Source organism: Primulina tabacum, chromosome 14 (assembly GCF_025594145.1).
Source record: "Primulina tabacum isolate GXHZ01 chromosome 14, ASM2559414v2, whole genome shotgun sequence".
In the NCBI taxonomy this organism is placed as follows: domain Eukaryota; kingdom Viridiplantae; phylum Streptophyta; class Magnoliopsida; order Lamiales; family Gesneriaceae; genus Primulina; species Primulina tabacum.
Window position 1 is genome coordinate 20,278,945 of NC_134563.1, and position 72,089 is coordinate 20,351,033.

The window sequence follows — 72,089 nt, forward strand, 5'->3', positions numbered from 1 at the left end:
AATGAGGGCAAGAATCGGCAGCTAAGGGGAGAAGAAACAACTCAAAACCCATTCAAATCCTTCACTTGTAACTCTCAACTAAATGCACTTCAATATCCATTTAACACCTCCTATAACACTCATATTCAGTGACTAGCAAACACACACTATTACCTTCGAAAAACATCAGAAAACAGCAGCTTAATTCGAGCAAGAACAGCAGAAACAAAGAAGGGAAAACCAACTCCGACTCCGCCGCTCGTATTCGTCGTATTGATTTGTTTTCTTCAAAACAAATTCCAGGCATGTATATATTATTCCTTTTGCTCTGCAATCAAGTTATATTAGCTATTTTAAATCAGTATATGTTCATAAATCAAGTGACAAAACGCATTTTGACAGCAAAACTCTTGAAAAATCTGTACAGCTTCTCGGCTTTTTGATGGTGCTTCACGGCTGCTGTATTATTGTTGGTTTCAGGAGTTGCTTCGGTTCCAGGCTCCCAAGACTGATTATAGGCATGATTTAGAGTATGTTAGGGTGTTTTTGGTTAATTTGTTTCAGTCCATACACTCAATAACGAAGCAATGACAGCAACGTTCCTTACTTGCAGAAATGAGTCACGATATTTTTTGGTCATTTATTGTTTAATGGGTGTGTTCGAATCTTGGCTGTCCTATGGGCTGTAGCCATGGTTTGAACTTTACCTGAACATGTCAAGGACGTGACCAAATCATCCCTTCAATGATTGGTTCACGGATCCATCAAAATTTCACCAAAAAAACACAAGTGCATTTCGGGTTCTTCATTTGCTGTGAGTGTACACTTTCAATTTTTGGGTGTTGGATGGATTTTGGTTGGCTTCTAGCCCATAGCCATGGTTCATACAACTCTACATCATGTCTAGATCGAGCCATGGCCGATCAAATGGCCCTTGAAAACGAGACAAGACAGTAAAATATTTCATTACAAGACACTCCATCCCAAGGGGTGCTCTTGGATGGTATGATGTTCTTGTTCTAGGTGGTTGCTTGGGTTGTGGTTGGCTTTTAGCCCTTAGCCATGGTCCAAGCCATGCCTTAGGATGTTGGTAAGAATCCTTGGTCGATGGTTCAAGCCAATGGTCATTAAATTTCAGAGTTTATACCACAAATACACAAGCTGCTACTGCTGGATTTTTTGACAGCAACTTTTATTTCGGTTTTGGTGCTTGATTGAGTTCTTGTTTGGCTTTTAGCCCATGGCCTTGGACTGGACAGTACCTTAATAAGTTAGGAAAGTCATGTTTTTGGCCGTTTGTGATTCGGTTGAGTTTAGAGGTCGTACGAGAATTTACGGTGCAAGGTGCCAAAATGACTCTCGGAAGAGTGTTTTATGTTTTTGGATTCCATTCACCAATTTTCGTGTACAGCTATCATCATGAACATTTTTCAGTAGGCTAGGGGTATTTTTAATCATGGTTAAACGTCGGTTTAATGTTGGTTCAGGTTGGTACGATGCCATGATTAAAAATCAAGTTATTGGTTCTAATCGTCTCGTTTTTAGTTCGATTGTTAAGTTTTTTTCAAGTTAGGATTTATTGCATGGGTCGCATATTAGAATTAACTCGCAGCAAGCCTGGAAACGATCCAACTCATCCTGGTGAAAATAAGTTTATAATTATATTACGTGCATAAAAATATAAAATGTTTATTTTTGAGATATATGCGATATGTCTTGTGGCCACCTTATGTTTATGGGTTTAGAAGTCGGTAGGCGCAACCGAGGACCTCCCCACCCGATGACTTACGACCGGTTTACGATTATGTATGGGTACGGATATCTAGTCCAAGGGCTGTGGTGATCTCTACCGCCCAGTATACTGTGGTTTAGTCTGATCAGGCGCTCACGTTTTGTTATGGGCCAATTGCTTAGAAACATTATCTCTACCAGAAAATTATGATATGATATGACGGAGCTCTATTGAGCAAAGTTTTTACGTATGATTTTCAGATATGCACTTGGTTATAATTTTTCATGATACGATTTTCACTGCACGCTTTACGATACCATATTTTTACGTTGCATGCGATTTTATGATATATATATTTACTTGTTATTCACGATATATACATGTTGAGTCTTTAGACTCACTAGACTTGATTGTTGTAGGTACTGATGAGGTCGAGACGGAGGGCGTAGACCAGTGAGCTATCTTGTGGCAGCAGTAGTAAACCCGAGGACCTCATGTTTTAGTTTATGCACCTTTTATTATTCAAACTCAGTTTTAATACGTTGGATTATTTTTAAATTGTTGTTTACGTTGGATTATTTTTAAATTACTGTTTGAAAACAATATTTGCTTCCGCTGTTATTTTAATGTTAAAATTATTTACATGTTTATTTTATAAATGAGGCAAGATAATTATTTATTTAGAAAATTTTTAATAATTCCGCTAAAATATAAATACGAAATACGGGCTTTTACATGATATGTCTCAACCTGAGGGATACACATCAATGGGAAGTGAGCATAAGGTATGCAAACTTCATAGATCAATATATGGTCTCAAACAGACGTCAAGGAGTTGGAACCTCAGATTTGATAGCACTATCAAAGAGTTTGGTTTTGCTAAGAATCCTGAGGAACCATGCGTGTACAAGAAAGTTAGTGGGAGTGCAGTGACATTCCTGGTACTTTATGTTGATGATATCCTGCTCATTGGGAATGATGTAGGATTATTGCAATAAATAAAGTATGGTTAGCCAGTAAATTCTCCATGAAAGACATGGGTGAAGTATCCTACGTATTGGGAATACAAATCTATAGAGATAGATCAAAGAGGATGCTCGGCCTCACCCAAGCCACCTATATCGATACCATTATAAAACGATTCTTTATGGAAGAGTCCAAGAGAGGATACTTACCAATGTGTCATGGTATTACTCTATCTAAGGCAATGTGTCCCAAAGCTGATGAAGAGATAGAGATGATGACACGAATTCCATATGCGTCAGCCATTGGTAGTATCATGTATGGTATGATATCGACGCGTCCTGATGTTGCTTATGCTTTGAGTGTAATAAGCAGATATCAGGCGAACCCTGGTCCAATGTACTGGAAGGCCGTGAAAGACATTCTTAAGTACTTGAGAAGGACTAAGAACTTGTTCATGGTCTATGGGGGTGGAGAATTAAAATTGGAAGGCTACACTGATTCTAGCTTCCAATGTTACGTAGATGATTCGAAATCGACCTCTGGTTTTGTATTCATGCTTAATGGTGCGCGGCTATCTCTTGGAAAGGTTCTAAGAAAGACACCGTTGCGGATTCCACCACTGAAGTTGAATACATTGTTGCATATGCCGCAGCAAAAGAGGTAGTTTGGATGAGGAATCTTGTCCAAGAGTTGGGCGTTATTCCTAATGTAGTTGATCCAGTCCCGTTGTACTGGGACAACACTGGTGCCGTTGCACAAGCAAAGGAACCAAGGTCTCATCAGCGATCCAAACCTGTACTGAGGAAGTTCCACATCATACGGGAAATTGTGGGAAGATGAGACATATCGGTCGAAAGAGTCCCCTCTGCAGATAATGTTGCTGATCCACTAACATAGCTGTAGGGCCCGAGATTTTATTACCATAATCCGAGATTATTCTGAAATGATTTATTTATTAATTGAGATGATTATGGAGGAAACGGATCAGACCGGGAGAGCCGAAAGAAGATTTAACATTTTGTGCAAGAAGAGTCCCCGCGCACATGCGCGACATGTATGGGCGCACATGCGCGAGGAAGACAGAACCATGCGCGCATATGCGCGGAACGTCCAGAGAGTTCGGCGCACATGCGCGGCGGAATACGCGCACATGCGCGGAACGTCCAGAGAGTTTGGCGCACATGCGCGGCAGAAGGCGCGCATATGCGCGAATGGTGAAGGCACGAGACAGTAGGTCTCGCGCATATGCGCGACTTATGTGCGCGCATATGCGCGAGCAGTCCGGTAGTTCGGAGAAGGCTTCCGGCGCATATGCGTGGCCTTGTGCGCGCATATGCGCGCGACTTGCAGAACATGCAACAAGCCACTTGCCATCACCGTGCAACGTGTATATATATATATATATATAAACATACAAACGTTAATCCTCAGAAGAAAAGAAAGAAAGGAACGGAAGAAGAAACTTCTGATTTTGATCGAGATTACGAAAAATCCGTCCGTCTGTTTTTGAATCCGACTTCGGTACTGTGTTCCTATCAACGCAGGCTACAACTGGACGTAAGTTTCGTTACATTTAGACATGATTTGGATTTATGATATTGTCAGAATTGAATATGAATCAGATAGGATACAGTAGACATTGTATAATTGAAGTCATATTAAAGAATAGACTGTTTATACAATTGTTATGATTTTCAGAGTTTAATTGATTGAGATTTGATATCAGAGTTGAGTTATTACTGATTTTAAGTGTACCGATATTGAGATTAGGAATTGTATTAATACTGATTATGAATTCTGGTAGTATCTCTGTGATGTTGAGATTGACGGGGTTATCGAGACTGTATCGTTATGCCGTCGAAACATCAGTTGATTTAGATTGATCAGATTCAGTAATGATTTAGATTGTATCGTGATATCGTTGATATGAATTAGATTGTACCTTGTTCAGATATGGATCAAATTATATACTTATTTGAGTATTGATCAGAACAGGTTTTGAATCAATTTATATACTGATATTGTATTTATGCGATTGTCATTGCCAGACTGGGTATGGACAGATTGGAATACGAGACTTCGTCTTCATCAGATCGAGAAGATAAATTGATGTTAATTGGGAGATCGACTTGAGTTAGATTTAATTTGAGTTTCCCTAAACCACATACTTGTATGGTATTGTTTTTATACCTTTGTATTTTAATGATTATGTTTATTCTATTGAATTAGAAGTAGAAAGCAGAGAGCTATTGAGTGAGAGTCACTGACAGAGGGGTTAGATTTTGACAGTATAGTCAATGACCTATTGCACATTGTCAGACTAGGCTTAGTCTTGGTAGATATGCCAAGGCACTGGATGTTTGGTGTATCGATATGCTTAAGATACAGACATTGTTCTTATTGTAGATTATTCGATACAGCTAGACCAAAGTCCAGAAATAAGAACGTACCGCCACCGTGACTGGTAGTAGTAGCTGGAAGACTTGTTACGTTCTTATTCACCGGGATCCCTAGATTAGAATGAGAGATGAGTCGAGTCTTAGATATCGAGACTAGAACTTGATTACAGAGTTGTATTGATTTATGTTTCGTAGATTACGATTCAGATATTATTTACAGATTGGTATTGATACATGTTGTTTGATTATGCTACATGTGATAAGATATAATTCATGCTTTTATGTTAATTCAGTTAACTGCATGTATACATTATTTATACTGGGATTTATTCTCACCGGAGTTATCCGGCTGTTGTCTTGTTTGTATGTGTGCATGACAACAGGTGGGACAGGATCGGGGTCAAGAAGATGATGAGAGAAGACGAGTTTAGAGTGGTGATTCCGGACTTATTGTAGACTTGATTTAATACTTGAAATTTAGTAGTTGGACCTTAGACTAGTTTGAATAATTGTTGTACATTATTGTACTTATATACTGAGATGTATATTAGTTACATTCCATTACGCTCCGCACTTGCATATTAAAAAGAAAAATTTTTAGACCCTGATTATCTGAATTGATAATTAATTCCCAAAGATGATTAAGAAAATATGATTAGCGTCCGGGTCCCCACAACAGGTGGTATCAGAGCGATAAATCCTTTAGACTGAGATAGAAGAGAATGAGCGGGGTAGATTGAGTTTTCTTTCCTTGCATGTGATTGTTAGCATGAGATTTATTTTAATGTTGATTTACATTATGTATGCTAGCATGATACTATGGTTTACTGCTTTGAAATACATGTTTACCTGATTATCTGATTTGAACTGGTATTATGTATTATTGAGTATGAATCAGATTTTATTCTTGATCAGCAGTAAGATGATCCGAGAAAGAATGGAACAGGTTTGTAGTATTTGGGTTACTAATGGTTTTGGTAATCAGATATACCTCCTAGAAGAATTCCAGAACGGGGCAGTATTTCGGTTGAACAGATAGATATATCAGAAACTCCGATGGAAATACAGTTGAAGAAATTTCAGTCGTTTCAACTGCCGATTTTGAAGGGTACTGAGATGTCTGAAGAGTGTCAGAATTGGTTAGATGACATAGAACTGTTGTTTGATTTACTTGGTTATTCAGAGGAACAGAAAATTAAACTGGTATTCCACCAGTTACAAGAGGATGCCCGAAGTTGGTGGATTACGATCAAAGGAATATTAGAACAACGTGGTACTGTGATCACGTGGGAAGTTTTCAAAGCTGAATTCTATCGAAGATTTTTCTCAGTTTCGTATCGGGAGGACAAAAGAGCAGAATTTGAGAATTTGAGACAAGGCCAACTGAATATTGAAGAATATGTTGCTAAATTCTCTACTTTACTGCGTTTTGTTCCTCAAATAGCTGGGAATGATGAAGCTGTAGCTGAGCAGTTCATCAAAGGATTGAATTCAGAGATATTTGCATTGATAAATATGCAGCGACCTTACCATTTTGCTGATACTTTGAGTAGGGCAAAGAGAGCTGAGGTGAGTCTGATTCGACAACGTGAAAGGTTAGAGGTGATTCAATTCCCTCTTAGACTTGGTGAAGGCAGTACGAGTGGAAAGCAAGATTTGCTGAAAGCTCAAAAGAAACAGTTTAAGAAGTTAGGGAGCGGACTGAGCGGTTCATCTAGCTCCAGTGGTTCCAGCCCAAGTTATACTGGAGTGTATTGCAGGATTTGCGGAGGGAGACATTCCACAGAGCAATGCCAGGGAGTGACTGGTAGTTGTCGTATCTGCCGACAGCCGGGACACTTTGCTAGAATTTGTCCACAGAGAGGTTCCCGAAGATTTCAGGGAGCAGAATCATCTGGTGGCAATGATCGAAGAATAGCCCCAGGAGGCACTTGATAATATAGTGGCAGGTACTGCTACTCTATGATTATATTGCATATGTATTGATATATACTAATGCATTCATTACGAATATGTTGGAATGAGTTGCATGGAGATATGCTTTATCGGTTGGGTCTGTTTGTACTGTAGTATCGTATACTACGGTAAGATAAGAATGAGATTGAGTTGGACGGTGTTGTACTTGTATTGTCTGATTTGACTGCATTATTGATATTAATATGCTGACCAAGTACAGAATTATGATAGACTCCTTTTAGGAGAGTATAAGATTCAGACCAGATATGGCTAAGTGGAGATTCCACAGTAAGGATTCTAGATCCCGAATTCCTTTGATATTTATATCATCTATGACTCTATAGTTACAGAAAGGAACAAATGTTATCCTTATGTATTCAGTAGATGTATTGAAATCGAGCCTAGCATTGGCAGATTTGCCAATGATGTACGAGTTGGCTGATGATTGTCTAGATGAGATTCCGGATTTGCCTAGAATTGAAAGATAGACTTCAGAATTTAATTGAGATCAGGTACTGTTTGTTTTATCAGAATTCGGTACAGAATGATATTGAATGTACAGAATGACAGTGATGAAAGAATTGAAAGATCAGTAGAAGAGTACTGGCCAAGAGTTACATCGGATTTAGTGTTTCTCTTGGACATGTTTCAGTTCTGTCTATAGATTGATAAATCCTGTGTTCAGAGATATTCTGATGATTTATGCTCGTTGTATCTATGATATTTTGATATAATTGCAGCATCTAATTGATTAAATCGAATATCTGAAGATTGTATTGAATACTCTGAGAACTATGATTATTGTATACAGAAATTATTCAGATATGAATCCTGCTTGAAACAAATTGTATTCAAAGTATGCGATATCTGAAGTTAGTATACTAATTGATTCTGACACAGTTGAGATTGTGATCAGTGACTGAGAACGATACCGATAACAGAAAGATCAGAAATTCATTTCGTCTGAGTTTAGTAGATTATCTTGTCCGATGGTTGTTTTGAATTGCTTGAAATTTTTTTTAGTTACTAGATCAGTATAGATTAGTGATATTTCGAATGTGATTCGATAGTATCGTGTTCTGAATTCGTATTTGATATAGATTATTATGAACCCTTGAGATTATATACAGTTCAAACCGAATCAGAGCTGAATTCGAGAATTACAGCAGTTCAGAACGTGATTAGAGTGACAGATATGTGATTTTTACTGTATGAGAATGATTATCTTGTGATGTCTAATGTTTATGAATTGTACAACAGAATTGATATCGTTAGTCAGAACCGAATACCAGGTAGGTATTTTTCTTTAATTTATATTATTAACTGATTTGTTTGTACCAAATAGTTCGAATCTGAAATTGACAGATAGTGTCAGAAACACACAGTAGTGGATTCAGTTTTCATTTTGGTGACAGAGAATGCATAATATTCGGACAGACAGCTTTGATATACACAGAATAAATCAGTTGTGACAGAATTGTACTGATATGTCTGAATTATCAACCGATGAAGCTAAAAAGATAGAAATCAGAAGATATATTACAGAATTGTTTATGTCTGAATAGAAATGGGAGTACATTTCTATGGATTTCGTAATGAAATTATGTTCATTCTTTCAAGATTTTGATATGATATGATTGTTATTGATAGATTATTCAATATACAGATGTTAGTTTGTACCAGATAACGTACAAACATGACCAGAGGACAAAGATCGATGTCAAAGAAATGGTTAGATTGACCAGAATGTAACAGTAGATTATATCAGATTGTGATTTTTGCTTGATTTTGCACTTATGGCAGAATATACCACAAACTCCTTCGCATACTATCCAGATCTGAGAGATTATGTATAGAGCTATAGTGCTGAATGTTAGCACTAGTTAACACGAAACATTGTACAGTAAGTACTGCAGATTTCTTTGGTATAAGAATAATGTCTCAAAGATATCTGAGATAAGATCTGATACAGTTAGAGATAGAGCAAGAAAAATGAAATTGATTCAGAAGAAAATGAAAATTATTCTGTTACTGAAAACACAGTAAGATTTTCAGAATAGCAAAGAGATTATTTGAAAGACATAATCTGATATGAGATTGAGATTTCAGAATGGATTCATTGAGATGAGTTTCTGATTTAAACTCTGTATACATTCTTCTGATATATCTGAATTGAATACTTGCGAGTTCGAGGACGAACTCAGATCTAAGAGGGGGAGAAATGTAAGGCCCGAGATTTTATTACCGTAATCCGAGATTAATTTGAAATGATTTATTTATTAATTGAGATGATTATGGAGGAAACGGATCAGACCGGAAGAGCCGAAAGAAGATTTGACATTTTGTGCAAGAAGAGTCCCCGCGCACATGCGCGACATGTATGGGCGCACATGCGCAGAGAAAAACAGAACCATGCGCGCATATGCGCGGAACGTCCAGAGAGTTCGGCGCACATGCGCGGCGGAATACGCGCACATGCGCGGAACGTCCAGAGAGTTTGGCGCACATGCGCGGCAGAAGGCGCGCATATGCGCGATTGGTGAAGGCACGAGACAGTAGGTCTCGCGCATATGCGCGACTTATGTGTGCGCATATGCGCGAGCAGTCCGGTAGTTCGGATAAGGCTTCCGACGCATATGCGCGGCCTTGTGCGCGCATATGCACGCGACGTGCAGAACATGAAACAAGCCACTTGCCATCACCGTGAAACGTGTATATATATATATATATATAAACATACAAACATTAATCCTCAGAAGAAAAGAAAGAAAGGAACGGAAGAAGCAACTTCTGATTTTGATCGAGATTTACGAAAAATCCGTCCTTCTGTTTTTGAATCCGACTTCGCTACTGTGTTCCTATCAACGCAGGCTACAACTGGACGTAAGTTTTGTTACGTTTAGACATGATTTGAATTTATGATATTGTCAGAATTGAATATGAATCAGATAGATGTTTCTGCTACAGTAGACATTGTATAATTGAAGTCAGATTAAAGAATAGACTGTTTATACAATTGTTATGATTTTCAGAGTTGAATTGATTGAGATTTGATATCAGAGTTGAGTTATTACTGATTTTAAGTGTACCGATATTGAGATTAGGAATTGTATTAATACTAATTATGAATTCTGGTAGTATCTCTGTGATGTTGAGATTGACGGGGTTATCGAGACTGTATCGTTATGCCGTCGAAACATCTGTTGATTTAGATTGATCAGATTCAGTAATGATTTCGATTGTATCGTGATATCGTTGATATGAATTAGATTGTACCTTGTTAAGAAATGGATCAAATTATATACTTATTTGAGTATTGATCAGAACAGGTTTTGAATCAATTTATATACTGATATTGTATTTATGCGATTGTCGTTGCCAGACTGGGTATGGACAGATTGGAATACGAGACTTCGTCTTCATCAGACTGAGAAGATAAATTGATGTTAATTGGGAGATCGACTTGAGTTAGATTTAACTCGAGTTTCCCTAAACCACATACTTGTATGGTATTGTTTTTATACCTTTGTATTTTAATGATTATGTTTATTCTATTGAATTAGAAGTAGAAAGAAGAGAGCTATTGAGTGAGAGTCACTGACAGAGGGGTCAGATTTTGACAGTATAGTCAATGACCCATTGCACATTGTCAGACTAGGCTTAGTCTTGGTAGATACGCCAAGGCACTGGACGTTTGGTGTATCGATATGCTTAAGGTACAGACATTGTTCTTATTGTAGATTATTCGATACAGCTAGACCGAAGTCCAGAAATAAGAACGTACCGCCACCGCGACTGATAGTAGTAGGTGGGAGACTTGTTACGTTCTTATTCACCGGGATCCCTAGATTAGAATGAGAGATGAGTCGAGTCTTAGATATCGAGACTAGAACTTGATTACAGAGTTGTATTGATTTATGTTTCGTAGATTACGATTCAGATATTATTTACAGATTGGTATTGATACATGTTGTTTGATTATGCTACATGTGATAAGATATAATTCATGCTTTTATGTTAATTCAGTTAACTGCATGTATACATTATTTATACTGGGATTTTTTCTTACCGGAGTTATCCGGCTGTTGTCTTGTTTGTATGTGTGCATGACAACAGGTGGAACAGGATCGGGGTCAAGAAGATGATGAGAGAAGACGAGTTTAGAGTGGTGATTCCGGACTTATTGTAAACTTGATTTAATACTTGAAATTTAGTAGTTGGATCTTAGACTAGTTTGAATAATTGTTGTACATTATTGTACTTATATACTGAGATGTATATTAGTTACATTCCTATTACGCTCCGCACTTGCATATTAAAAAGAAAAATTTTTAGACCCTGATTATCTGAATTGATAATTAATTCCCAAAGATGATTAAGAAAAGATGATTAGCGTCCGGGTCCCCACAATAGCCCTTGCCAGGACAATTGTTTGACAAGCATCGCGAAGCAATGGTATTAAAGTTATAGTAGTTGGCTCTACGACAAGTGGGAGATTGTTAGAGTAGATGCCCTGCAAGCCAATGGTTGGCTAGGGAATTTACTGACTCAAGTGTTATAAACAATCTTTATTTTAATATAATTTAACTTTTTATGGTCTTGTTATACTTTATCTGTATACCCATGCAAACAGCATAGATAAAGTCCTTGATTATGCTTTAATACAAATGAATCGTAATTCGATGTTGAAACTCATTTGTAAACACTGCATATTCTATATTCGTTCATAGTCGATTCAGCCGCCTAAAACAGGGATAAAGGTCGTTTGAGCTCGAGACTAGCATCTGTGATGTTGTGTACTGCGTTTCTTGGTAAGGGTATGGAGATGTCCAAACATGCAGATGGGTAGTCATATAATGATTATACCGAACAACCCTCCCTCGGACTTTTCAAGTGGTTATCATTCATCGAGAGGATAAGTCTGTGGTTATGATTGTACACCATTAGTCCTTACGACCCGGGACAACACCGAGGCTCTATATGCTAGGGCTGTACTTTGACTCGTTTACCGGCTCCAGGAGAGTCATCAGGTGGCAAGGTTGGGTACAAGTTGCGACACATATAGGAGCCAGTGCATTGTAGTCGGGGATTCACCGCTCACCTGCGGATGTGGATATCCTATGTGATCTGATGTAATAATAGTGCATGGAATCTCTAGCCAGAGTATGAGATATACGTTAGAGAATGAGTTCTCAAATAGTACACGCGATGCCACTATTATAGTTATCACATAGTTATCGAATTAATATCCAACCCTCGATGAACCAATGGTTGCAGATTCGATCGGATATATGAGATGAAGGGACCGTACTGTACGTTAATCATAATCGACTGGTTCTTGCAGGCACTATCAGTGATACCTAGGGTATCATGGGGCGGTGCTACTAGACACTCTTACCATGATCCGATGGGTGCAAGCAGAAATGAGTTATGACATTCTTGATCAAGGTGTTGATGAAAAGAATGGGGCTAACTAGGGTAAGCACGAATAAAGGATTATGTCCTGAATCACAAAGAGTTGTGAACCCACGGCTAGCTGTATCCCTGAACCATTGAAGGTCACATAAGCACTGAATCATTTGTTCCCGTTGAGAGAATAAATTCAAGAAGTTGAATTTATATTATAGTAAATTCAAGGAGTTGAATTTATGATAATTAAATTTTGAGAGAATAAATTCAAGTTAAATTTATAAAATTTGAGAATTTAATTTATTAAATTCAAATGTTGGGTTTATTAAATATTAAATTTTGGAGGTGATGAAAATTCAAGTAGTTGAATTTATAATTTAAATATTAAATTCAAATGTTGAGTTGAATTTATAATTTAAATAATAAATTCAAATATTGAATTTATAATGTATTTAATTTATTAAGCTCAAAAGTTGAATTGATTAATTAATAAATTAAATATGGTGGATAATTTGTTTAATGGGCTTGTAGGAGTACAAGTCCAACATAATAAATAATTAAAGTTTTAATGGACCTTGATTAAATTAATTGAATTAGTTGGACTAGCTCAATTAATTAAATCAAGACCATTAATATTAATTATGTAATTAGGCTATGGATTTACTATAAATAAAGCTATGCAAGTGAAACCCTAGCCCCACCACCATCAAACTCACGTGAACCTCCCTTTCAAAAAGGAATAATTTTCGGCCACCTTGAAGTTTTTTAGGATTTGATTCGTCTCTCAATTAATTTCTCTCCTACGCAAAATATCTTCCATATTTTCTGGTGCAAATTGGAAGAGGAATAGATCATCCAGTCGTGGATCTAATTAGAAGAAAAGAAAAGAGTCTCTTGAAAAAAGTTCGTAGGGATTCATCAAGAGCTAGATCCGTAATACCGGATCAGTTGGTGCCACGTGATTTATTCATAAAAGGTATAACTTTTAAACTCCCTATTTATGTTTATGTTAAAATCATACGAGCGCCCAAAGCAAAACACATCTTGAATGTCAAGATCTAAAAATTTTTAAAACTTCCGCTGTGCTTGGGCGTGTAGAAAACTCAGATCCAACAAATAGCACATCAATATTCCAGATTAAAAAAATTTTAAATTGTCATAAATTGAAAAATATATAACTAGGACTTAACTTTGACAATAGATGACTAAATTACAAAATAAAAAAATAGAAAACGAAAAATTGCAAATTTTCCCTAAAAAGATCAAACTTATTATTATCAAAATAATCTGAACTATTTGAAAGACCCAACGTGTATTATTATATATATTTTTTTGTATTCGGCTCATTCATCAACTGATAGAAATATTAGTTAATCTGCCATATTTTTTTTGCATTGGGCCCATTTATCTTCACGTAGGTTTGACTCTGACCTAGATCATTTTAAGTTAAATGAATTCTCTGTAGTTTTAAAAAGAAAAAAATATGAAACTTCATACACCTTTAAAATTCTTAGGAAGAAAAAATATTTTTTGAGGGCTTTATACTCATTATACCTACCATTGAATGTACTGTTATAGTTTAAATTAATACAATTGCGCCAAAATTTCCTTTGAGATTTACAAATTGTCAAATTGATTATCATTTTGTAAATTATAAGATCGAATTGATCTTGGTTCATTGTCAGCAAACATTTCAAGACAAGAAAACATCCCCCATCCAAACCAATCAATTCTCGAGTTTTTTATAACAATAATTTTAAGTCCATATGTCCCTACTCTAGTCGCTATAGCTAGCTTTCACCATCACCACTACATGATATTCGAGTGAATATACTCGCTTTATATATTACATATATATTATGTATATATTTTTTTGCACGACTGGTATAGTTTAATACCATTAATTAATTCTACATTTTATACGCCTTAATAATTCATTTTTGTATAAAAAAATTGAATTTTTTGTTATATACATAATTTTTTTAAATTCTTGTAGTGAGCGGTGCATACATCAGGAGACAGGAGTAGTTCATTAAAAATAAAACAAACACATATATATACATTTCATTAGTTTTCAGTCCTCATTTTTCACCAAGTTTCATTTTGTTCGCCACTATTGGTTATACCTGTGTGTGTATATATAGTTTGAAACTGCTATTAGATATTAGCGTACAATGCACATGCGTTGTGTGTGTAATATAATATATCATGAATATTTATAGATTTTTTTGTAAAATTCCGTCGATTGTTTATCAAAATGAAGAAGCGGCAAAAAGACGCAACAAAGAACTAACACAACAGAAATGTAATAGTTAGAAAATGCTAAGAGGTAAAAAGTACATTCCTGAAACTTGTTATAACTAAACTACATAATAAATCCAATATAAGCATTCCCACATCAAAGTCGTACTTAATGTATTTAAATCTAATTACAATCAATTATAAATAATTAAGATCTAATTAAATTCAACTATAAATAATTGTACTGTTAGATTTAAAATGTTTATTAACTCGAGGAATTGTTTAATAATTAATTTTGGAGATTTCACCGTGATTGTTAAGAATTAAATAATTAATTGAATTTTAACAGTTGTCAACATAGTAGAGTCTGGTACAATTGTGTATCTTAGTTCTTTATTTGAATTTAAATACTTCATTGATCTTTGAATCCATCGTTTTTAATTGCAATTGATACCCCGGGATGTCCCGGGTCATGGATAATGACCAGGATGTCCCAGGCCTTGGATCCGGTCATGTAATCCGGGCCATGGATAGTGCACGGGTCAGGAGGATGGGCTATTCCCGGGTCAATAAGACAACAATCTGAATCGATATCCGGATCTCAAGCTGCCCGGGACGTTGAGAGTACGACGTGACAAGGAGAATCTGTGCAAAGGCCAGTCAAAAAACCGGGCCATTGAAACACCCGGGACTTAACCTACCCGGGCTATTGGATGCCCGGGCTCTCATGAGAGATATTCTACTTGGGCCACTTTGATAAACGTCCACATATAATTACGTCGACAAAGTAGGGTGTGTGCGGCCGACCTATCTCTGACCCTAATACAAGTGGTTGACAAAATCAGGTAGGCTGTATGTGACTAGTATGAGATTTTACATGTCAGAATAATAGGGTATAATCAGCCGTCCTACCATCATTAATGACCAACACAAAAAACGAGATAATCATTACATCCTCTACTATAAATACCAGGTTCTCTCTTTGCATTTACTATCTATTCAGATATTGAATACACTCATTTATTGTGTATTTATTATTCATCCTCCACACCAATCTCAAAGCCATCACTTGGTTACATTGGTTTATAGCTTGAGTCCTTCACTGACTTAAGCATCGGAGTGGTTACGCCGGATACCCCTCCGGCGCCCATTCACTGTGGTTACTTTCTTGTTTACAGATCTTCTCGGCTGCTTAAAGGAGGAAAGCTTCTGTTCCAAACATTCTGCTCTTATTTCCCTCATCATAGTGATAGCAAATCCGGTTGAGCACCCGACCCGGCTCACCCATTCCACCCGGATTGCATCATTGGCGCCGTCTGTGGGAAATATCTGAGTTATAAGGCGTTGATATGGCTCCTACTATGAAGGCGAACCAGGACACTTCTCGGATCCAAGATGAGAATAACACTCGTCTTTTGGTATGGGTGGTCAGCCACCCAATGGTCCCCAGCCTACCATCCATTTAACAACTGAAGAATTAACCAAGATTGTAGCTGATGCTGTTAAGGCAGCCATGGCAAAGAAGACTTCTACTCATCATTCCACCCATCCTGAGCAGGAGCGTGAGCAGCCGCAGGGGGAAGAGAGAAGGGAGGAGGAGAGGGAGTCAAGTGCAGGTTCTAAGTCTCCTACAGTGGCAGAAGAATTTGAAGAATTAAGGAAGAAGGTGAGAATGTTGGAAGGGCAAGTTGGTTCTAAAAGAGATGCTCAAATTGTCAAGGGTTGCCCATTCTCCGATATCGTTGTCCGGGAACCACTTCCCGGACATTTCAAGTCAGTCAGAATCAAAGACTATGATGGGGGTTTTGACCCCGAAGAGCATCTTGATCGATTTGAAAATATGGCTATGTTACATTGCTACGGTAATCAAATCAAATACAAAGTATTTCTGACCACCATGGTCGACTCGGCCCAAAGATGGTTTGAAGGGCTTGCACCTCAGAGCATTCATTCTTTTGAAGATTTTCAAAAAATATTCTTGCACCAGTTCAGTAGCAGCAAAATATATAAGAAGACTGCTTTCAGCCTGTTTGAGGTGAAGCAGTGCCAAGATGAAATTTTGAGAGCATACATCAAGAGGTTTAATCGAGTAGCTTTGGATGTCCCTGCCTGCGCCCCCGAGACGAAAACTACTGCTTTTATGCCGGGGTTGTGGGAGGGAGATTTATTTCGATCTCTGACCAAAAAACTGCCCGGGGATTTTGAAGATCTCTTGTCCCGGGCAGAGAAATACATCAACATGGAAGAGGCACAGAACCAAAAGAGAGAGGCCTTGAAAAGAGCCTGGGGAGACTGGGTGGCCAGGCCCGAGGAGAGAGTTCACAAGAAGGGTGGTTCAGGGCAATTTTCTCATGTCCCTTTGAGAATTGCCCGGGATCGAGAAATTCAAGAATGTAGCTCGGATATGGCCCCTTGTCCAAATTCAATGACGCGACTGCCGAGACCAGAGAAGAAAGGGTTTTGTACCCTTCATAAAGAGTGTTACCATGAAACTAATGAGTGTCGAACCTTGAAGAAAGAGTCCCATCGGTGTGCTGCACCAACACCTCGTATGTATAGTGAGCCGAGGCAACCACCTTGGTTATCTCGGCGTCCGGACTTAATGCTCCTAGGAGGATGGCTGACATCCCGAGTGGAAGTGGGAGAGAGGAGGGGAGATCCCAGAAGAAGAGAAGTAAACAATTAGAGAAGAAAGACCCTTCTCCGATTCGAGGGGTAATAAAAATGATTTCTGGAGGATCCACTGATGGTAACTCTAACCGGGCAAGGAAATCCAGGAGTAGAAGGGATTGCATGGAAGTGGAGTGATGAGACGGTAATCAGCATTGGGCCGGAGGATTTGAAGGGAGTAAATCTTCCCCACAATGATGCCCTAGTCATTCTAGCCCGGGTGGCAAACTATGATGTCATGAGGGTCTTTATTGACTCAGGAAGTTCTGTGAATGTAATTTTTAAAGAGGCCCTCATACAGATGGACCTGCAGGGTTATCATTTAGAAACTGTGGAGACTGCATTTTATGGCTTTGCTGGCCATGTGGTTTATCCGGAAGGGGAGATTGTCTTGCCACTAACTTTGGGCTCCCAAGATCTTAGAAAGACAGTGATGACCTCTTTCACTGTGGTGGACTCTCCATCATCATATAACATCATTGTGGGGAGGCCGGCTATAAATGAGTTGAGGGCCGTGGCATCCACCTACCACCAAAAGATCAAGTTTCCAGTGGGAGCCCGGGTAGGACAAGTCAGGGGAGATCAGCCTTCCTCTCGAAAATGCTATGGGGAAGCAGTTCGGGATGATCAAAGTAAAACCAAGAGGGAGGGAAAAAAGGCAAGAGTTGAAGTAGGAGGGGGAGGAGTAGTAGAGAAGGGGGAAGTGCATTTTGTGGCGGATGAAGAACAGGAAATGGTGGAAATTGAGCCAGGGAAACAAATTCGGGTGGCCCGAGACCTTGAAGTTTTCACCTAGGTAAAATTCTTAAACTGTTTAAAAGCTAACATTAATGTTTTTGCCTGGTCTCAACAGGAACTAACCGGGTTCTCGCCACATGTGGCTGAGCATAAATTAAATATCCTCCCGGGACCCCAGCCCGTGAAGCAGAAGAAAAGGCATTTTGACCCGGAAAAATATAAAGTCGTTGATGAGCAGGTGGGAGAGCTGTTATGGGCCGGCCACATTCGGGAGGTTCAATTCCCTATTTGGCTCTCGAATGTGGTCCTTGTTCCAAAAGCTACCGGGAAGTGGAGACTTTGCGTAGACTTCAGGGACCTAAATAAAGCCTGTCCCAAAGATTGTTATCCATTTCCTCAGATTGATCAACTGGTGGACTCGACATCCGGGTTCGAATTATTAAGCTTTATGGATGCTTATCAGGGGTACCATCAAATCCCCTTAGCCCGGGAAGATCAAGATAAAGTCAGTTTATCACTTCTGGAGTCACTTTCTGCTACGTGGTTATGTCCTTTAGATTGAAGAATGCTGGGACACGTACCAACGTCTGATGAATCATGTTTTCCAGAAGCAGATAGGCAGAAACATTGAAGTCTATGTGGATGATATCCTCATCAAAACCCGGGAAGTCTCTTGCTTCGTTGATGATCTAGCTGAAACCTTTGCCACCCTGGAGCAATACGGAATAAAGCTCAACCTAACCAAATGTGTATTCAGGGTCAAAAGTGGAAAATTATTGGGTTTCTTGGTGACTAATTGGGGAATTGAAGTAAATCAAGAATAGATCAAAGCAATAATTGACATGCCTTCCCCTCAATCTGTCAATCTGTCCGGAAAGTGCAGAAATTGATCGGCAAAAACGTTGCCTTATCTCGGTTCATTTCCGGGTCTACCCATAGAAGCTACCCATTCTTTCAAGTCCTGAGGAAGGCGCAAAAATTTGGATGGGACGAAAAATGTGAGCAGGCTTTTCAAGATCTGAAGAAGAATTTATCCGAACTACCTGTCCTTGTCAAGCCCAAGCCCGGGAAAAAACTTGTGGGTCTATCTATCCACCACGGAATATGCTGTCAGCTCTGTACTTATCCGAGAGGAAGAGACCGACCAAAAACCAGTGTATTATGTCAGTCATGCCCTCCGAGGAGCTGAGTTGAATTATAGCGAAGTGGAAAAAATATCCCTGGCCCTGGTAGTCACTGCCCGGAAATTGAGACCATATTTTCTCTCACATCCTATTGTGGTTCTCACTAACTCCCCGCTTGGGAGGATTATGACACATGCTGAAGTATCAGGCAGAATGGTTAAGTGGACAATAGAGCTCGGGGATTATGACATTGAATACAAACCTCGAGTTGCTATAAAAGCCCAGGCATTAAAAGACTTCTTGATAGAAATGATTCAACCGAGGGAAGAGGAAATAAGGAGAGTTTTTGTTGATGGTGCGTCGAATTTGTCAAGATGCAGAGTCGGAGTGGTTTTGGTTGCTCCATCTGGGGAGAATATTAAATTGGCCCTGAGAATCGACTCCCGGGTCACCAATAATGAAGCTAAGTATGAAGCCGTTCTGGCAGGATTGCAAGCTGCCCCGGAATTCGGCGCTTCCCGGGTCATTATTTACTCTGATTCTCAACTGGTCACCCATCAAATAAAAGGGACGTATGAGGCCAAGAATAAAAAAATGCTCAAATATCTAAGGCTCATCACGGCCCGGGCAGCATCTCTACCCGACTGGAGCATTGAACAGATTCCTAGATAAGAGAATGGAGAAGCGGATACCTTAGCCAAATTGGCTGCCTCTACGTCAGACATAAGCACCCAGGAAGTCCTGTGTTTTACCCGGTTAATGCTCTCTGTTGGTGAAAAAGTGCCGGTTACTCAGGGAAACTCATGGATGACCCCTCTAATCGAATATATAGTCCATGCTAAGCTTCCGGAAGATCGAGCTCATGCTCTGAAAATCAAAAAGCAAGCACCCAGTTTTGCCCTTTTAAATGATGTTTTGTACAGACGATCATATCAGGGCCCTTTGCTCAAATTCTTATCAGAAAATAAAGTAGAATATGTCCTCCAAGAAATACATGAAGGGTGCCGTGGTAAACATCTTGGTGGAACTGCCCTATCTCGGAAAGCTATATTAGCCGGATTTTGGTGGCCCAGATGAATCAAGATGCTGCTCAACTTGTTCAGAAATGCAAGGGTTGCCAGCACCATTCTAATTTTCATCATCGTCCAGCTGCTGACATGCAACCCATTTCAGCATCGTGTCCCTTTGATCAATGGGGGTTGGATATCGTGGGCCCATTCCCAATAGCCGGGGCACAGAAAAAGTTCCTTTTGGTGGCTGTAGATTATTTTTCCAAATGGGTGGAGGCCAAGGCCTTGGCCAAAATTACTGAGAAAGAGGTGATGAAATTTCTCTGGAAAAATATTGTTTGCAGATTTGGCATCCCGAGAAGATTAATTTCAGACAATGGGAGGCAATTCCTTGGGAAGAAAATCAGATCTTGGTGTCAAGAAATGAAGATCACTCAATCTTTCCCCTCAGTGGTCTACCCCCAAGCCAATGGCCAAACCGAGGTACAAAATAGGATCATTGCACAAGCATTAAAGGCCCGACTTCATGGTAAAGGTAAAAATTGGGTAGAAGAATTGCCAAGTGTATTATGGGCATATCGGACCACACCTCGAACTGTAAAGGCCCCGTATTTCGTATTCATATTTTAGCGGAATTATTAAAATTTTTCTACATAAATAATTATCTTGCTTCATTTATAAAATAAACATGTAAATAATTTTAACTTTAAAATAACAGCAGAAGTTAACATTGTATTTCCAACAACAACTTAAAATAATCCAACATAATAAAATTTAGTTTGAACGCTAAAAGGTACATAAACTAAAACATGAGGTCCTCGGGTTTACTGCTGCTGCCCCAAAATAGCTCACTGGTCTCCGCCCGAAGTCTCGACCTCATCAATACCTACAACAATCAAGTCTAGTGAGTCTAAAAATTCAACATGTATATATCGTGAATAACAAGTAAATATATCATGAAATCGCCTGCAACGTAAAAATATGGTATCGTAAAGCGCATGGTGAAAATCGTATCATGAATAATTATAACTACGTGCATATCTGAAAATCATACGTAAAAGCTTTGCTCAATAGAGCTCTGTCATATCGTATCATAATTTTCTGGTAGAGATAATGTTTCTAAGCAAGTGACCCATAACATAACGTGAGTGCCTGATCAGACTAAACCACAGTATACTCGGCGGTAGAGATCACCACAGCCCTTAGACTGGATATCCATACCCATACATAATCGTAAACCGGTCGTAATTCACCGGCTGGAGAGGTCCTCGGTTGCGCCTACCGACTTCCAAAATCATAAACATAAGGTGGCCACAAGACATATCGCATATATCTCAAAAACAAACATTTTATATTTTTATGCACGTAATATAATTATAACCTTCTTTTTACCGGATGAGTTGGATCGCTCTCAGGCTTGCTTCAACCTAATTCTATTATGTGACACATGCAAATATTCTTATCTTGACCAAAACTTAACAATAGAACCAAAAAAACGAGACTATTATGACCAACAACTTAATTTTTCAATCATGGCTTCGTACCAATTCGAACCAAAATTAAACCGACGTTTAACCATGAATAAAAATACCCCTAACATGCTGAAAAATACTCATGAGGACTGGAAAACACGAAAATTGGTGAATGGAGGCAAAAATCTTGAAACGCTCTTTCGAGAGTCACTTTGGCACATTGCACCGTAAATTCTCGTACGACCTCTAAACTTAACCGAATCACAAACGGCCAAAAAAATGACTTTCCTAACTCATTGAGGTACTGTCCAATCCAAGGTCATGGGCTAAAAGCCAACCAAGAACTCAAACAAGCACCAAAACCGAAACTGAAAGTTGCTGTCAAAATACAGCAGTAGCAGCTTGTGTGTTTGTGGTGTAAACTCTGAAATTTAATGACCATTGGCTTGAACCACCAACCAAAGACTCTTACCAACATCCTAAGGCATGGCTTGGACCATGGATAAGGGCTAAAAGCCACAACCCAATCAATCACCTTGGACAGTATCAAGCTTCTACCGAGCACACCCATTCTGTGCAGTGGGATGTATTGCATTGTTTTGTCATCTTAGATCGTTCCAGTGGCTACGTGATCAACCGTGGCTCAATCTAGACATAATGAAGTGTTGTATGAACCATGGCTATGGGCTAGAAGCCAACCACAAACCACATAACACTCCAAAACCGAAGCTCACTCCTACAGATTTCAGAAATTTCAAAACCGAGGGACATTTGCCATGTAAATGTAAAAATCTGATGAAGCCGTGAACCAAACCTTGAAAGGGTGATTTGGTCACATTGTAGACATGATAAGGAAGGGTTCTAACCATGGCTAAAGCCCGTAGGACAGCCAAGATTTGAACACACACCTTAAACACCCAATGACAAAAAAAACGTGAACCAAATCTGTAGCTTGTGGAAATAGTTGTTGTCATGCTTTTATTTGAAATGTTTGGACTCAAACCAATGAATCAATAACACCCTAACATACTCTAAATCATGCCTAGCAACATCCGTGGGTGCCTGGAAAACGAGCTAACCTCCTGAACCACAAAACAAGCCAAAACCGTGAGACACAAAGAGGAAGTCAAAAAATTCTGTGCAGAAAATTTTGTGTAGTTGCTGTCAAAATTTCGTTTTTTCCTCATGAATCCTGAACATATAATGTTTAAAAATATTTATTGGACTTGATTGAAGAGAAAAGAAACAAACTATACATGCCAGGAATTTGTTTTGAGGAAAAACAAACCAATACGACCAATACGAGCGGCGGAGTCGGAGTTGGATTTCTCTTCTTGTTTCTGCTGTTCTTACACGATTTTCAGCTGCTGTTTATGATATGTTTCGAAGGTGAGGGTGCAGGTTTGTTAGGCAATGAAGAGGAATGTTACAGGAGGTGTTAAAGGTGTCATAATATGCATTAAGTTTGGGGGTTACAAGTGAATAAGTTGAATGGTTTTTGAATTGTTTCTCCTTCTCCTAGCTGCCGTTGGCTTATTCCTCATTCTTTGCTATAAATACACGTTGGTTTGCTTGGATAATTAGTTGAGGAAAATTAAGGTGAATTATTGTGTTTAACTTATTCATAATTGGTGACTTAAAATTGAAAAATGAATATACTAAAAAGTCATTTAGGAGTGAGTTGCATAGAGGATTACCACACATTTGAATTGGAAACATTGAATCGAAAGTTATCAACAATTTTGCATGGTATAACATTGATTAAATCTTGTATTTTAAATTCTTAAGATTTTAAATACTCATTATACATTTTAATGAATTATCACATTAATTTAGAATAAGCTCTTGCATGACATTGCATGGTTTATAATTTAAGTATTAAAATGCTATGTTTATTTCTTGAATATATTATACCTAGATTAATTCTTCCTCAATTGTTTACCCATCTTAATTTAAGCTTTAATTAAATATTAACCTAAAAGAACTTATTAATTAACTTAGCTCCCATTAATTTAATAAATCCTAAAACATTCTTTTTCTTTAAATTAAATTATTCATTGACTTATTTAAATTTAGGAATATCTTTCTTAATATTAATTTTATCTCTAATCTCCAAACTCCGGTCCGACCTCGTATATTCATCCTGAAAAGATAATACTAAACATCTACTTTTAAAATAAATAATCATGACTAAACAATTATTAAAATGAATTAAACACTTCCTATATTTAATTAAAAATTTCAATTTAAATTTTAAATAGTAGCAATTATGCATGGTTTATACGTAATTCAATTTTCGGGTTCTACACGAACAGCTACTCGGGAAACGCCTTACAGCTTAGTCTACAGTTCGGAAGCAATCTTGCCTGTGGAGATCGGAAAATCTTCTACTCGGATAAAATCTTACCCAAGTAGCAATGATCAAATCCGGGCCATCGAGTTAGATTTGGTTGAAGAAAAAAGAGATCGGACAGCCATTCGAATGGAAGCATATTGAAGTCGGGTAATGAAATCCTACAATAAACACGTTTGAGCACGAGATTTTCAGGTCGGAGATCTAGTTATGAAGAAGGAAAAACCATTGGGTGACGTGGGAAAATTAGAACCACGATGGGAGGGACCCTTCAAAGTAATCCAAAGAGTCAGCTCGGGGGCAGCATACTTCTTAGAAGATCCTCAGGGACACACCCTTAAAAGACCATGGAATGCATTTCACTTGAAGAAATATTATGTTTGAAGTCCGAATCTTATATGTTATTTGTACATTGAATAAAGAAGATTTCCAGAAAAATGTATACTAAGTCTGGGGACCCGCACCCTGGCCCGGGGACCCGCACTCCGGTTATCTCCTAAGTCCAGGGACCCGTACCCTGGCCCGGGGATCCGTACCCCGATTATCTCATAAGTCAAGGGACCCGTACCCTGGTCTGGGGACCCGCACCCCGGTTATCCCCTAAGTCCAAGGGTCCATACCCTGGCCGGGGACCCGCACCCTGGTCATTTACTGATTCCAGGAACCTATACCCCGGTTATTTACCAAGATCGAATATTTATTGAACCCAAGAGATTATACCTCGATTCTTAATGTGCATGGTGAAGGTTGGTTAAAACCCATAAGGATATTTGAAGAGAGTATACAACACTTGGAAATATTTTTAAAACAGTTAAAACAGTTATCAAATGCAAGAAAGGTAAATCAAAATATTTTTCATTAATACTGGAAATAATTTGCATAGTGCCCGGAATCCCGGGGAGGAAATCAAAAATTTACACTATTCACGAGCTTGCTCATTTTTCTCCTCTTCATCATCCGAGAGGGATGCAGCAACTTTCTCTAAATCCGGGAAATCCTCCCGGTCAGCAGGAACAAGGCCTGCTTCCTGAAACTGCTCCAGAAATTTGTTGAAGCCCTGTTCAAAGTAAACGAATGCTTTGTCAGCCACCATCTTCTTGAACTCCTGGGACTTCAAGAATTGAGCCATTTGTTCTTCCTGGGCAGCCTTCAAAAGATCTACCTCAGTCCGTGCCTCCTCAGCTAGGAGCCGGAAGGATTTCGCTTCTGCCCTAGCCGCCTGCACCTATAGCTGGGCAGCTTCTGACTAGGCATCAAAAGCTTTCTTAGCCTCGGCCAGCTCTGCTTGGACTATGTCCACCTGCTGTTTCCATCTCGCCTTCTCCCGGGCCAAGACATGCTCGTGGATTTCTGTAATCCGGCCCATCTCTTCTTGAAGCTTATTATGCATCTCCCGCGCAGTGGTAGCTTGAATGTTGGCATTCTTGGCTGCACCAGGTACTTGCTCGTAGGCAGATATCAGCATCTACAAGCCCTGCAAATCAAAGGAAGGGTCAGACTAATAGTAATAATAAAATCAAGGGATAGCAAGACAAAAATGAAACTTACAGAGAAGGACCGGGAAACACCCTCATACAGTTTTTGATTGGGGTGGAGGCCCTTAAGATGATCCACCTCCTCGGGACGAAGCAAGCCCCACACCATCTTGGTCAGGTCCGTGCTTACATCATCACCAAAGAGGTTTGCAAACTTTGAAGGCACTCCACCCTGCTGGAAAGAACCAGAAGATGAGCCGGGAGGGGGATGGGCGCGAGTGGTTATCATAGGTTCCTCCTCCACAACAATGGTCTCTCGGACAAGCTCCTGCACGGTCTTCCTCTTTCAGTGATTTAGAGGTGTCGGGTCCTCTTCTGCAACTAGAGAGGTGGTCTCCTCTCTGGTAGAAATCGCCTCTTCTCGGGCTTCAGTCTCTACCCGGACCCTGCACTCTTCTGATTCTTGGGCTTCTGCCTCCGCCTCGGCTTCTCGCTCTTCCTGCTCTTGGGATTCCCGGGCCCTCTTCTCTGCCCGATCTTGTTTCTGCTCGGCCTTCCTCTTAGCGGCCGCCTCAAGAAGACTGGCCTTAATCATGTCTTCTTCTACTGCGCCAAAGTTGGGAGTTAGAAAAATAAAATGCAGATTAAAAAGACAAAGGGGGGGAGTAATTTATCGGCCTGTGACTCGGCTTGACCAAATGCATCTATGACCTGGTCCACAGGATCTTCAGGCCGGGGCCCTATCCCATAATAAACCAGATTGCCCCGCCCCCCCCCCCCCCCCCCCCCCCCCCCGCCCCCCAATCAACACGGACGATAGGAAGGACTGGTTTTCCAAGGCCTCCCGATCATGGATGAAAGGGGGGAGAATTTTAAAATCCCGGGGAAGTTCCGGTTGCTCTGGCATTGAATATATGAAGCCAGTCGAGCAGGTAAGGGGAGTCGGGATTTGCAAAAAGAAAAATTTCATTTTACACCCCTTCAAGGAAAAATGGATGTCTGTCAAAAACCGGTAATGCATCCGGGCCATGAAAGATAGGACCCCATCATTGAACCGACAAGAGTAGAAAAAATGAAAGATGAAAGAATTAATTGGGATATTTTTCATGCGAAAGAGAATAAAGGTAACAGCCATGATCCTAAAGTGTTGGAAATTTAATTTCGGTGGTTTGATAAAATTAGATATCAATCTGTTAAACTAACTGATCACGAACACACGAATTGATAAACTGAAGTTATCAGCCGAACTGAATCTACTTTGTCAACTGATTGATCAGTTGGATACTGATCAGTTGACATACTCAGTTGTGAGGTTCATTATCAGCTGATCATTCAACTGAACACGTAATCAGCTGAAAAGGACATTCAACCGAAAATAGTACAAAGCAGACTGTAACTTGTAGTGGGACTTTGCATTTCAGAGAATACAGTGTACGAATATCAGAAGAATGTTGACATGGCAATCAACAGATACAAAAGATTCAATTGTATTTATTATTACCGTTGAAAGAAAGCCTATAAATAAGCAAGAAGAGCAGATGAGATATAGAGCTGAAATATACGATTCATCTATTCTCTTAAGCTTGTTGTTATTCTGCTAAATTTATTACTCTCAGTTGAGATTCAAAAAGCTCACACTCATTAGAAATATTCGTAGTATTTGAGGCTACCTTTCGAGCTTATTAGCACAAACCTCTGTATTACTTATATCAATCGTGCTAAAATCTAGTTGAAGAATTGTGAAAATTGTTGTTAACTAAGAGTTTCAGTCTTGGTAGTGTTAAAAGTCCAAACTGAAGTGGGTCTGTACAAATTTTGTATTGATCAAAGTCTTTTAGTGCATATCCTATCCTTGTGATAGAAGGGGTGACGTAGGAGTTATTCAAATCTCCGAACATCCATAAATCCTTGAATTATTATTTCAGTCATTTATTCTATCTTTCAGTCAGTTTATTTCCGCAACTATATTTAGTTAAAGTGATTGTTATCAACTGAGAAGATTCCTAAGTTTCAGTTTATCACAAAACTGATACTTCATTCTAAGAAGGTTATAAAAATCGTGAGTGTTTATTCAACCCCCCCTTCTTAACATGTTTCTACCTTTTAATCGATCCTATCAAGTGGTATCAGAGCTCAGTTGAATCTTGTCTCAGAATATTCTCACTTACAACCGTTCGATATGTCTTCATTCAACAAAATACCTATATTTTCCAGAGAAAACTTTGATTATTGGAAAATAAGAATGCAGGCTCATCTAGCTGCACAAGATGATGACATGTGGTATGTCATCACTGATGGGCCAATGAAGATATTGAAAACAAACAATGCAGTTGCCATCACTGACGGGGCACCCCAACAAATAGAAAAGCCCAGAGATGAATGGACAACTGAAGACAAAAGAAAAGAAAACTTGGATAATGTGGTCAAGGACATTTTATACAAAACGCTGGACAAAGTCATGTTCAGCAAAATCAACATGTGCAAAACAGCCAAAGAAATATGAGAAAAACTTATTCAGCTACGTGAAGGAAATGAACAAACCAAGGAGAACAAGGTGTCTGTTGCTGTTCAAAAATTTGATAATATCAAGATGAAAGCAGGAGAGTCTATGCACGAGTATGATGAAAGAGTCAGCTGCATCATCAATGAATTGAATGCACTTGGAAAAGTGTACTCAAATAAAGAAGTGGCACTAAAGGTAATAAGAGGTCTTTCCAAAGAGTGGGATGTCAAGACCATGGCTATGCGTGAATCAAAAGATCTCAACAAATTTGAACTACATGATCTATTTGCCGATATAAAGGCATATGAATTTGAGCTACAAACCAGAGAAGGGGAACCTTCTACACTAGCTGCTACAACGGCGTTAATTGCTGTCAGACATGAACCAACTGGTTCAGCTGACAGATCCGCTGATCAACTTAGCAATGATGCCATGTCATTGTTTGTCAGAAAATTTGAAAGGTTCATGAGGAAGAATCAAGGAAACTTCCAAAAACAATACCAGAAGAACCAATCCAAAGAAGAATCCTATGTTTGATTCAACTGTAGCAAATCAGTTCATTACATAGCAGACTAGTCCTAAGCCTAAGAAGGACAGTCGAAGATCAATTGAAAAAGCAAAGAAGCCATATAAGCACAGGAGAAGGACTAAGGATGACAGGAGATCATCCAAAAAGAAGCATGAAGTGCTCCTGGCTGAGGAAAGCAAATCAAAGTGGGCTGAAACTGACAGTGATGAGTCAGAATCAGAAAGCCCAAGCAGGTCAAGTGATGATGAAGAGGAAATCAAATGCTTGATGGCAGATGATGCTGAATTGGATTCAGCAAGAGAACAGGTATTTGATTTTAGCTCAACTAACTTCACTCGTGAGGAACTCATAACCACGTTGCATGACATGGTAAATGAGTATCACAAATTGGCTCGATCATTTGAAAAGGTCAAAGCTGAGCAAAATGATCGCAGTGATAACAAAACTGAAACTGATAAGTCAGTTGAAATGTTAAATTTAAAAGAGGAGATTGCCAAGAAAAACGCTGAACTGATCGAAAACCAAGCTTTGATATGTCAGTTGAAAACTGAGATTTCAAAAAATTCTGAACTATTTCAAAATTGGAATAAATCTTCAGTTACATTAATTGAAATGCAGAATGCTCAAAAATCAGTTGCTGATAAAGCTGGTTTAGGTTTTAACAGTCATGTTGAAAACTCTACAAGTGATACTCAGCCAAGGTTGAATAATAACAAAGGAAAGTATATTACCTTTGTAAAGTCAACCATGGTAAATGAACATTCAGAACCAAGTAAATAAACTGTTCAATCGACTGAGAATAAGAACAAAGGCAAACGATATGGTATTGGATATAGCTCAGAGAGTTCAACTGATAAAAGAAACTGATCTCCTAAACGATTCAGTAAAAAATATCAATACTCAAGGAATGGCTATTAAAACTACTACAATAGTAAGCCAGTTCAAAAACGGTATCAAAAGAACAGTCAGTTGAAAAATGAAATAAATCATACTGTCTCATCCTCACACCACACACATACTGCTAAAAAGTCGAAAAAAACCATTTGGAACACAGAAACTAGGAAGTCAGTTAGACTAATCAAAGTCTGGGTTCCTAAAGGACAAATCAGTTTAGGACCCAAATGAATATGGGTACCAAAGTTATATATTGTGTGTGATTGCAGGTAACAGGTACAACAAGAGAACCAACCTTGTATCTAGACAGCGGTTGTTCACGACATATGACAGGAGATGCCAATTTACTATCTCAACTGATCAAGTATAATGGTCCAAACATCAGTTTTGGAGACAACTCCAAATGTAAAACTGTGGGTAAGGGTAAGCTTATCCATAGTAACTTTACAATTAAAGATGTTTTGCTAGTAGAGAATTTGAAGTATAACTTGATAAGCATTAGTCAGTTATGCGACAACAATTTCTCAGTTCAGTTTGACAAACACACGTGTTCAGTTAGAAACTCAATTGATGATGTCATTCTAACTGTAAATCGATGTGGTAATACTTACAAAGTCAGTTGGACTGAACAACCTTATGCACCAGTCTGTTTCATTGCTTCCAAATCTTCCAAACACTGGTTATGGCATAAGAGATTGAACCACTTAAACTTTAAATCTATTGCATATCTGAGTAATCGTGATCTTGTAACTGGTTTGCCCAAAATGGATTTCTCTGAAGATAAAATTTGTTCAGCATGTCAGTTTGGTAAACAAATAAGATTTTCTTTTAGAAACAAGGGTTGTAAATCTTCATCCCGATGCTTAGAACTGTTACATATGGATCTATTTGGTCCTCTACCAGTCATGAGCTTAGGGGGAATGAAATAAACCTTGGTGGTTGTAGATAACTTTTCAAGATTTACTTGGGTTATATTTCTCAAATCCAAAGACCAAACTGCTGCACAAATGATTAAGATTTTAAAAAATTACTAAATGAAAAATCAGTTGGAATTGATAGAATCAGGTCTGATCAAGGAACTGAATTCATCAATCAAATTCTTTCAAATTTTTTAGAAAGCACTGGAATTAAGCATGAGCTCTCAGCAGCTAGAACTCCTCAGCAAAATGGTGTAGCTGAGAGAAGAAATCGGACCCTTAAAGAAGCTGCTAGAACAATGCTTGCTTATTCTGGTATTTCTCAAAGGTTTTAGGCTGAAGCAGTAAACACTGCGTGTTATACTCAGAACAGATCAATGATTAATAAAAATCATGTGAAAACACCATATGTGATCTGGCATGGAACAAAAAGTGTGATGTCTTATTTCAATATATTTGGCTGCAGATGTTTTGTACTCGATAATGGTAAAAATCATTTTAAAGCTTTTGATGCTAAATCTGCAGAGGGAATATTTCTTGAATATTCTTCTGTTAGCAAAGCATATAGAATCTTCAACAAAAATTCATTAAATGTTGAAGAATATATCCATGTTGCTTTTGATGAAACGACACTAACTAATAAGCCAACTAATCCAGTTGAGCTAGTTGATAGATTTACAGATATCAGTTTGGAGGATGAAAATGAAGAAGAAAATCATATCAATCGAAACATCCTTCAAACACCTGAACCAGAAGTGTTAGATCAACCAATGGAACAGGAAGCTGCTCCTGATAATCATTTGGTGGAGCAAATAGAAAATATTCAGTTACCAACTGATACAGCTCCAACTGAAACTGAAAACATTCTGTTACCAACAGAAGTAGTTGCTGATACAGAAGCAGCAAACACTGAACTCAGATGGAAGAAATCACATCCACCAGAATTGGTAATATGTGATCCATCTGACCCAGTAAGAACAAGAAATCAAATGCTTAACTTATTTATTCATTCTGATTTTGTCTCACAATTAGAACCAAAGAAAACTTACGAGGTTCTTGCTGATCCTAACTAGGATAATCGCTATGCAAGAGGAGCTAAATCGGTTTATCCATAACAAAGTCTGGAACCTAGTTCCAAGACCAATTTCAAAAACTATCATAAGTACAAAATGGTTGTACAGTAACAAACTGAACGAAGATGGTTCAGTTGTGCGCAGCAAAGCAAGGCTAGTAGCACAAGGATACAGGCAAGAAGAAGGAATTGATTACGATGAAACATATGCACCAGTTGCAAGACTAGAAGCTATCAGAATATTCCTTGCTTTTGCATCGTTCAAGAACTTTAAAGTTTACCAGATGGATGTAAAGAGTGCATTCCTGAATGGTCAGTTGCAAGAAGAAGTTTATGTTGAATAACCTCCAGGTTTTATCAATCACTCTTCCCTAATCATGTCTATTATTTGAACAAAGCTTTATATGGTCTTAAACAAGCTCCAAGAGCTTGGTATGAGACACTTTCAAAATTCTTAACTGATCATGATTTTACTGTTGGATCAGTTGATAAGACATTGTTCAAATTTTCTAAGAATGATCATATTTTACTTGTTCAAATTTATGTTGATGACATCATATGTGGGTCAATTAACCCCAAATTATGCGAGAAATTTGCTAAGATGATGCAGGACAAATTTGAAATGAGCATGATGGGTGAACTGACATTTTTCCTTGGACTGTAAGTGAAGCAACTGGAGACTGGTATTTTCATCGGTCAAACTAAATACACAAAAGAGTTGCTCAAGAAATTTGGCGTGAAATCATGTTTAGCTGCAAGTACTCCCATGAGTTCATCAGTAAAACTGGACACTGATCAAGGGGGAATATCATTAGAGGTGATAATCTCAAAGGGTTTAATAGGTTCATTATTGTACCTAACTCCCAGTCGTCCTGATATTGTATTTGTTGTCTCTATGTGTGCTAGATTTCAATCAAACCCTAAGCAATCGCATTTTTCAGCTGCCAAACGTATTTTAAAATATCTTAAATGCACGCAAAATGTTGGGTTATGGTACTCTAAAGACTCCTCTTTCAATTTAGTTGAATATTCAGATGCAGATTATGCAGGATGTAAGCTAGATCGTAAAATCACCAGTGGATCATGTCAGTTTCTAGGAGACAGACTGATCTCCTGGTTCAGCAAGAAGCAAACATCAATAGCCACTTCCACAACTGAAGTAGAATACCTTGCTAATGGAAGCTGTTGTGCCCAACTGCTCTGGATCCAGCAACAACTGAAAGATTATGGAGTTATTGCCATAGAATCACCCATATTTTGTGAAAATACTAGCACGATTGTTATCACTTGCAATCCAGTTCTTCACTCAAGGACCAAGCACATAGATGTCAGGCATCAGTTCATCTGAGATCAAGCCTTAATAAAGCCATCAGACTGGAGTATGTTTCAACTGAACAACAAGCAGCTGACATCTTCACCAAACCACTACCCGAGACTAAGTTTTCTTACTTTCGCAATATACTTGGTTTAACTGATTTAACTTGATTGTATATCATGGCTTTTAATAGTTTCTTTTTGTAACTGAGTATGTTATCATATGTTAATCGCTCAGTCAGTTAATTGCCGGTTATTATCATTTCAGTTGAATTATTCTCAGTTGTCTGTGACAGAACTTTATCCACAAGAGCTTCATGATTTCTACTCAATCGGTTACGTTACTGTTGATGGAAACATCACTGCTACTATCAATGGTCAGTTGCTGACCATTTCTGAAGAATCCTTCGGTGAACTATTTCAACTGCCTACTGATGTGCTAATCTATTTCTCTGAGGTAAAAACCTCTGATATTAAAGAAATGCAGTCTCTTCTGTCAGCTGATGGTCGGAAAATCAAAGTTTTCGATCCAAAGAAAGAGCTCAAGCCAGAAATTCAACTACTGGCAGATATTTCAGCAAAGGGAATACTAGCTAAGGCTGGTTCATTTTCTGCTCTTACTCTTGAAAAGTTTCAAGTCATGACGGTGATCATGGCTAAGAAAAAGGTAAACTGGAGAAATATTATTTTCACCATTCTAAGAAATATGCTTCAGTCAACGAAGCAGTCACAGGGATATGCCGTGCAAATCAGTTTTCTACTGAAAATGAAGGGGCTAGTGGGTGATACTGCTGAGAAATCATCCAAGTTCAAAGTGTTCAATGTTAAGAATGTACAGCCACCAAGGGAAAAATTGAACTTTTCACCTGAGTAGTTCATTAAGGGGAAAAAGGAAATTGGGATGGGAGGAGCTCCCAAATCAGTCAAGAAAGCAAGAAAAGAGGCTCAACAGAAGACAATCAAGCGCAAACTGATTGTCAGTGAAACTGATTCTGAGATAACTCCCTCTCCCAAAGTTGTGAAGAAGCCTCGGACCTTAAAAACCAAGCCTGCTGCTGCAGTTGGATCCACCCCAACTGATCGACTAATGCAGTCAGGAGCTGAACAGCCCATTGAGACTGTCCCACTGAAGGCCATTCCAACTGAACCCTCAACTGAGGATCAGTTGCCTCTCTCTGCCATCTTGCCGAAGAAGAAAGTCACTGAATCTGGTGACAAAAAGAAGCTTGCTGGAGTTAAGGCTCCACCAATCATTATCACTAGTTACACTTCCTTACCTCCTCCCAGACCAAAGGGAATAGTAATCAGAGAACAACAATGATAGGGTTGAGCATTCCTCACATTCTAACTGATCCCAAAGGGAAAGGGAAGATGCAAGAACAACCTAGACCAATCAATGCGGTTCAAATGCATATTGATCTCATTTGGCAAGAGATCAACGATTTTGCAGCAGAGAAACTCAAGATCTACAATGAGTGGGTCAAATTCAGAACTAAAGTTGGCTACTGTTCTGAGAGTAGTCAAGGCTTCAACAGTTATTCAGGGTCTAGAACGCAAAACATATTTGTTTGATCAGCTGAGAGCCAAGAAGCTTCAGAAGATTGTTTGCTGAGTTACGACAAAATTTTGATCCTTCAAGTCCGACTGCTATCAATGACTCAGCAGTATACAATCAACTGGACTCGGATCTTATCTGCTTACAGATGCAAATCAAGGATTGGAAAATGGGTCAAGAACTAATCATTCCAGTAATTGAACAAGACTTATCATCTGATGAAGAGCCAGCTGGAAAGTCAGTTCAAGAGCCACCCAAAGACTCAGCTGTTTAAGTTTCTCAAAAGGCAACTGAACCTTCCTCATCAGCTGCTCCACCATCCTCAATCTTCAACTGCTGATCCACCGCCATATACTGAAGATGAATTGTCTCTAGCAAACCTAGATGAGGTCATCAAATCAGTCACCTCAGATATTGAGCTGGACAATTCAAGGACAGTTGAAGATGTGCTTAGAACTGAAGAACCAGCTGAGGAGCCCAATTTAGATAAACCATAACGGCCACCTCTGTCAGAAGTTGTGACTGAACAGACAATTTTGAACCCAACTGTACAGACAGAACCAATTCTTAAACCAGCTGAAGAATCAGTTGTTGATCCAACTGAAGCAACAGTTGTCGAACAAACTGAAGAACCTTCTTCTACCTCTACCCTTCCATCTGTTTCATCTCCTCCCCAGGACCATTTAACTGAAAATATTTCAGAGATAGCTATGCATATAATAGAACCAACTGATGGTGTGATAGTTGTATTTAATCAAGAACAAAGGGAACAAATTTCAGAAACTTCTGGAGCCATGTCTCCAAGAATTTCAGACACTGATGCCCTGTTTGTAGAACTCCAAACCGTTCAGTCGAACCTACTCAGTATGATGATTTCTATCTCTGCAATAAAATCTACTCGGCTTGCACATATCTTGAAGCTTGATTAAAATTATGAATTTAGAACAAACAGACTGAAACAGCTTAACAAGAGTGTATCTGCTCTTTATATTCAAACTGAGGAAATCAAGAAAGACAGATTGTCAACTGAATCGCACTTCCAGACTCAAGCCCTAGTTGGCAGTCGATTTGACTTTCTTGAATAAAAGGTCACTAAAAGAATTTACCTGCTGCAGGACATTATGATAAATGCAGTATCAGATATTGCAGCAGATGTCTGCATACTAACAAGAAAAGTAGATGTGCTTGACAAAAACGGGGAAATTACTAAAGAAACAGAAGAAGACAAAGGAAAGAAAAAAAATGTATGAAGATCAACTGACTTCAGTTAAATGGTTGAAGATTTTGTATTCTTTATTCTTTGTACGAATCTGTACATAAGATCATATACTTATTTCATTCTTTGTACGAATCTGTACATTGGAAAAGTTATTTTATCTACAATGAAATTAAAGACTATTTCGAGATCAGCTGATCAATTCATACTTTACAAAGTTTTGTCAATCACCAAAAAGGGGGAAATTGTTGGAAACTTAATTTCGGTGGTTTGACAAAATTAGAGATCAATCTGTTAAACTAACTGATCACGAACACACGAATTGATAAACTGAAGTTATCAGCCGAACTGAATCTACTTTGTCAACTGACTGATCAGTTGGATACTGATCAGTTGACATACTCAGTTGTGAGGCTACTTATCAGCTGATCATTCAACTGAACACGTCATCAGCTGAAAAGGACATTCAACCGAAAATAGTACAAAGCAGACTGTATCTTGTAGTGGGACGCCGCATTTAGATAATATAGTATACGAATATCAGAAGAATGTTGACATGGCAATCAATGGATACAAAAGATTCAAATTGTATTTATTATTACCAGTTGGAAGAAAGCCTATAAATAAGAAAGAAGAGCAGATGAGATATAGAGCTGAAATATACGATTCATCCATTCTCTTAAGTTTGATGTTATTCTGCTGAATTTATTACTCTCACTTGAGATTCAAAAAGCTGACACTCATTAGAAATATTCGTAGCATTTGAGGCTACCTTTCGAGCTTATTAGCACAAATCTTTGTATTACTTATATCAGTCGTGCTAAAATCCAGTTGAAGAACTGTGAAAATTGTTGTTAACTAAGAGTTTAAGTCTTGGCAGTGTTAAGTCCAAACTGAAGTGGGTCTGTACAAATTTTGTATTGATCAAAGTCTTTTAGTGCATATCATATCCTTGTGATAGAAGGGGTGACGTAGGAGTTATTTAAATATCCGAACATCCATAAATCCTTGCATTATTATTTCAGTAATTTATTCTATCTTTCAGTCAGTTTATTTCCGCAACTATATTTAGTTATACTGATTGTCATCGACTGACAAGATTCCTAAGTTTCAGTTTATCACAAAACTGATACTTCATTCTAAGAAGGTTATAAAAATCGTGAGTGTTTATTCAACCCCCCTTCTAAACATGTTTCTACCTTTTAACCGATCCTATCATAAAGGCATTAGGATGAAGGTGATTAATGGGAAGACCAAAATACCGGGCGATTCCCTCAAAGAAATGGTGGATGGGGAATCGAAGACCACTCTTAAGTTTTTCTATGGAAAAAGTTTGCAAACCAGGGGGTGGAGTGTCCGGGTGATCGTTGGGCCCAGGGATTTTGATTTTGTAAGTGGAGGGGAGGGAACCTAAAGACCGTACTTCTTCTAGATTACCCGGGCGAAGAGTAGAGGTCACTGTAGAGAACCACAGTGGCCCTGCTACCGTGTCCTTCTCTTTACCCCGGGAACTAGTGAGTCGGGAAGAGGAAGCTGTGGTTTTTTATTTTAGAAGAGGTCGGAAAGCAGGGATAGGAATGTTGATGGGAATGTGCTCGGAAGTTTCAGAAGGGGTTGGGGAGTTACCCTCCGACCGCCCCCTGACATTTTGACCGGAAGTAGAAGAAGTAGAATTCGACATGATTGGAAAAGGGAATTAAATCAGTAAGGGAGAAGGGACTTACGGCGGAGAAAAGGTGAGAAGTGGCTGGTAAATGCAGAAGACCACCGGAGTTAGGATGTGCACGTCGGAAAGCTTGAGAGAGAAATTTGACAGAGTTTGGCCACTGGTTCGAATTTGCAAGTGATTTTTGAGAAGCCCATTAACTACTATATATAAGGGGAGGAGTTAATCTACACCATTGATCACGAAACTAATGGACGGACGAGATCGGCATAGGAAATTGCGCGGGATATTTGAAAAAACAAGCGCGGAAATCGAGGCGTCGTAATTATTTTTCTCGGTATACGAAAAAGCCCTGATGCAATGATTTTCCTCGGAATACGAAAAGCGTCTAACAGATTTTAAGTGTAGGGCTTACGTCAGCACTAATATCATGACATCAGCACTAACGACTCGGGGAGACTAAACGACAAATTATTTCTCCTGATCGGGCACACAAGACTGATCGGGACAGTATGTACGACTCTAGCCCGACTATTTAAGGAGGGAGTGATGATATCCCGGGATGTCCCGGGTCATGGACAATGACCAGGATGTCCCGGGACTTGGATCCGGTCATGTAATCCGGGCCATGGATAGTGCCCGGGTCAGGAGGATGGGCTATTCCCGGGTCAATAAGACAAAAATCTGAATCGATATCCGGATCTCAAGCTGCCCGGGACGTTGAGAGTATGACGTGACAAGGAGAATCTGTGCAAAGGCCAATCAAAAGACCGAGCCATTGAAACACTGGGGACTTTACCTACCCGGGCTATTGGATGCCCAGGCTCTCATGAGAGAAATTCTACTCGGGCCACTTCGATAAACGTGCCACATTTAATTACGCCGACAAAGTAGGGCGTGTCCGGCCGACCTATCTCTGACACCAATGAAAGTGGTTGACAAAATCAGGTAGGCTGAATGTGACTAATATAAGATTTGACATGTCAGAATAATAGGGTATAATCAGTCGCCCTACCATAATTAATGAGCAACACAAAAAACGAGATCATCATTACATCCTCTATTATAAATATCAGGTTTTCTCTTTGTATTTACTATCTATTCAGATATTGAATGCACTCATTTATTGTGCATTTATTACTCATCTTCTACATCAATCTCACAGCCATCACTTGATTACATTGGTTTATAGCTTGAGTCCTTCACTAACTTAAGCATCGGAGTTGTCACGCCGGATACACCTCCGGCGCCCATTCACGTGGTTACTTTCATGTTTACACATCTTCTCGACTGCTTAAAGGAGGAAAGCTTCTGTTCCAAACATTCTGCTCTTATTTCCCTCATCATACTGATATCAGATCCGGTGGAGCACCGACCCGGCTCAGCCATTTCACCCGGATCGCATCAACAATTATTTTATTTAATAGTTTATATTAATTATTATATCATCTTTTTATTTATTTTGTCTAGCTTAAGTTAAGTGATAAAAAATTTAGTAATTAAATATTATTCTCCGTAAGATCGATACTTGGAATCATCATCCATTTTATTATAACTTGACCTAGTCCGCTTGGAAGATTTATTCCTAACCGAAATCGTCGGTCAGTCGCCCATGCTCTATTTTCTATTACTGACAAGTTCGACAACCCATGCGTGCATCAGACTACTCGTATCACTTCTACGTGTACCAGTAAGACCTCCTAACGATTATTTAGTCGTGGTGTCCCATACCTGCGATCTCGAAGATGACTCATGTACTCGGATGCTCGGATAGATAACCGGGATGTGACCACTATCTACTAGCTAGACTACCCGAGCTTGGCTTCCTCTAAGCATCCGTGACTAAATACGACTTGACCTAAGATGGCCCGAATATATCCAGTTTTCGAACCTAAGACGATCCGAATATGCCCGGTAGTATCACAAAGGTTGACTCGTTTCACAAATTATGTTTTTATAATAGGTTTATTGTGAGACAGTTTCACAAATCTATACTCATTAGATATATTTGTAATAAAAAAATAATAATTTTTACATAAAAAAACATTATTTTTTATAAAACGGGTCAGATTGAATATTAATATCCAAAAATTGACACGTGAGACCGTCTCATATCTCATATGAATTTTATGTTTTTTTAGCTATTCTTTATTAGTTTTAGTATTTCATGCGAAACATTTGTGATATCCCAACACACAAACGTATGTTACGAATCTCTCTCGAAACTACTTTTGCTATTATACACAAATGGCTAACCTAAATAATTTTAACTCCTCATAATAAATTCAAATAGCTCTTAATTACAACACGACACAGGACAAACATCGTGACATCATCGTCTTGGTTTGTCTCACTGATTTACAGACATCGAGGCTCTAGAGACGGCTTTTGCATATTCAACATATCGCTCTAATGGATGTAGCATTTTGTAAGAGTTATGTGGAAAAAATCAAATTATTTGATACCACTATGTTACACTTTGTGCTTAATAGTCTTACAATGATGAGGCACTGACTTTAATTTACCTAAAACATGAAAGAGGCATGCCAATTGATCAGCCCCGACTTGGGACATATAATCATAAATATGTATACACACGTATATATATATATATTAATTTATTAAGTTTGAGACACTTAGAGTAACTAATTTTGCTGTCATGGTCTGTTTTATTAATTATATATCTTAATAAAATGATAAAATTTTAATGTAATTTATATGTAGTTCAGTGGATAGAGTCATTGTTTCTTGAGTTTAGGTTATAAATTCAATTTTTACTGAAGTCATTTTTATTCTTTTATTTTTCAATTTACTTTTTAATTTATATATCAAAATTATAGTGTAGTCCCTCACAATTTCTTATAATTATATTTTGATCTTCATTTAAATATAAATCAAATTAATTATAAATTTTTTTATACAAGCACGCAACGCGTTCGTCGGTACACTAGTTTTTATATATATTTATATATATATTTAAGTCACACTTTTTGTGCACCCATAAAATAAAAATGCCATCATTTTTATCTCATACTTTTGACTATTTTCATGATTTTGGATTTAAAATATTTGTGGGCTGCTTTAATCACAAGCTTTAGGCTTTAGGTGCTTAATTCTTGGAATGCATTATCTTATTTTCGTGCTCACACGTAAGCTTCCTTAAACAGTCAACTCTATTGGTTCTACATACATTACATTTTGTGGATGCCTGGGTTCAGTTTGCCGTCTCCCCCACTTTTCAAGTGTGTAGCCCTAACTTTTTAATTTATTTATTTTATTTGTAAGAACTTTAAGTATTTATTTTAGTCGTTTGTGATGATCTTCCAACACAGCCTACTCATTTCATATATATAATCCATTAATGACTAATTAATAAATAATTTTTTTGGTTTTTTGCTTTCGCTGTATTTGACATTATTTTTTTTGTCAAGTGTACGAATTAAAACATTTGTAAGGAAGGTAAATGTCGATGCAAAAACTTGTGTGAGACGGTCTCACGGGTCATATTTTGTGAGACGGATCTCTTATTTGGGTCATCTATAAAAAAATACTACTTTTTATGCTAAGAGTATTACTTTTTATTGTGAATAGCGCTAGGGTTGACCCGTCTCACAGATAAATATTCGCGAGACCGTCTCAAAAGAGACCTACTCAGATGTCAAATATAATATTTAATGGAAGAGAAACCAAGTCAAAAAACCCAATATTTGTTTTAGCAATCGTCATTAAAAAATGTTGAATTAATATGAAAAATGAATTATATGAAAAAGACTGTAGTCTGTATAGTAGAAAAAGACAATTAAAAATAATTAATGGATTTCAACTACATTGATTTAAAAATATTTTTCAAAAAATTAAGTCGATTTGAGAAAAATTATCCCTCATCCGAATGCCATAAAAACAATAAATTAATAAATCGGAAAATGTACAAATTCAACTAGGACAACTAGAAACGGCTCTCCGGCTGATTAACCCAGTCGACTCCGTAACACACTACGGCGCGGCTGGAGCTAAGCTGAGGTGCAAATCGAGGCCAAATGAGTCATCGAATGTGGGGCCATCATCCAGTGCTCTAGAAAACCTACTCAATGAAGGCCCATCTAATCTTCTATTGTGGGCCTTAATCTGCTGCTGAGGCCCATTAACATTAACGCTCGACTCCCCCGTACTCCCCGCGTACGATAAGCTACCCACACTCCTCCCGCCCGTCGAACCCGGAAACACGCTCCCATGCGAGACCTGGAATGGTGCCACCGCGCGTGGGACATAAAACCACGACGGAGATTGGCCCGACGCTGCAGAAACCACCACAGATCCGGCAGGGGCTAGAAGATGGGTCGACGGAGTGAAGGCGGAGATCATCGGGTTGCGCATGAAAGAGACGGCGGCGTTTCAGCTGGCCTGTATTTGTGCGCGCTTGAGCTGCTGACGTTCTTTCTTGTGAGCGTTCTGATGGCCGCCGATGGCCTGCGAGTTTGGGAATTCGCGGCAGCAGTACTGGCACCCGTACTTCCGCCCATCAGACGCCGGTAAGCCACCGGCTTCCTGCGGGGCTGACGGGTTTTTGGCGGAGTCGACTTCAAGTTCTTGATCTTGATTTTGATCGGCTGTCATGTTGAAGCCAAAGAGTTTCAAACGACCATTATTGGTTGTGATGCTGCTGCATGATTTGTTTTGGTACTCTAGCTTGGCCATTCGGTACACTTTTTAGCGAGAAAGAGGTGTAGAGACAGAAAATTGGTTATTCAGGACAGTTGATATTTCGATGAGAAGTGGTATTAATACAAGCTCAAAAGATTTTCAAATTTTTTAAACCTAAAAATTAAAAATTTTATACACCCTATATTATCTATATCATTAACTATCGCATATATATTTATACGAACCATTTTTATTTTAATTTTCTCAAAATACCTCTTATTCATAATATCACAAATCTTATTTTATTTTGAAAAATAGCCGATTTAGTCCTTAAGAAGTTTATTTTACATTTTTCTTATCTAACTTGTTACTTTTTTTTTTTTTAAATACAATAGGAAATGAGCGTTCTATCTAAAATTAAAAGCGTGGCATTAAAAGCACGCTGTTGACATGATGCTGCGAAAATTCAATTTCCTCGTAGTGCTTAGAGCCTCATTCTTACCACTAGACCAATAAATCATTGGCTTTGCAATTGGGTTTTAATCTTAAAAATTTATTTTTGTTTGTTTTTGGTCATTTTCGTCGCAGAGCTAACGTATCATATGAAATATCATCATTTTTCAATATGAAGTTTGAATTTTCTGACGTGATTTCAAACATAGAACAAAGTTGAAGAGAATAAAATCGACTTTGACAATTTTTTCTTGTTATAAAATTTTCTCTTATTATATAAAATAAGTGGACATAACAATATATTGACTTAAACATACACTAGTCTATATCGTACGATTTTTTAAAGTTTAGTATATGTGTACGCATCATCGCTCGCGCGCCAAATTTTACTAATATATATGCACACTTCAAAGTTCAAATTTCACCAGTCATTGACACAAAATAGAATAGAGAAAATATAAAAATTTATTTTAAAATAAGAATTAATACAATATTTTACTTCTTTTGAATTTTTACTCGTTGTTTTACCATAGTTATTATGCAGCAATGAATATCATTGATATGGCTCACGCTGATTATTGTTGTGTCAGCGCTTTGGCAGGAAAATGAATAAAAATACATAAGAAGTCATATGACACTTTGTACCAGAATTCCCAACATGTCTAAATAATAATAAATAAAAATAGATAGAAGTAATGATACGTTCGGTTAAAGGTGGAAAAAAATTTAGAATGAAGGGGAGTTAAATAAACACTTACTGTAAGGTCCAAAATTAAGATGACGTAATCCAACTGCATGCAAATCTAGAAAATATGAAAAATGACTAATTAATTGATTTTAATTGCTTAATTGATTATGTGACATACATGATTATATGTTAAAAATGATTTTGTTTTCATTATGCATTAAACTGTATTTTAAGGATTATTCAAGTTGCGATCAAGGAACGGAGATCGAGAGCTGAAAAACGTAAAATTTTTTTATAAATAATTGATTTTTATTATTTAAAATATGAGTGATGCTTTTTCATATTTTTGAAAATAAGGAGATTTGAGGTGATTTTATACGCCGGGACATAAATTTTATCGGTGTTAGATTTTCAACAAAAATACGAACTTTTTAGCAATTCGGCTATTAAATTCACAAACTTATGTAACCAAAACTATTTTAAGATTTTAATTAAACTCTAATTAAGCACTAATAAGCATAAATTGTGTGCTTAATAGGCCTAAGCCTTGGTGAGTGATTTTTATCATATTTAAAGTGTTAAAACCTACCACAAACCATCACATAACTCACGCCACTTCTGAATTTTCCACTCTCAAATTCTCTTCCAAACACACGGCCACACACTCATTATTTTGAAGAAGAATTTTCGGATATTCAAGGGAAGTATCAAAGCCATCGTCTCCTCGTCCCCGTTCTTCGTCGTCAACGTATATTCGTGCGTTTAAAACGCAAAGGCATGCCATATATATTATTTTCTCATCTATCACATCGTATTATCGTTTTAAATATCGTGTGCTTGAGGAACATGAAATTCTTTTATTAATTTTGGAATATTGCACATACATGTCTAAAACTTATGAATTTTGATCCAAACTCATGCTCTACATGTGAAGGGGGCTGCCATGATGTTAACTTATGATCAAGTAAATTTTTTGCACGTTTTAGAGTCCTAGAGACACACCATACTCACGAAAACCACAAACGATTCAAGCTGGAGTCGGTTTTTTGTCATGGGGTTTGAGATGATCGGGTTCCTTGTTGAGGGGGCTGGAGGGTCATGGCTTGGGGCCAGGGCTCAGTCAGGGGATGGTTTAGTCGGGATAAGGGGCCTTAGTCACGTTAGGGTCTGATTCGAGAGGGATGGGAGGAGTCTTAACCCACTAGGACTCCTACCCGAGGATCACACATCACATGCGCAGGGGGGTGCAGGCTTCCAGGGGGTTGGGGACTCGCTCAGTGGTTCAAGCGCCAGGCTAGGGTGCGTCCTTAGGGTCCTAGGTAGGTGCTCTAGAGGTTGGTTCAGGGGCTGGGGCGTCGGCTAGGTTCCTAAGCACACCAACAAGAGTCCTTGGCCACTTGGAGTTCACGGCCAAGCTGTTGGTTGTTTGGGGGGTTCAGGTCTTGCTTTGGGATGGTTACTAAGGGTTGCAAGGGTTCAGTAGGGCGCACTAAGGGGTTGGTCAGGGTCTGGACCAACATGGTTCGAGGGTGGCTTGAGGAAATCGAAAGATGTCTCGAGTGGTTCAATCATTGGTCAAGTTAGGGTTTTTAAAGTTAAAAATAATCGAAACATGGCTCACGGGGGTCGAGTCATGGTTCATAAGGGCTAAAATAATACAAAAAATCTAAGTTTTGAATTTAGGAATTTTAAATTAAAGTTTGGGATTTTTTCCGGGATGAAAACGCCTTTCAAACGACAAATCACGAATTAATTGAAAAGCATAGTTTTAAACTAAATAAATTTATGGAAATTTTAATTTAAACTTAAATAATTATTTGGAACATGTTAGAGTCAATGAAATCATTAAAAAGTCAAAACCGATAAATTTTACGTCTAGGAGTAAAACGGTCATTTTACACCTAAAAAATTAGCAAACATCATGGTAGTGCTCTGAATGCTGTTTTATAGGCTATTATGATTATTTCAAATGTTTATGAAATTTTACATGATTAAATTATGATTTTTAAATGTCCATAGATTTTTATGATTTAAGGTCGACATTTAAAATATATGTTGCATGCTTGGTTTCAAAAGAAAAATGATATTTAAGCTTGATTTTATAAAGTGATGAAAATATTAAACGTTGAAGGAAGTGAAGTAATTGTGACTATTGAGGATTTGAGCTAAGAATGAGAATATTGTGAGGGAAAAGGCCCCAGGGGGAGCCTATCTATGGGAAAAGGTTCCAGAGGGAACCCGACGGTCGTATTTCTATTCGATGAGGATAGGCCAAGGCTCAGTGGACGAGAAATTGTCGCTGATGTCCCCGCTGCCTAGTACTGTGGTTACATGTAGATGGATCCATCGACTTTTTGAGGATTGAGGAAAGTCACAATTAACGATCTAAATTCAATAATAAGGAAAATGTTTATGATCATGATAAGAGGATACACGTTATGATTGAGGAAAATTATAAAGGTTGAGGTTAAGTTATGCATTATGAAAATGGTTATGTTTAAATTTTAAGCATCTTCATGAAATGTTATTTTTATGAAAAAGTATCTTTCACTGTTGCATGTGGTTTTATACGTATTACTTGTTATCAAGATTATGGTGTGTTGAGTCTTTATACTCACTAGGTTTGATGGATGCAAGTGAGTTTGAGGGAGATCTTGATGGTTGACCTGACTGGATTGAAGGTGCACATGACCCGAGGACCAGCGCTTCTACTTTTCAGCAATTATGATTTATGACTACTATTCACGTTAAAAGATTTTTAAGACTATTTATTTATGCTTTTGAGTGGTTTTTGAGATGATGATATTTTTCACGTTTATTGCCTATTAGGTTTGGTAAAACAATTGACGATGTCATGATTTTTAAATACTAGTTGGTTGATGTTTTATTATAAGTGGGCAAAATATTTATAAAAATATTTTCATGTATTGGTAAAGGTTCGACCGTTTCATGTTATGTTTTTTTAAAAAAAATTTTAGCACTTTTTAACATTATGAAAGGAAGACGTTTCAGTTGGTATCAGAGCAAAGGTCTTGTAAAAGGTTGTGCCACCGTCAGTGCCAGAAAGATCAGTCGTCAAGCCTCAAATTTGTAAGTTTTTACATGCTTTATATGATTCATTATGATGTTACCTGCATGACGACATGAGTAATATGTTTACGTTACATGTTTACTAGCTTTTTGAGTATATATGCTTTCTATGCTTAAATTGCTAGATGAATAAGGATATGTCTCATGAATATAAATTTAGATTTTAAATGCATGTTGGTTACGTTAGAATTTTAAAAACGTTCAGATAGAATGCCTCCTAGACGTGCCCCTATGAATGAGAATCAAGCCGAGAACAGTGTAAACCATCAAGGGAATGCATCCCCACCACCGCCTCCAGGTGATGCTGCTACTCGTGCTTTGGAAGGGATGGCTCGTCTATTCGAGCAACAGTTACAGCAGCAACAGTTACAGCTACAGTTATAGCAGCAACAGTTACAACAGGCACCTAGGTCACCGCAAGATATTTATGATAAGTTTCGGAGGCTAGGGCCGAAGGAATTTTCTGGCACTACTGATCTCTTTGTTGCTGAGAGCTGGATCCGTTCACTCGAGGTATACTTTCGATATGTGAATATGGGTGACGCTGACCGGGTGAGGTGTACCACTTACCTGTTTAGGGATGATGCTTCACTATGGTGGGAAGGAGCCGAGCATGGTGTTAACCTTGCTACTATTACTTGGCTTCAATTCAAGGAGATTTTCTATGAGAAATATTTTACTGCTGATGTTAGAGGGCTACTGAAGAGGGAGTTTATGAGCCTCCATCAGAGAGACTTGTCTGTTGCTGAATATGTGAAGAAATTTGATAGGGGTTGTCACTTTGTACCCCTTATTGCGAGGGATCCTGCAGAGAAGCTTAAACATTTCATGGATGGTCTACAACCTACTTTACGCAATAATGTTATGATGATGCATCCTTTGTACTACGCTACAGCTACTACTAGTGCATTCAAGTCTGAGCAAGCTTTGAAGGACATTGAGTTTGAGATTCAGCGCAAGAGGCAACAGAACCATAATAACAATCTGCCAAACAAAAAACAATATATAGGTCCTCCTAGACCTCAAGGGCCTCAAAAGCCCCAAGGTCAAAACAAGAAGAAAGGACAGCAAGGCCACAAAATCCTAGAGCACCACAGCTTTCTGAGAGGCAACCATGCAAGGAGTGAAATCGCTTACATCTTGGAAAATGTGAATGGGGGACATTCAAGTGTTTCTACTGCAAGGAGAATGGGCACAAAGCTGCTAATTGCCTGAAGAGGAAAGCACCTACTGTGGGACGAGATTATGTTATGAATGCTGAAGAAGCTGAGGAAGAAGCAGACACTACGCTTATCACGGATAACCTAGTCATTTAACATTTTTATATTGCTTATTATTGCATAAAATGTTAAATTGGTTATTAGAATTGAATTGGCAACAAGAGTTAACCTAGTGAAAATTAGGTTGCATGTTCTACTTAGTCAGACTTCTATGGTATTGAATTTTGTGCCTTAATTTATGTGGAAGATGTAAAATTCCAATAAAAGTTTTAGGGCCAAAAATAAAGGAAAAATCATAATCAAAGGATTCATAAAAGTTTCGAATTTTTGAGGGGTCAAGTCTATAATTTTCAAAATTTAGGGACTTAATTGCAATTTTCGAAATTTTGAGGGCTTAAATGTAAATTTTCAAAAGTTAAAGGACCAATTTGCAATCAACCAAAAGATAAGGGGATTCAAAGCAATTATCGAATTCTCAAGGACCATGATGTAATTTTTGAAATTTTAAGGGACTTAAATGAAATGCTCCAAAATGTAAGGGTTAAATTGTAATTATCCAAAAATTTGGGGACTAGAATGCAAATTTCGAAAAATCTAAGGGCAAAAATGCAATTTTTCAAGAAATGCTTAAGTTCAACACACAATTTTCACTTAACTTTGGGAAATTAATGATAGAAATTCTTTAAGTTTCAACACGAAAAGATTTAAAAGACATTTTTGCCGCATGAAGGATTAACATTCAGGGGGTAGCTACCTATTCATTGCTAGATTCAGGGCTACACATTCATTCATATCTAAAACCTTCATCAAAAGACTGAATATTACTCCTCAAGATATGGGTTTGGGTTTCAAAGTTTTTATTCCTTCCGGTGATCAAATGCTCACATCTAAAATTGTCAAGAATCTGGAGCTTCGTTTATGCAGAGATGTGGTGCCGGCAGATCTTATTGTGCTTCCTATGCCCAAATTTGATATTATACTTGGTATGGATTGGTTATCAGTAAATGGAGCTTCGATTGATTTCCGTCAACGATCAGTATCTATTAGACCACCTAGTGGTAAATCTTTTGTCTTTGAGGCTACGAGAAACAAACAAATGCCGCACATTATCTCTTGTCTATGTGCGAGGAAACTTATTAAGCATGGATGCCAAGCTTTTCTAGCATGTGTCACTACCGCACATGCTCCTATCAGCCAAATATTGGAGGATGTTGATATTGTTAGAGATTTTCCTAGCGTCTTTCCCGAGGACGTTTTTTGTATTCCACCCGATCGTGAAGTGGAATTCTCTATTGATCTAATGCCGGGCACTGTTCCTATATCTAAAGCACCTTATCGTCTAGCACCTGCTGAAATGAAAGAACTTAAAGATCAAATCCAAGAGTTGCTAGACAAGGGTTTTATTCGCCCTAGTTATTCTCCATGGGGCGCACCGGTATTGTTTATGAAGAAGAAATAGGGTAGTATGCGTCTTTGCATTGATTATCGAGAGCTTAATAGGGTCACCATCAAGAATAATTATCCACTGCCAAGAATTGAAGATTTATTTGATCAGTTACAAGGAACATCTATATTCTCAAAGATTGATCTTCATTCTGGATACCATCAATTGAAAGTAAAGGAGTCAGATGTTCACAAGAAAGCATTTCACACGAGATATGAGCACTATGAGTTTATGATCATGCAATTTGGGTTGACAAATGCGCCACCGATCTTCATGGATCTCATGAATCGTGTATTTCAGCCGTATCTGGATCAGTTCATTATAGTCTTCATTGATAATATATTGATATATTCAAAGAACAAAGAAGAGCATAGTCGTCATCTGAGGACAGCACTGTAAATACTGCAAGATAGGAAGCTATATGCAAAATTTAGCAAGTGCGAGTTTTGGCTTGATAGAGTGGCTTTCTTAGGCCACATCATTTCTATTGATGGCGTAGAAGTTGATCCGAGTAAAGTGGAGGCAGTGAAAGAGTGGCCAGTACCAAAGAGTGTTACCGAGATCCGTAGATTCTTGGGACTAGCTGACTATTATCGCAAGTTTATTAAGGGGTTCTCATTTATAGTGGTACCCATGACCGCCTTGACAAAGAAAAATGCCAAGTTTTTATGGGGACCCAAGTGTCAAGACAGTTTTGACAAGTTGAAGCAAGCTTTGATTTCAGCTCCAGTGTTATCTATGCCATCGGGACAAGGAGAGTATGTTCTTTACACCGACGCTTCTAAACTTGGTTTGGGCGCAATTCTGATGCAAAATGACCGAGTTATCGCCTATGCGTTGAGACAGCTGAAAATTCACGAGAAAAACTACCATACTCATGATCTAGAGCTTGCAGCAATAGTTTTTGCACTAAATATTTGGAGACACTATCTTTATGGGGAGAAGTGCAAAATATTTACCGATCATAAAAGTCAGAAATACTTCTTCACCCCAGAGGAATTGAACATGAGACAGCGTAGATGGCTTGAGTTAGTAAAGGACTACGATTGCGAGATTAGCTATCATCCGGGGAAAGCTAATGTTGTGGCAGACGCATTGAGTAGGAAAGCAGCAGTTATCTCTCATCTATCACTTCAAAGACCGTTGAAACCCGAGATACAGCGGTTCGAGATTACAGTGTATGCTAGGGGCGAGGCCCCTAATCTTGCCACATTATCAGTACAGTCAACTTTAAGAGACAGAATTCGTGATGGGCAGTCTACTGATGAGCAATTGCAAAAGTGGGGAGCTAGAGATGAAGCCAAGGACCGAAAGTTATATTCCGAGGTGGATGGTATAGTTCGTTATCGAGATCGTTTATGGGTTCCTAGTGACGATTCTTTGAGAGGTCTTATTATTAAGGAAGCTCATGACACACCATATTCCATTCATCCGGGAAGCACGAAAATGTACAAGGACTTGCATTTGTTATATTTGTGGCCAGGCATGAAGAGAGATATTCTGAGGTTTGTATCCGAGTGTTTGACTTGTTAGCAAGTCAAAACAGAGCATCAAAGACCAGCGGGAAAACTTAAACCACTCCCTATTCCCGAGTGGAAGTGGGAGAATATTACGATGGATTTTGTAGGTGGGATTGCCGAAGACTATTAAGGGATTCAATGCTATATGTGTGATAGTAGGATCGTCTTACGAATTCATCGCATTTTCTACCTATCAAGACGACCTTCACCATGATTCAGTACGCAGAGTTATACATACGAGAGAAAGTTCAGCTGCATAGGATTCCTGTATCTATTGTATCTGACAGAGACCCGAGATTTACGTCATCTTTTTGGAAGAGCTTCAAGCAGTGACGAGGACCAAGTTATTATTCAGTACAGCATTCCATCCTCAAACCGATGGTCATCCCGAAAGAGTTATTCAAATTTTGGAAGATCTACTGCGAGCATGTGTTATTGATTTCCAAGGACAGTTGGAAACCAAAATTACCTCTAGTGGAGTTCACCTACAATAATAGCTATCAATCATCAATCGGGATGGCTCCTTTTGAGGCACTCTATGGAAGAAAATGTAGATCTCCTATTCATTGAGATGAGGTTGGTGAGAGAAGAGAGATTGGTCCGGATGTGATTGAAGAAATTGCCGAGCTTGTAGTCATAATTCGTGATAGAATGAAGACCTGCACAAATCCGACAAAAGAGTTATGCAGTACAAGAGACGAAGGGACTTAGAGTTTCCAGTGGGTGACCATGTATTTGTGAAAATAGCACCTATGAAGTGTGTTATGAGCTTTGGCAAGAAAGGTAAGCTTAGTTCAAGATTTATTGGTCCGTTCGAGATTTTGGAGAGGATTGAGACACTAGCTTATAGAGTGGCATTGCCACCAACGCTTTCAGGAGTTCCCAATAGTGTTTCATATTTCAATGCTGTGAAAGTAAATGTCGAATCCATCACATGTACTAAATTATGAACCACTTCAATTAATTCCAAATATGACTTATGAAGAAAGACATGTCCAAGTCCTGGCAAGACAGGAAAGAAGATTGCGAAAAAAGTCATTCCAATGGTCAAAGTCATGTGGCTGAATCACTCGAAAGAAGAAGATACTTGGGAAACCGAGAGGGACTTGAAGAGTCGCTATCTAGAGTTGTTCGGTAAGTTCTAATTTCGAGGACGAAATTTTATTTAAGGGGAAAGGAATTGTAAGGTCCAAAATTAAGACGACGTAATCCAACTGAATGCAAATATAGGAAATATGAAAAATGGCTAATTAATTGATTTTAATTGCTTAATTGATTATGTGACATACATGATTATATGTTAAAAAGGGTTTTGTTTTCATTATGCATTGAACTGTATTTTTAAAGATTATTCAAGTTGCGATCGAGGAACGGAGACTGGCTATTAAATTCACAAACTTATGTAACCAAAACTATTTTAAGATTTTAATTAAACTCTAATTAAGCACTAATAAGCCTAAATTGTGTGCTTAATAGGCCTAAGCCTTGGTGGGTGATTTTTATCATATTTAAAGTGTTAAAACCTACCATAAACCATCACATAACTCACGCCACTTCTGAATTTTCCACTCTCAAATTTTCTCCCAAACACACGGCCACACACTCATTATTTTGAAGAAGGATTTTCGGATATTCAAGGGAAGTATCAAAGCCATCTTCTTCCTCGTCCCCGTTCTTTGTCGCCAACGTATATTTGTGCGTTTAAAACGCAAAGGCATGCCATATATCTCCTTTTCTCATCTATCACATCGTATTATCGTTTTAAGTATCGTGTGCTTGAGGAACATGAAATTCTTTTATTATTTTCGGAATATTGCACGTACATGTCTAAAACTTATGAATTTTGATCCAAACTAATGCTCTACATGTGAAGGGGGCTGCCATGATGTTAAGTTATGATCAAGTAAAGTTTTTGCACGTTTTAGAGTCCTAGAGACACACCATACTCACGGAAACCACAAACGTTTCAAGCTGGAGTAGGTTTTCTGTCATGGGGATTGGGGTGATCGGGTTCCTTGTTGAGGGGGCTAGAGGGTCACGGCTTAGGGCCAGGGCTCGGTCAGGGGATGGTTAAGTCAGGAAAGTGGCCTTAGCCACGTTAGGGTCCGATTCGAGAGGGCTGAGAGGAGTCTTAACCCACTAGGACTCTTACCCGAGGATCACACATCACATGCACAGCGGGGTGCAGGTTTTCAGGGGCTTGGGGGCTCACTCAATAGTTCAAGGGCCGAGCTCGGGTGCGTCCTTAGGTCTTAGGTAGGTGCACTTGAGGTTGGTTCAGGGGGTGGGGCGTTGGCTAGGTTCCTAAGCACACCAACAAAAGTCCTTGGCCACTTGGAGTTCTCGGCCAAGCTATTGGTTGGTTGGGGGGCTTCAGGTCTTGCTTTGGGATGGTTACTAAGGGTTCCAAGGCTTCAGTAGGGTGCACTAAGGGGTTGGTTAGGGTATGGACCAACATGGTTTGAGGGTGGCTCGAGGAAATCGAAAGATAGTTCGAGGGGTTCAATCATGGGTCAAGTTAGGGGTTTTAAAGTAAAAAATAATCGAAACACGGCTCACGGGGGTCGAGTCGTGGTTCATAAGGGCTAAAATAATAAAAAATTCTAAGTTTTGAATTTAGGAATTTTAAATTAAAGTTTGGGATTTTTTTTGGGGATGAAACGCCTTTCAAACGACAAATCACTAATTAATTGAAAAGCCTAGTTTTAAGCTAAATAAAATTATGGGAATTTTAATTTAAGCTAAAATAATTATTTGGGACATGTTAGAGTCAATGAAATCATGAAAAAGTCAAAACCGAGAAGTTTTACATCTCGGGGTAAAACGATCATTTTACACCTAAAAATTAGCAAACGTCATGACAGTGCTCTAAATGCTGTTTTATAGGCTATTATGATTATCTCAAATGTTTATGAAATTTTACATGATTAAATTATGATTTTTAAATGTCCATGGATTTTTATGATTTAAGGTCGATATTTAAAATATATGTTGTATGCTTGGTTTCAAAAGAAAAATGATATTTAAGCATGATTTTATAAAGTGATGAAAATATGAAACGTTAAAGGAAGTGAGGTAATTGTGACTATTGAGGATATGAGGATTTGAGGTAAGAATGAGAATATCGTGAGGGAAAAGGCCCCAGAGGGAGCTCATTTATAAGAAAAGGCCACAGAAGGAGCTCGACGATCGTATTTCCATTCGATGAGGATAGGCCACAGAATATCTTTCACTGTTGCATGTGGTTTTATACGTATTACTTGTTATCAAGATTATGGTGTGTTGAGTCTTTAGACTCACTAGGTGTGATGGATGCAGGTGAGTTTGAGGGAGTTCTTGATGGTTGACCTGACTGGACTGAAGGTGTACACGATCCGAGGACCAGGGCTTCTACTTTTTCGCAATTATGATTTATAACTACGATTCACGTTAAAAGATCTTTAAGACTATTTATTTATGCTTTTGAGTGGTTTTTGAGAGGATGATATTTTTCACATTTATTGCTTATTAGGTTTGGTAAAACAATTGACGATGTCATGATTTTTAAATACTAGTTGGTTGATGTTTTATTTTAAGTGGGCAAAATATTTTATAAAAATATTTTCATGTGTTGGTAAAGGTTCAACCGTTTCATGTTATGTTCTAAAAAAATTTTTTTTTTAGCATTTTTTTACATTAAGAAAGGCAGACGTTTCACTTACAGTTTTCAAAACTTTTTCGACTGATGAGTTAGTTTAGTGATAAACTGATACTCGAGAATCTTGAAAGTCAATATCAATCAGTTAACAAAGAATGTGCGGAAACAAACTGACTGATAGATAGAATATAAACTGAAATAAGAAGACACAAGATTTTATGGATGTTTGGAGATTTAAAACACTCATACGTCACCCCTTCTATCTCAATGATAGGATATACACTAAAAGATTTTGATCGATACAAACAGTTGTACATACCCACTTCGGTTTTGGAATTAACAATGTCAAACTAAAACTCTTAGTAACAAACTTGTTTACAGTACTCAATAGAACTGAAGTAACACAACCGATCTCTTCAAGATCGAGTATTACAGTTTGTGCTTGAAAGCTCGAAGTATAGCCTGAAAGCTATGAATGTATACAATAAGCGTGAGCTTTGATGATTGCAAGGATTTCAGCAGAGTAACTGTATAGTAAATCAATAATTGTTCAAACTTCAAAGGTTATTAGAAGTTCAAGGTTGTTCTTCAGCTGCTATTCTCTGCTATTTATAGGTTTCCCTCAAACGATAATATTAAATAGAATATGAAGCTTTCTATTCGTTTCTTGCCACATCAAAATTCTTCAGACAGTCGTACACTGCAAGTTTTCTGAAATGCGGCGATCCCAATACTTGTTTTAGTCAGCTTTTTTCGGTTGAATGTCTTTTTCCTTAACTGATGACGTGTACAGTTGAGGGATCATCTGATTGAATATAGTTGATAAGCCCACAACTGTTTGTAGTAACTGATCAGTTCCAACTGACCAGTCAGTTGTCTGCGTCGTTCAGTTGCTGGTTCAGTTGCCTTCTAAAATCCGTGCATTATTCTTTAGTTACTGGAAACTGATAGTTTGCATCAGTTTCTATCAGTCTTCTAGATCTGTTGGTTTAATCTATTAAACGCTCAGTTTGTCAAACATCTGAAATTTAGTTTCCAACTATTTTCTCCTTTTTGGTGTTTAACAAAACTTAGAGAGTAAGGACTGAAACTGATGAACTAAATTCATTGTAGATAAAATAATTATTTCATGTACAGATTCGTACAAAGAATAAAAGAATAAAGAATTTTCTAACAGAATAAAATAATCTTCAAAAATTTGTCAAATAGTCTTCTATTTCTTCTTGATCAACTTTGAAGATTGCTATGACTTATATTTTCCTTGTTCTTGTTCTTCCCCTTTTTTGTCCAACTCATCAACCTTTTTGGATAACATCCGCACATCGGAGGAGAGGTTTGATACTACATTCATCAGGATATTTTGTAGTAAATCCATTCTCTTGGAGACATTGCTTTCAAAAAAATCAAGACGTCATGTAACTAAGGCTTGAGTTTGGAAGTGAGCTTCAGCTGACACTCTGTTTTTTTGAAGTTCTTCCATTTGGAAAAATAATGAAGTTACGTCCTTTTGGATTTGCTGTAGTCTTTCCATGGTATTTTCTGTTATAGAGTCGAACCTCATAGTGTGCAAAAATTGGGTTGAATTAATATCAGAAATGGAAGTCATTACACCGATGAGGTTGGTCTGAATAGCATGAATTTCTTCAAACAAAGATTCAGTTTCTATTGATATACTAGGAGACATGGCTACAGAGGTTTCTAGTTTCTGCTCCCTGTTCTCTTGATTGAAGATCGCCAGGGCTCCGTCAGTTTTTCCAGTTACGAGATTGACATTTCTGAAGTATCCTCTGGTATAGCTTTCTGTTGAAGCTATGGAGAAGAAGAGAGATTAAGAACATCTGTAGAATATGAAGGCTCTTCATGTTGGGACATCGTTTTCTCGCACCCAAGACGCAGCGGAAGTTTAAAAATTTTGTTCTTGGGCGTCGTGTGTTTAAAAACATTCATAGGGTGTTTAGAATTATACATTTGCGTTCTCAACACGTGGACTCCAAACTATTCCGATTTTTCACGGAGTTAGTCCTTCTTGTAAATCCCTACGAACGGCTCTTCAACTTTGATCGCCTAATTAGGTCCACGATCAGAAACTTTGTTCCTCGCTTGGATTGCACTAGAAATCACAAACGATTTGTGCATTGAGACTGTAGCCTCCGAATTTCCAAAATCCGGAGACGGTGCAACGACGGAGGTGCAGCGGTGGAAGAAACAAAAGGGCTGAAACTTCACCAAACTTTTGTTGAGCGAGAATTTCAATTCAAAGGTTGGAAATTAATTGATTCTTAATCAGTTATTATATATTCTAATTAAGTCATTAATCTAAAATAAATTACATGACTTAATTTTCTTCCAACCACACATGGCTGTGGGTTTTGGGAAGGAATTTGGAGATATTTTCTTTTCTTTTATGTGCAAAAAAAATTAGGTTTTTTAATTATGAGTCCTAGTGGTGTATATATAGAGTGGGACTCCTAATCTAATTAGGAGTTCCTCTCCCACAAGGACTATAATAATTTCATTATATTTAAACTCCCATATAATTAATATATAATGTATTTATTAACATTTAATAATACATTAAATAATAATATTATATACACATATTTTATTTCAACATATAAAATATATACATGTATATGTATATTAAATTAAATAACAATTATTTAATTAATAAACTAACTCATTAGTTAATTTAATTCTAGACTCCTCTAGAATATTTATGTGAATTTGTGCATGTTAGTAGTCACCACTACTATCACAATCATTTAATTAGTAAATTCCAAATTCAAGAAAAGAATGATTCCGAACTCATTATAACCTCGATCGACGATCCGAGAGCGTCGATGTATCAAGGATACAAATCTTGTTCATATAATGAAAATTGAAAATTTCGAAGATCAAAATTTTCACTTACCATATTAGGCAGCTGCCAGTTTTAGTGAACTCCTTCACAAAACAGGCAGTTCCACTCTCCTTTTTTATTTAGCAATCATGCTAACTTTCATTTCTTTCATCCTATGGAATCAGCTTATAAATTCCTTTATAAGATTCCTGTTTGATCTCCATCAAACTATAGTCGCCAAATTCCAACTCCTTGAAATTTGACTATCTCAACGGGAACACAAAATCTGATGCTTGTGTGACCCTCAGTGGTTCACGGATACAGCTAGCCGTGGGTTCACATCTCCATGTGATTCAGAATAACATTTATTCTTATTCGGGCTTACCCTAGTAAGCCCCATTCTTTTCATCAACAACTTGATTAAGAATGTCAGAACTCATTTCTGATCGCACCCATCGGATCATGGTAAGAACGTCTAGTAGCATAGCCCCATGATCCCTTAGGTATCACTGATAGTGCCTGCAAGAACCTTTAGTTATGGTTAGCGTACAGTACGGTCCCTTCAACACATATAGCCCGATCGAATCTGCAACCATTGGTATATCGAGAGTTGCATATGAATTCAATAACGATGTGATTTATCTTTGAGTACTAATAGTGGCATGGTATGTGCAACTAGGAAAACACCTTTCCCTAAAGCACATTTCTTGCTCTGGCCAGAGACTCCTTGCACTATTAACTCATCAGATCATATAGGATATCTTCACCCGTAGGCGAACGGTGAATCCCCGACTACAATGCATTTGCTCCTACGTATTTCGAAACTACACCCAACCTCGCCACCTGATGACCCTCGATGAAGTCGGTAAACGGATCAAAGTGTATGCTAGTACGTATAGCCCTTACATTTTCCCGGGTCAAAGGACTAATGGTATACAACCATAGCTGCGGACTATTCCACTCAATAATTGAGAACCACTTGGACAGTCCGAGGGAGGGTTGTTCAGTGCATCATCATATGATCACCCATCTGTGTGAATGGAAATCTCCATGCCCTTGCCAATGAAACATGGCGTTACACCACAGATTCTAGTATGAAGCTCGAGCGACATTTATCCTTGTTTTAGGTGGCTGATTCGACTAGGAACCTGTTTAGAATATACGATACACTTCCTAATGAGTTTCATGATCTTACGTTGCGACACATACCTCATGGTACATATTGTATATTCAAGGACTTTATCTATGCAGCTTGCATGGGTATACAGATAAAGTATAATGCCATAATCCAATAACATCGTAAAATATATTATTAAAATAAAGATTATTTTATATTAGAGTCAATAAAATCCCTAGCCACATGTTGGCTTGCCGGGCACCTACTCTAAAACTTCAGGTTGTTGATCAGCTGAAATAGTAGATGTTTCTTGAGTTGGTTGCTCAGCTGATTCTTCAGTTGGTTGAACAACTGAAACTATGATAGGTTGTACAACTGGCACCTCTTCAGATAATGTTTTTTTAGTCATGGCAGATGACTGAACTGTCTCTTTAGTTCCTGTAAAAACTGCCATTTCAGTCGTGGCAGTCAACTGAACTGGCTCTTCAGTTTGTTGTGAGGCTGGCTCGTCAGTTGCGAATAGTTCTTCAGCTACTTCTGTAGTAGTTTGTTGAATATCATAGGCAACTGATTTAATAACTTCATCAATGTTTGCCAATGATAATTCAGCACCAGTATAAAGTTGAGGTGCTGCAATTGAGGAATGAGGAGAAGTAGTTGACGGTTGCGCATCCTTTAAAGAAGGAGCAGTTACTTGTTCAGAAGATTCAGCAATTGGTTCCTGGGATGGCTTTTGCAGTTGAAATAATTGTTCAGCTTGCTCGTCTGATGAAAGATCTTGGGAATCTACTGGAATGATCAGTTCTTGATCTAGTTCCCAATGCTTAATCTCCATCTGCAGAGATAAAAGATCCGAGTCCAGCTGGTCATGAACTGCTTTGTCACTAAAGGCAGTTGGAATGGTGGGATCATAGTTTTTGCGTAGCTCAACAACCATTTTTTTAGCTTCTTTGCCCGTACTTGATCAAAGAAGTATTTCTTCCTCTGCAACGCTGTAAACCACTGAAGCTGCTTTGACCAATTTTAGGACTATGGCTTCCAGGGCAATAAAATTCTTTAAAATATATTTCTTTTGCAGTTGCCTGGCAAACACTATAGTTCTAAACTTTACCCATTCATCATAAGCTTTAAGCTTAGTCTCAGAAAATTCATTGAACTCTTTCCAGATGAGGTCAATATGGGTTTGAATGGAGTTTGTGGGTCTGGGCTCTTCTGTCATCTTTTCTTTGCCCTTTGAGCCAGTCAGAACATGAGGAATGCTCAGTCCTGACCTAGTTGTATCAATTTGTTCTCTGATCACTATCCTTTTGGGTCTGGAAAATTGCAAATAATTTGGGCCAGAGTAGTGATTAGTGGAGCTTTAACTTCAACAAATTTCTTCTTATCACTAGATTCGGTGATAGTTTTCTTGAGAGGAGCAGTAGGTGGGGGTAACTGATCTTTAGTTGAAGATCCAACTGGTATTTCTCTCAGTGGAGTAGCCTTGATCGGCTGTTCAGCTCCAGATTGTATAAGCCTCTCAGTTGGGATGGTGCCCACATCGATTGCTGGTTTTGTCTTCAGTGTTCTAGGCTTCTTGGCGATCTTAGGAGAAGGAGTCTTTTCAGAATAAGTTTCACTGGTAATCAGTTTGCGTTTGATTGCCTTTTTCTGAATTGTCATGATACGGTCATGGTAGACCCAAGCTCCGAGGAAGGCGTGGAAAGCATCGGATCTTGTTTTGGAGTCATAGGAACGTTATTCAAGTGATAAATGATGAGGAATCTCGAAGCAACGATGCCCGAGAGCCCACAATTTACCACCCGAGCGCCCACAATTTACCGCTTGAGCGCCACAATTACGGTCCAAGAGAAAAATTCCCGAGCACCTCGCGCTCGGGGGGACAAAACTTACCGCCCGAGCGAGAATCAGCTATGAGAAATAAAAATTCCCATGCACCTCGCGCCTAGGCGGACATAACTTACCGCCCGAGTGAGAACCAGTTGCGAGAAAATCTTGAATTTCCTAGTTTAGAATTTTAATTATTTTGGCAACTAGATATTGTTATCTTTTGAGTATGTAAACATATTTTTGGACGAATTTTGAACAACAATTCAGATATTATTGAGTTTATACAAAAACTTTTGAGTTTTCTCTTAAAAACGTTTCAAGGCTTTTGCTTTGTATTCATCAAAATCAAACTTATGAAAGATTTGTTCTTGTGGCGTTTGTCGATTGATATCATACTTGTCAAGGGCAAGTCCTTTGAAGGTTCGTCTGATTCTTCAATTGTTTCAGTCGTGATTATTTGTTGTTAAGTTTTTATAGCCTAGAGGTGAATATCACAAATTTATACTTGTTTCAAAGGATCGGCACAACATCGGTCCTTGTTTGTTATTGAATCGAGGGCACGATTCCAATTAATCGTGTTTGCTTTCTCGATCGTACGAGGATTCATATCATTTGGAATCAGAGTTTTGGCTCATTGAATTCAAGTAAGTTTATCTTGTTCTTAAATTTTCAGATCTTTGTTATTTCTTCGTTCGTTTCCAGATATGTTTTTGTTCTAGCGCTCTTCGACTTTTGTGAAACTGTGTTTCTCGAAATTTTGAGATTTTCTCGGAATTTTCGTGTGCACAAATCATCCTTGCGAAAGTACAAAAATTCCGAAAATTGCTTATAAATTTGTGTTGGTATTTTATTCTAATTCCTTTGGTAAGTCATATTCAATAGTCTCTCATAGTCAAAAAAATATATTTATATGTATTATTTTAAAATTTCTTGTCTGCGCAGTCCAAGTGAGTCGATCACAATTGTTCACTAGTTGAACTTGATTGTTTGATTTATACAAATACAAAGCTTGAGCACACTTTCGAGATAACTATCAATTTGGAGTGAAACACTTGAGTGCGAGCCATATTTCTTTGGAATGACCGGCGAGTATTTGCAGTGAAAAAAAATAGAGAGGAGAGATGAGCGAATTTTCTTTTGAGTGACGGTGAGAATTTGGGTGAGGAATACCTTTTATTTCTACTAACGTTTTCTTGCAGGTACAAAATCTGAAAGTAAAATGGAGAGGGAGGTAGGAGATAGTTCGAACCAAGGGTTATCTAAGGCACAAATGGAGGCGTTGTTTGGGCATTTCACTAGGATGATGAGGGTTGAGTTGGAGCCGTTACATGAGAGGATGAGTAGGCCTGAAGTTAGTACTAGTGGAGATAAATCTAAGCCTGAAGATTTGGGTAGAGGAGAAGAAGATGAAGAGTATGATTTGGGATTAGACAAGGAGAGCCAAAATGAAAAAACTGGGGTAAGAACGGACGAGGTAGAGGATTTGGTAGAGGAAGAAGAGGATCCGTACGGGGAAGATATGATGACAGGGAAGATGGTAAAATGGGTAGTATTAAGATGAAGATTCCATCGTTCCATGGGAAATCTGACCCGGAGGCATATTTAGAGTGAGAAAAGAATGTAGAGTTTGTGTTTGAATGTCACCACTACTCCGAACAAAAGAAGGTTAGGTTGGCGGTGGTTAAATTTCTAGATTACGCTCTCATTTGGTGGGATCAACTAGTGATCACTAGGAGGAGATATAATGAGAGACCCATTGAAATTTGGGATGAGATGAAGAAGGTAATGAGGAAGAGGTTTGTGCCCAATCACTATTATAGGGAGATGTTTAAGAGGCTACAAACTTTGAGGCAAGGAGTAAAGAGTGTCGAGGACTACTATAAGGAGATGGAAGTAGTCATGATTAGGGCAAATATAGTGGAGGATAGTGAGGCGACGATGACACATTTTCTTTGTGGTTTGAACAGGGAGATTCAAGATAAAGTGGAGCTTAGGCACTACTTGGATCTAGATGAGATGGTGCAAATAGCCAAAAAAGTTGAACAACAACTCAAAAGGCAAGGAGTTGGCCGCACCAACCAAGTGGGGAGTGCATCAAGGTCTTGGCATTCCAATGTTGCTACACGTGAAGAAGGCAATGGGGTGGCCAATCCCAAAGCTGAAATTAAGCAAGAGGTTCCTAAACAAGGAGTGCAAGGTAAATCAGAAACTCCTATTAATCGTTCTAGAGATATCAAATGTTTTAGGTGTCAAGGAGTTGGCCATATCGCTAGCCAATGTCCTAACAAGAGGGTAATGATAATGAATGCTTATGGGGATTATGATTCTCAAAGTGATGGAGATGATGATAAGATGACTGAGTTGGAGGATCCCGATGAAGGATATGAGGCGGTTGTAGGTGAGGCATTGGTGACTAGACGTATCAAGAGTATCCAAGCCGAGGTGGAGGAGACCACCCAGAGAGAGAACTTGTTCCATACTAGATGCTTTGTAAACGAAAAGGTTTGCAATGTTATTATAGATGAAGGGAGTTGTACCAATGTAGCTGGTTGTGAGATGGTGGATAAGTTGAATTTACGTACTTTAAAACATCCTCAACCATATAGGCTACAATGGTTGAATGACTGTGCCGAGGTGAAAGTAAATAGGCAAGTTTTAGTTGCGTTTTCGATTGGAAAGTACGTGGATGAGGTGTTATGCGACGTTGTGCCAATGCATGCTTGTCATATCTTGTTGGGTAGACCTTGGCAATACGATAGAAAAGTGACACATGATGGTTTCAAGAATATGTACTTATTTGTCTTAAACAAAGAACAGGTTGTCTTACTTCCCTTGCCCACAAAACAAATATTAGAAGACCAATTAAAGAAAAGAAAAAGAGATGAGGACGAAAAAAGAGCGTTCAAAAAAGTGAGATGGCCTTAGAAAAAAAAAGATATGGTTGAAAGAAAGAGTGAACAAAAGAGTGAGATAACCATAGAAAGAAAAATAGAAGAAAATGATGAGAGGAAAGAAAAAGAGAAAGGAAAAGAGGCCAAAGAAAAGAAAAAGAAAAATAATTTGATGACCCAAAAGAGTGAGTTAGAGAGCTGTTTATTCTTGCATAAGCCATTTCATGTACCTTTGTACAAAGTGGTTTATTCTCATGGTGATGATATAGCCGGCTCAATCCCGAGCATTATTATTTCGCCTTTGTAGGATTTTGGTGAAGTGGTGATGAGGAGGCGAGCAAATGTTTATGGTACAGAACTTCAATAGGGTGATCCATATGATGTTGAGAGCAATCATCGCAAGGTAAGAGTAGTTGACCCCGCAACGACTATGAGGTATGACATTCTTTGTAATCTTAGTTCATTGTGTTGTCGTTTTCGTGGATTTTGAGAACGGGTCGAACATGTGATATTCAGGAGGTATGACTGTGACTTATCTTTTTTGCCTAAGTACCATAGAATTGAGGATGATAATATATTGCATAAATCAAATTCAAGTGTTATTAATTATATTTTATCATTTGGTTTCGTTTGTTATTTGGCGTATGTTGAAGTTGGTGAGTTGATAGTGAAGGCAACCATGGAGCTAGGATTCAAAGCGTTGATGGAGCACGGTGGCCATAGAACCTACAAACTTGAGCTTAAAAGTAAGCATGTTTATCACATAACCCGTGTTACTAACTTGCTTCATTTTTGTGTAGGTATCAAAGATTTGAGGACAAATCCTTTTCAAGAAGGGGAGGATGATACGATCATGATAGGCCCAAGCTCCGAGGAAGGAGTGGAAAGCATGGGATCTTGTTTGGGAGTCATAGGAATGTTATTAAAGTGCTAAATGATGAGGAATCTCAAAGCAGCGGCGCCCGAGCAGCCACAATTTACCGCCCGAGCTCCACAATTACGGTCCAAGAGAAAAATTCCCGAGCACCTCGCACCTGGGCGGACAAAACTTACCGCCCGAGCGAGAATCAGTTGCGAGAAATAAAAATTCCAGAGCACCTCGCGCCCGGGCGGACATAACTTACCACCCTAGCAAGAGCCAGTTGCGAGAAAATTTTGAATTTCCTAGTTTGGAGTTTTAATTATTTTGGCAACTAGATATTGTTATCTTTTGAGTATGTAAACATATTTTTGGACAAATTTTGAACAACAATTCAGATATTATTGAGTTTATACAAAAACTTATGAGTTTTCTTTCAAAAATGTTTCAAGGCTTTTGCTTTGTATTCATCAAAATCAAACTTATGAAGGATTTGTTCTTGTGGCGTTTGTCGATTGATATCATACGGATTGTCAAGGGCAAGTTCTTTAAAGGTTCGTCTGATTCTTCAATTGTTTCAGTCGTGATTATTTGTTGCTAAGTTTCATAGCTTAGAGGTGAATATCACAAATTTATACTTGTTTCAAAAGATCGGGACAACTTCGATCCTTGTTCGTTATTGAATCGAGGGCGCGATTCCAATTAATCGTGTTTGCTTTTTCGTTCGTTCGAGGATTCATATCATGTCACTTTGGCTTTCTTGACTGATTTTGGAGCCCCCCGCATCCCAGTCTTCTTTTTCACCTTAATAAATATTTCAGGTGAGATGTCCATTCTAAGCTTCGGTAGCTGAACACTCTTGTCATTGAATATCTTGAATTTGGATGACATCTCAGAGGAGTCACCCACTAAGCCCTTGCTCTTCAGCAGATAGCTGAGCTGCACAGTAAATCCCTTCGACTATTTCGAAGACTGAAACATGTTCTTCAGAAGGTTGAAGATGATACCTTTCCAGTTTTTTCTTTTTCCAGTCATGATAGCAGTTAGGATTTGAAATTTCTCCAACGTAAGAGCATCAAAAGATCCTACTTTGGCTAGAAGCCCTTTGGCCACTATATCTGCCAGTAACTGGATTTCTGGCTTAAGTTCATGTTTTCTCAACCTCTGAACCTATATATATATATATATATATATATCATCCTTCAGCGAAATCCCAACGTTTTCCAAAGAAGAGTTTGATGACTTGAAGATCAGAATACATGATCATCTGGAAGCCCAAAATGATGATATGTGGTATGTCATTATTGACGGACCAATCAAAATCATGAAATCCAATACTCCAGTAGCTACTACAGATGGTGCAAATCAAATGTTAGAGAAACCATTATCAAAATGAACTATTGATGATAAAAAGAAGACAAATCTGATAATGTGGCAAAATGCATATTATACAAAACTCTTGATATAAACATATTCAGTAAGATCAAAATGTGTGGCACTGCGAAAGAGATTTGGGAAAATATGATTCAGCTCTGTGAGAGCAATGATCAAACAAAAGAAAAAAACTCACAGTATCCATGCAAAAATTCGAGAACATCAAGATGAAGCCTGTAGAATCTATGAATGACTTTGATGAGAGATTCAGTGGCATCATCATCGAGTTAGCAACACTTGAAAAAAAGTACACCAACAGGGAAATAGACTTTAAAGTTATGAGAGCTCTTAAAGGAATGAGATGTATAGAAGATTGTCATGAGGGAATCAAAATATCAAAACAAGTTGAAGTTAAATGACTTTTTGGCTGATTTAAAGGCATAGAAGTTTGAATAGGAAAATAGAAGCATAGAGAAATCTAATTCTGACGATCCGAAAAAAGCTCTTGTTGTCATCACTACTAAGCCTATCAAGGAAAATACTGCTGAACAATTAAGAAATGATGATATTTCATTGTTTGTTAAGAAATTTTCCAAGTTCATGAGAAAGAACCACATGAAATTCTAGAACCCCAATTGGAACTTCAAGAAGGAGTTACCATATGGTGAAATAGTGTGTTTCAACTGTGGGAAGAATGATCATTTCATTGTTGACTTTCCTAAGCCAAATAACGGTGACTATATGAAGAAAGGGCACAAAAGAAATGACAAAAAGTCTCGCAAGGATCATAAGGCGATGATTGCTGAAGATAGCAAAAGAAATTGCGTATATTTTAATTGAGTCTTCTGATTCAGATAGTCCAATCTAGTGACATTGATGCTGACCAAATTCATTGGCTCATGGAATATACTAATCTATACATTATTGCTGATGAGATACTCGATTTTGACTCAAATTAATTTACACAAAATGATTTATTTGAAGCATTGCATGACATGGTTGAGGAGCACTCAAAGATTTCTCAATAATTCGAGAAAGCCAATGCTTAAAACCAAAGCTAAACTGATAAGATTAATAAGTCTATTTTCACGCAAAAGGACAGTTGTGATGATCTCAAAGCTGAAGTGATTAAGTTGAAGACTGAGAATGAAAGAGTGATTGCTGATTATCAGGAACTATTGACTGAAAATCAGAAGTTGTCTTTACTGGTAAACGTTTGGTATAACTCTTCTATTTCATTATAGAGGATGAAATATCTATAGAAGCAATATGGATATAGACTTGGTCTCAAATTCAGTAGAAATGAAATCACTTCTGAAACTAGTACCTAGTCGCAATAGAACATGTTGAAAGGAAAATACCTTCACTTTGTTAATTCAAGTGCGATATATAAACATAATGAACTTAATGTAAAATTTAAAATATATAAATCAAATGAACAAGGGTAGGAATTTTGGACTCATTCATGTCCATCCTATAGCATGAGAGGAAATTTTACTTGAATATTGGATCCAGTTGATGATCAATTTTAGTAGAGCACACCTCAAAAAGGCCAAACCTTACCAATACCAGAACAACAAACCTGTTCAGAATATGTATAGATTACAAGAAAAGAATAGTTGGGTATTACAACATAAAAGAGTAAATTTCGTTGAGAATAAATTTAGATCATCTGTTGCACACACCACGGAGGCAACCCGAAGTACAAAATCCTTCCGGATCGTACAAATGTGGCTTCCTATGGGATTAATCCATTTCAGACCCAAATAGATTAGGTACTTGTTAGTAAATTATGTGTTTGCAGATAAACAATAGCTCTAATGACATCAGAAGATCAATCTTATATCTGGATTGTGGATGTTCAAGACACAAGATTGGACAAGAGAAATTAATTTTAGATCAAGTTATCAGATGTAGCGGTGAAAAAATTATCTTTCGTGACCTTTCTAATTCATGGGAATATAGTCATTAATGATGTTTTATTATTTGAAAATTTGTGCTATAATCTAATCATTATCAGTCAACCATGTGACAAACGTTATTTGGTCGAATTTCAGAAGCACACATGCACAATTATGAATACTAATTCTAATATTCTTGTGCAAGGAATAACAAACATAAATAATTTTGTAAGAAATTGGAAAAATTTTCAACGTGAAATATGGTTTGTACTCTTCTAATAACAATGGCATAAATGTTTGAATCGCTTAAATTTCAGTTTTATTAACAATATGCGTAAAATGAATCTATTAGTTGGATTGCTTGATATAGAATTTTTTAAGAATCATGTATGTTCAGCATGCTTACTAGGAAACAAATAAGATATAGCTTTAAGAATAAAAGCAGTAAACTGACATCTAGATGCTTAGAATTATCACACGTGGATTTTTTTTTTACCAATACCCGTAATAAGTTATGGGGAATGAAGTATAATTTGGTCATTATTGATCATTTTTATAGATTTACATGGGTAGTATTTCTAAGTGGTAAAAATCATACATGTTCTCAAATAATGAAGTTTCTTAAACACGTCCAAAATGACAAATCAGTTCAATAATCAAGATTAGAAGTGATTGCGGTATTGAATTCATTAACAAAGCACTTGACACATATTTTTCAAAACAGGGAATTCAACACGAGTATTCAGGAGCCAGAACCCCTCAGCAAAATGGAGCTGCTGAACCTAGAAAGATAACAGTGAAGAGAGTAGCACGAACAATGCTTGTTGATTATGGTATTTCATAAATATTTTGGGGTGAAGTAGTGAATACTTCCTGTTATACTTAGAATCGAACCATAATCATCAATAAAGCTGGAAAGATACCATATAAAATCTGGAATGAGATAAGCTAACATTTCCTATATACTTATTTTGGGATGTAAATGTACATTTACAACAATGATAAAAACCATTTAACAGCTTTTGATTCAAAATCAGAAACTGGTAGTTATCTTGGATATTCATCAGTCAGTAAAGAATGTAGCGTTTTCAATCAAAGAACATTAAATGTTGAAGAGAATGTGAATGTAGTTATTCATTAATCTTATAATCCTTTTGAAGAATCTAATATGAAAGTTAAGTTTTAGAATGGATAACATTCAACTTGAGGAATATAATGAAGACGATGTGCACAAAAGATTATTCAATCCTTAGAACATGATGTTCTTGAGATGCAACCAGTAGCAGACATTAGCAAAGAACAAGATCGAGCAAATGCTGATCAAATTTATATAGAAGATACTAAAGTGATCCCATTGCAAGATAATCCTGGTCCAACTCAAGCAAACATCTTCTCAGAACAAAGTTACAGGTAAAGTAAGACTCGTCCTCCTTCAGTGGTAACTGTTAATAATTTCGTACCTTTTAGAACTAGGAAACAAATTCTTAATGTATATTTGTATGCATCATTTATTTATCAACTAGAACATAAGAAAATCGATGAGGCCCTTATTGAATCTAGTTGAATAGGAGGAATGCAAGAAGAACTAAACAATTAAAGAGAAAAAATGTATGGTACTTAGTTCATTTACCTAATCATCATACAATAATCAGTAGTAGATGAGTTTTTAGAAATAATAAAAATTAGCCCAAGAATTTAAACAAGAGGAAGGAATATATTTTGATGAGACTGTCGCACCAGTAGCTCGATTAGAAGCAATCATAATATTTCTTGCTTTTGAGACTTAAAAAATTTTTAGAGTATTTCAAATAGCTGTCAAAAGTTCTTTCCTAAATAGTTTATTTCAAGAGGAGGTATATGTCGAGCAACCTCCAAAGTTTACTGGTCTTGCTGTAACGCCCCAGATTTGACGACTTTCCTCACTATACCAAGACGAGTCACTTCAGCGTGCTTATGTCCTCATTCACATGCACCATAGTAAACTTCCCAAGAGGTCACCCATCCCAAAATTACCCCAAGTCAAGCACGCTTAACTTTGGAGTTTTTATGTGATGAGCTACCGAAAAAAAGATGTACCTTCGTGATATAAGTAGTACCAATAAAATCTTTTAAGCCCTCTTCAACTGTACAGTCCATTACATTGAACAGTCTCGGAATTCCTCTCATTCCGGTGTGAGAACGGTTCATTCATGTTCCCTCCACCTAGAAGCCTGCCAGGAGCCGCTCATTGTCCGTGCAACCTCATGGCACCGGCGATCACCCCCCACCCTCTTCGGCCCCGGGCCTCACATGCCCACCAGCTTCCGCTTGGTTCGTCCCCGAACCACACCGTACGAAGAGAGGTCGGCTTTGATACCAACTGTAACGCCCCAGATTTGACGACTGTCCTCACTGTATCAAGACGGGTCTTTCCAACGTGCTTATGTCCTCACTCACACGCACCCTAGGAAACTTTCCAGGAGGTCACCAATCCCAAAATTGCCCCCAAGTCAAGCACGCTTAACTTTGGAGTTTTTATGTGATGAGCTACCGAAAAGAAGATGTACCTTCGTGATATGAGTAGTACCAATCAAATCTTTTAAGCGCTCTTCAACTGTACAGTCCATTACATTTAACAGTCTCGGAATCCCTCTCATTCCGGTGTGAGATTGGTTCATTCATGTTCCATCCACCTAGAAGCCTGCCAGGAGCCACTCATTGTCCGTGCAACCTCATGGCACCGGCGATCACCCCCCGCCCTCTTCGGCCCCGGGCCTCACACTTGCTCTGCCTATTCATGTATACTAGCTGAATAAAACTTTATATGAGCATGGTATGACACTTTGTCTCATTTTTAATTTATCATGAATTTGTTATCTAATTAGTAGACACAACATTATTCAAATTCTCTAAGAATGATCATATTTTACTTATACAATAATATGTAGATGATATTATTTTTAGATCTACTAACACAAAATTGTGTGAGAAATTTACCAAGTTAATGTAGGATAAATTTGAAATGGATATGATGAGAGAATTGACATTCTTCCTGGGTTTACAAATAAGACAGTTGGAATCAAGTATCTGCATTAATCAAGAAAAGAACACCAAGGAGCTACTGAAAAAGTTTGGAATGGAAACATGTTCTTCAGCAGCGAACTCAATTAGTTTGTCGATAAAGCTTGATAAAAATGAATGGAGAAATTCGGTAGAGATAACTTAGTATCAATGTCTCATTGATCTTTACATTACATAACTGCTAGTAGATTTGTTATAATTTTTTTTGTCTTGTATTTGTGCGAGATTTCAATTTGAATCTAAGCAATCTCATTTTATTGATACCAAACTAATACTGAAATATTTGAAAGGGTATCAAAATGTTAGATTGTGGTATCCAAACGATTACACGTTTAATTTAATTCGATATTTAGATGATGATTAAAATGTCTACTACTAATTTTTTTAAAAAATATAATAGAATTTTTTTTCCAAACTTGCTTTCGGCCGAATATACACAACTACATAAATATATATATTTGCATCATTTAAAATACCAATAAACCTATTATTTGAAAGTCCAAATGAACGCAGTAATCGTCCAACTAAACCTAAAACTAGCTATTTTTTAAAATAGCATAAACTCTTAAATTTTCTCAAAAACCACTCAAAAGCATAGAAGTCATAGACGTCATCAAAATCTTTAAAATCATACTAATGCGGAAAAATTAGCAAAGGTCCTCGGGTTATGTACACCATCAGTTCAGCTAGTTCAACCATCAAGTCCTTCAACATCATCAAAATCGTGCTCATCTGTATCAATCACACTTACTGAGTCTAATGACTCAGCAAACCTTAACCATGATACTAAGTAATACATATACATTCATATGTAATAGTGAAAATAATTTTAATAAAATAGCTTTTCAATAATATACATAAAATTTAAACATTTTTCTTTTCATCATATCTTTTCCCTTCAATCATGAACATATACATATATATGTCCTTTAAGGTGAATTCCGTTCATTAATTGTGACCATCCTTTCATCCTTTGGTCGATTGATCAATATCAGCTGTAACCATTGTACCGGGCGGCGAGGAAAAACTAACCACTTTTCCGTTATGTGCCTTGGCCTATAGTTAGCGGGGACATCAGTAACACTCTCACTCGTCAACTGAACCTTGGCCTTACATATCATCATATCCTTTCGATGGAAATTCAATCATTGGGTTCGCACGGGGCTTTGTCCCTTAAAGGAGTTCCACTGGGGCTTCGTCCTTCACGAATCCCCATTTCCTTACCATCATAAATAAATCAAGTCATTCCAAAACAATTTTCCCTATTTCCATCACTTTATAAAAATACATGCAATAATATCAATTTCATTTAAATTAAGCATACAACACATCTTTTAGCATTTATCGTTTTTCATCATAAAATTTCATAATCTTTCAAAATAAACATTTTAACATTCATTACAGCATTCAGGTCACTGTCAGGACGTCTAACATGTTTCAGGTGTAAAAAGATCGTTTTGCCCCTGAAACTTTTTCCCAATTTACTGTTGGACCATAAAACGATGACCCGACTCCATCCAAACTTATCATATCACTTTAAAATACATCCATAAATATTTCTTAGATGTAAACATAAGCTCCTAGACTAACCTCACAGTTTGTTTTAGAACCTGAACCTACGTCCCAGTTTTAAGCCGAATCGACTCGAAACTTAACCAAACTTTACCAAACTAAAACCATATCTTATTAACACCTAACCATGCCTTATGCAACCCAAATCAAGCCATTTAAAACCCTTGGTCAAGCCTAGAACAGTCACTGAAATTTTGCACTCTTTTTTTTTAAAACCCTAGAACTAACAAATCTTAGGCCCCTTTGTCCCTAGCCTTCAACCAACCTATCTAGCCCCTATGCAACCATACTAACACCATACTCAAGCCATTAAAAAGCTAATGGACCAGCCCTAAAACCCTTGCACGATAGAGTCCTCAAACCCGTGCAAAACTTGGTCTCACGCGACCCATTTCCACGCTCCAGCCCTAGCCTTTACACTAGCCGCCCCTTCATCCCTCTAGGACCATGAATCGACTCTCTTAGGCCCCTTAAACATGTCCCTACAGCAGCTAGTGGTCGCTCCCTCCTAGGAAGCCAAAAACGAAAACCCTAGCCCCTTACAACCTGATTTTCGTTCAGCATGCCTTCCTACCTTGTCCAGCCCTTGGCCATGTATCTAGGGGTCCCTAAACCTTCTGAAATTCATCCTTTCTTATAGCCCTACCATGGAAGCCCCTTTGTGCATCCTAAGAATTGATTTAAAGGCATGAAAACTCAAGTTTTGATCATGTATTGTCATAAAAACGAAAATAAAAGAAAGTGAATCATGTTTTAATGCACA

At 37.9% G+C, this 72,089-nt stretch overlaps 4 protein-coding genes and 1 pseudogene across 4 annotated transcripts; 4 read left to right on the top strand and 1 right to left on the bottom strand.

Annotated features, from left to right (window-relative positions):
- Positions 1 to 17,428: 17,428 nt before the first annotated feature.
- LOC142523836 (uncharacterized) lies at positions 17,429 to 18,914 on the top strand. The gene is made up of 3 exons (XM_075627566.1): positions 17,429 to 18,118; positions 18,206 to 18,595; positions 18,648 to 18,914. The coding sequence occupies exons 1-3, from the start codon at positions 17,429 to 17,431 to the stop codon at positions 18,912 to 18,914; spliced, it is 1,347 nt and encodes a 448-aa protein (XP_075483681.1).
- A 513-nt stretch (positions 18,915 to 19,427) lies between these two features.
- Positions 19,428 to 19,886, top strand: LOC142523837 (uncharacterized). The gene has a single exon (XM_075627567.1). It carries the CDS (start codon positions 19,428 to 19,430, stop codon positions 19,884 to 19,886), a length of 459 nt encoding a protein of 152 aa, XP_075483682.1.
- An 87-nt stretch (positions 19,887 to 19,973) lies between these two features.
- Positions 19,974 to 20,291, top strand: LOC142523838 (uncharacterized). Its single transcript, XM_075627569.1, has one exon. It carries the CDS (start codon positions 19,974 to 19,976, stop codon positions 20,289 to 20,291), a length of 318 nt encoding a protein of 105 aa, XP_075483684.1.
- LOC142523839 (uncharacterized) lies at positions 20,288 to 24,193 on the top strand. Its single transcript, XM_075627570.1, has 2 exons — positions 20,288 to 20,759; positions 24,012 to 24,193. Exons 1-2 carry the CDS (start codon positions 20,288 to 20,290, stop codon positions 24,191 to 24,193), a joined length of 654 nt encoding a protein of 217 aa, XP_075483685.1.
- A 16,860-nt stretch (positions 24,194 to 41,053) lies between these two features.
- Positions 41,054 to 41,924, bottom strand: LOC142525108 (zinc finger protein GIS3-like; annotated as a pseudogene).
- Positions 41,925 to 72,089: the final 30,165 nt, after the last annotated feature.

Bases quoted from the DNA above. Each gene is read 5' to 3' on its own strand.
- LOC142523836 (XM_075627566.1), top strand. From the start codon at position 17,429: ATGGTAACTCTAACCGGGCAAGGAAATCCAGGAGTAGAAGGGATTGCA. The intron at 18,119-18,205 runs GTGGCCCGAGAC...TGGTCTCAACAG, and splicing joins AGCCAGGGAAACAAATTCGG to GAACTAACCGGGTTCTCGCC. The intron at 18,596-18,647 runs GTCAGTTTATCA...TATGTCCTTTAG, and splicing joins CCCGGGAAGATCAAGATAAA to ATTGAAGAATGCTGGGACAC.
- LOC142523839 (XM_075627570.1), top strand. From the start codon at position 20,288: ATGAATCAAGATGCTGCTCAACTTGTTCAGAAATGCAAGGGTTGCCAG. The intron at 20,760-24,011 runs GTAAAAATTGGG...CTACACGAACAG, and splicing joins GGCCCGACTTCATGGTAAAG to CTACTCGGGAAACGCCTTAC.
- LOC142523838 (XM_075627569.1), top strand. From the start codon at position 19,974: ATGCTCTCTGTTGGTGAAAAAGTGCCGGTTACTCAGGGAAACTCATGG.
- LOC142523837 (XM_075627567.1), top strand. From the start codon at position 19,428: ATGGTTAAGTGGACAATAGAGCTCGGGGATTATGACATTGAATACAAA.